At 43.1% G+C, this 71,455-nt stretch overlaps 4 protein-coding genes across 6 annotated transcripts in view; 1 reads left to right on the top strand and 3 right to left on the bottom strand.

The window, feature by feature from the left end:
* The window catches only part of LOC122541536 (zinc-binding protein A33-like), a 7,834-nt gene extending 7,350 nt beyond the window's left edge, over nucleotides 1-484 (bottom strand). The window contains exon 1 of the mRNA XM_043678364.2: nucleotides 1-484. This exon is cut by the window's left edge and continues 568 nt beyond it. The gene's annotated coding sequence lies outside the window, so the exon portion shown is untranslated.
* A 13,191-nt stretch (nucleotides 485-13,675) lies between these two features.
* On the bottom strand, nucleotides 13,676-22,860 carry LOC122541450 (uncharacterized). Its single transcript, XM_043678229.2, has 2 exons — nucleotides 22,356-22,860; nucleotides 13,676-15,711 (listed from the first exon to the last, which is right to left on the bottom strand). Exon 2 carries the CDS (start codon nucleotides 15,449-15,451, stop codon nucleotides 14,141-14,143), a length of 1,311 nt encoding a protein of 436 aa, XP_043534164.1. The 5' UTR covers nucleotides 15,452-15,711; nucleotides 22,356-22,860; the 3' UTR covers nucleotides 13,676-14,140.
* Nucleotides 22,861-31,514: 8,654 nt separating this feature from the next.
* Nucleotides 31,515-46,670, bottom strand: LOC148140106 (zinc-binding protein A33-like). Of its 2 annotated transcripts, XM_087979313.1 has the most exons (7): nucleotides 46,578-46,670; nucleotides 41,151-42,392; nucleotides 40,965-41,060; nucleotides 40,638-40,871; nucleotides 38,574-38,596; nucleotides 36,352-36,467; nucleotides 31,515-33,365 (listed from the first exon to the last, which is right to left on the bottom strand). In XM_087979313.1, the coding sequence occupies exons 2-7, from the start codon at nucleotides 41,547-41,549 to the stop codon at nucleotides 32,815-32,817; spliced, it is 1,419 nt and encodes a 472-aa protein (XP_087835439.1). In that variant the 5' UTR covers nucleotides 41,550-42,392; nucleotides 46,578-46,670; the 3' UTR covers nucleotides 31,515-32,814. The 2 variants fall into 2 exon arrangements, with proteins under 2 accessions (XP_087835439.1, XP_087835440.1); XM_087979314.1 differs by lacking the exon at nucleotides 46,578-46,670 and having other exon boundaries at nucleotides 41,151-42,744.
* On the top strand, nucleotides 44,016-67,705 carry LOC122541441 (zinc-binding protein A33-like). Of its 2 annotated transcripts, XM_087979308.1 has the most exons (7): nucleotides 44,016-46,542; nucleotides 46,630-46,725; nucleotides 46,819-47,052; nucleotides 53,037-53,192; nucleotides 54,935-54,957; nucleotides 57,032-57,147; nucleotides 62,738-67,705. In XM_087979308.1, exons 1-7 carry the CDS (start codon nucleotides 46,132-46,134, stop codon nucleotides 63,286-63,288), a joined length of 1,587 nt encoding a protein of 528 aa, XP_087835434.1. In that variant the 5' UTR covers nucleotides 44,016-46,131; the 3' UTR covers nucleotides 63,289-67,705. The 2 variants fall into 2 exon arrangements, with proteins under 2 accessions (XP_087835434.1, XP_043534154.1); XM_043678219.2 differs by lacking the exon at nucleotides 53,037-53,192 and having other exon boundaries at nucleotides 62,738-67,704.
* The last annotated feature ends 3,750 nt before the right edge of the window (nucleotides 67,706-71,455 follow it).

Genomic DNA, 71,455 nt, shown 5'->3' with positions numbered 1-71,455 from the left:
GTGGAGAGGCGCATTTTCCCCCAGTTTGAACTCTCTGTAGTCCAATACGCTTTTGATGAAAAAGCGAAAATTGCACTTGCTGCCCTGGTCCCGAGCACAAAATCCTGAAATGTCAGACAGTTATTTTGGATAATAGGCACAGTTGGTCCTGTAGCAATTTGGATACTACATTAGCTCATTAGAAAACAAGTGGTAACTGTTGTTCTGTGTGTTTCTTTTGTGACTGGCGGGTGATTTGCAGGGTTGGGACTGGATAACTTTTTTGTGTGTGCTAGACAGTAAAAATTTGAACGTAAACGTAGGCAGGCATGATCAAGAAGTTTGCACACCAAATTAACTGAAGGGTTACACCCGAACCGCTGAATTCTCCACCTCCCGATGCTGCCTGGCTTGCTGTGTTCTTCCAGCCTCATGCTGGTCTACCGTGTGATTGACAGCAATGGGGATGGATACATGTAGGCGGTAGGCAGATATCAACCGGCTTGTTGGGTGGTCAGAAAAAATGGCAAATTGAAGGGAGTGGAGACGAGAGCGAGTGTTTGGAAGGAAAACTGGTGGAGTTGGGTGGGGGTTGAGATTCCATTGTCTTTTTGAAGACTGTACGCTCTGCTGAATACAATCCCTCTGGTGAAAAGACCCCGGTCCAGAAACTGAACTTGAAGCTAGTGAGTACATCGTTCAGTCAATAGCAGAAACCAGCATAATATCAAGCAGTGATTTCAGATGACGGGCACGGAGATGATAGTAGAAGGATTGGACTTATGATGTTCTGTTATATTCCCTTGAAGGTGTAGGTAAAGCACATTACCCCAAACTGGGTCATTCGAAAGTGCCCCAAACCCCATAAAGTGCAGTAGCTTGAATGTCGACTGATTGTAGTCTATGACGTTATGACTCTCTAAAGACGCATCAACTAAGGTGAGAATAACAACCGCCCTCCAAGCCTGGGGACTGTGCTCAGTATCCGAAGTTAGATTCGAAGGAGAGACCACCACCTCTAACTCACAGGTGGCATCAGCCCTGACAGCGAAACAGGTAATGGTCTGTTTCTGGAATGTTGGTTTGCTGTGGAAGCTGGGGAGGGGGGAGGGGGGAGGGGAGGGGGGGGGGGGGGGGAATGATGCAATTGGGTTTCTAAACAAAAAGCCAAAAACTGTTAATCATAAACAAAAACAGAAGTTGCTGGAAAATCTCAGCAGGTCTGACAGTATCTGTGAATAGAAGTCATGAGGAAGGGTCACTGGACCCGAAATATTAACTCTGATTTCTCTTCGTATGATATTTTTGCATCATCGTTAGCTATGGGTGAGGTCCTAAAAGACCAAATGGTAGCAAATGTTGTGCCGTTATTAAAGAAAGGCTGCAAAGAAAAACCTGGGGACTACAGAGCAATAAGCTTAATATCTGTGGTGGGTAATTTACTTGAAAACATTCTGGGCGATAACGTATAGATGCATTTGGAAATACAAGATTTGATTAGGAGTAGTCAGCATGACTTTGCAAGTGGGAGATCATGCCTCACAAACTTATTAGAGTTCTTTGATGAAGTGACCAGGAAGGTTGACGAGGGCATGGTGGTAGACGTAGTCTATATGGATTTCAGTAAGACCCTTTTGTAAGGTTCCACATGGTTGGCTGCTCTGGAAGGTTAGATTGCATGGAATCCAGGGCAAGCTGGAAAATTGGATATAAAATTGGCTTGTTGGTAGGAAGTAAATGGTAATAGTGGAAGGATGCTTGTCAGACTGGAGGTCTGTGACTAGTGAAGTGCCTTAGCGATTGGTGCCGGGCCCATTACTGTTTGTTATCTATATCAATTATTTGGATGAGATTGTACAAGGCACGATTAGTAAGTTTCCTGATGCCTCCAAAATAGGTGGTATTGTGGACAGTGAGGAAGGTTATCAGAAATTATAGCAGGACCGGAATCACTTTGGCAAGTGGGCTGAGAAGGGGCAAATGGAGTTTAATATAGACAAGGTTAATAAATGAGGTCTTGCATTTCGAAAAGTCGAATCAAGGTAGGAATTTCATGATGAATGCTAGGGCCTAGAAGTGTAGTGGAACAGAAGGATGTAGGTAGTCAGGTTCACAGTTCTCTAAAAGTCGAGTCACAGGTAGACAGGGCAGTGAAGAAGGCTTTTGGCACACCAGACTTCATCAGTCAGGTCTTTGAATATAGTCGTTGGGAAGTTATGTTGCAGTAACACAAGATGTTGGTGAGGCTGCCCACTCTGTACTACATCCTCAGGAGAATTCATAATTTCAACTCCATCTCAAACATCAAAAACTGTAAGTACAACAAAGTTTTATCTACCCACCTGCATAACCAGCGCTCCTCAAACATTCCAGAAGATTCCCTTGGGAACTATTTGGACTCCATTAGCCATGCAGCTGGTGCAGCTGCCACCCCCACGCTGATTGATGATGTCATTTCCTCCCCCATCATGGCCACTCCCACAACCACTTCCGCCCCTCACAGTTCCTCATACATCACACGTGACATCACTTCCGCCGCTCACATCATCGCTGATGTCACACGCTCAGTGACTTCCGCCACCCCTACTGTGTCTGCCACCACTTCCGCCCCCACCAACGCCACTCACCTGCATTCTGCTGACACCCCCCCACATATCCCACTGTCACCATTCTCGGCCCACAGAACCCTGAGGGGAGCACCACCCCTGCTCATGACTCCACCCCCATTCCACCCACAATCACACCCACTCCAATTACTGGCACCGCCCCCACTCCCAGCTCCACACCCACACCAGATCCCAGCTCCCAGCCCTGTCAGGTTTTCACCATCCCTCCAGATCTTCCCCTCACTGAGGACGAATGATCAGTCCTCAGCAAAGGACTCACCTTCATCCCTCTCCGTCCACGCTTCAATGGATTTAATACACGCCATGACATCGAACACTTCTTCCGCCGCCTCCGCCTCCGATCTTACTTTCACAATCAAGACTCCTGCCCACCTTCCGAGGAGCCCTTCGCCCATCTCCAACACACTGCATCCACCTGGACACCCCACGCTGGCCTATTACCTGGCCTGAACCTCTTCATTTCCAACTGCCACCGGGACATTAACCGCCTCAACCTGTCTACCGCCCTCTCCCACTCCAACCTCTCACCCTCACAACGCGCAGCCCTCCAATCCCTCTGCTCCAATCCCAACCTCACCATCTAGCCAGCAGATAAAGGGGGTGCAGTGGTAGTCTGGTGCACTGACCTCTACACCGCTGAAGCCAAATGGCAACTCAAGGACACCTCTTCCTACCGCCCCCTCGACAATGACCCCACCCCCCATCACCAAACCATCATCTCCCAGACCATACAGAACCTCACCACCTCAGGACATCTCCCACCCACAACTTCGAACCTCATAGTCCGGGAACCCCACACTGCCCGGTTCTATGTTCATCCCAAGATCCACAAGCCTGACCACCCTGGCCGACCCATTGTCTCAGCATGCTCCTGCCCCACTGAACTCATCTCTACCTACCTCAACACTGTCCTATCCCCCCTACTCCAGGAACTCCCCACATACGTTTGAGACGCCACCCACGCCCTCCACCTCCTCCAAGACTTCCATTTCCCTGGCCCTCAACGCCTCATCTTCACCATGGATATCCAATCTCTCTACACCTCCATCCGCCATAACCAGGGCCTTCAAGCCCTCCGTTTTTTCCTCTGCTGACGTCCCCAACAGTACCTTTCCACCGACACTCTCATTCATTTGGCCGAACTGGTCCTCACCCTTAACAATTTCTCCTTCGAATCCTCCCACTTCCTACAGACCAAAGGGGTAGCCATGGGCACACGTATGGGCCCCAGCTATGCCTGTCTCTTTGTTGGTTACATAGAACAGTCCATCTTCCGTAATTACACCAGCACCACACCCCACTTCTTCCTCCACCACATTGATGACTGTATTGGCACCACCTCATGCTCCCGTGAGGAGGTTGAGCAATTCATCAACTTCACCAACACATTCCACCCTGACCTTAAATTTACCTGGACCATCTCTGACACCTCCCTCCCCTTCCAGGACCTCTCCATCTCCATTAATGACGACCGACTTGACACTGACATTTTCTACAAATCCACCGACTCCCACAGCTACCTGGATTACACCTCTTCCCACCCTACCTCTTGCAAAAATGCCATCCCGCATTCCAAATTCCTGCACCTCCGCCGTATCTGCTCCCAGGAGGATCAGTACCACCACAGAACACACCAGATGGCCTCCTTCTTTCGAGACCACAATTTCCATTCCCACAAGGTTAAAGATGCCCTCCAACGCATCTTGTCCACATCCCACACCTCCGCCCTTAGACCCCACCCTTCCAACCGTAACAAGGACAGAACGCCCCTGGTGCTCACCTTCCACACTACCAACCTTCGCATAAACTAAATCATCCGCTGACATTTCCACCACCTCCAAATGGACCCGACCACCAGGGATATCTTTCCCTCCCCACCCCTTTCCGCCATCTGCAAAGACCGTTCCCTCCGTGACTACCTGGTCAGGTCCACACCCCCCTACAACCCACCCTCCCATCCTGGCACCTTCCCCTGCCACCGCAGGAACTGCAAAACCTGCCCCCACACCTCCTCCCTCACCTCCATCCAAGGCCTTAAAGGAGCCTTCCACATCCATTAAAGTTTTACCTGCACATCCACTAATATCATTTATTGCATCTGTTGCTCCCGATGCGGTCTCCTCTACATTGGGGAGACTGGACACCTCCTAGCAGAGCACTTTAGGGAACATCTCCGGGACATCCGCACCAATCAACCACACCGCCCTGTGGCCCAACATTTCAACTCGCCCTCCCACTCTGCTGAGGACATGGAGGTCCTGGGCCTCCTTCACTGTCGCTCCCTCACCACCAGACACCTGGAGGAACAATGCCTCATCTTCCGCCTCGGAACACTTCAACCCCAGGGCATCAATGTGGACTTCACCAGTTTCCTCATTTCCCCTTCCCCCACCTCACTCTAGTTCCAAACTTCCATCTCAGCAGTGTCCCCATGACTTGTCCTACCTGCCTATCTTCTTTTCCACCTATCCACTCCACCCTCCTCCCTGACCTATCACCTTCATCCCCTCCCCCACTCACCTATTGTTCTCCATGCTACTTTCTCCCCACCCCCACCCTCCTCTAGCTTATCTCTCCACACTTCAGGCTCTCTGCCTTTATTCCTGATGAAGGGCTTTTGCCTGGAACATCGATTTTGCTGATCCTCGGATGCTGCCTGAACTGCTGTGCTCTTCCAGCACCACTAATTCAAAAACTTGGAGTATTGTGTTCAGTTTTGGTCACCTTGTCATAGGAAGGATGTTATTAAACTGGAAAGAATGCAGAAGAAATTTGCAAGGATGTTGCCTAGTCTCAATTGTCTGAGTTGTAGAGAGAGTTTGGACAAGCTAGGACTTTTTCATTAGGGCGTAGGAATTGAGGTGGGGGGGGGGGTGGGGGGTTGCTGGGGAGCTTATCGAGGTGTATAAGGTCATGAGAGGCATGGATAAGGTGAATGCATTCAGTCTTTTTCTTAGGAGTGGGGAATCCTGGACTAGATAGCATCAGTTTGAGGTTAGAGGTGAAAGAATAAAAGGAAACCTGAGGGACAACTTTTTTTATACAGAGCTTGGTATGCATATGGAATGAGTGGAAATGGTTTAGATGGGACATTAACAATATTTAAGAGGCATTTGGACAATAAATGGATAGGAAAGGATGGGAAGGATATGGGCCAAGTGCAGGGAAATGAGGTTAGCCATGGACTGGCGTTTTGGTCGGCATAGACTAATTTGGGCCAAAGGACTTGTCTCCGTGCGGTAGGATTTATATGACTCTAAATGTTTCTGTTCACGATCGATGCACCTGGTTGGAAAAATGCTGCCGAAATACGTTGTGTTTGGGAATAGATTTATTTATTCATCCTCGTGAGTTCATATGTCAAAATAAGTTAGATGTTGTTATTCTTCTTGCTTTGTGGATTCTTGACTCCATAAATTCCAATTTATTTTCGTTCATGTTCTTAATGGGACCGCCTGCAGATGAATTTGTTTCCTGGTGGACTGAGTTAGCTATCGGTTCCCTTGCCTCCATCCACTCAGCAAGCAAAACCACGATAATAGGATTACATCTTTCAATGGAGGTGATTTTACCCCAGTGTGGATCGCGCTCCCGAGAGTCTTCCATCAAAACCACAGTGTGTGTATGTGCAGCGTTGGAAGTGATCAGACCATGCGCAAAGAGAGGAATGGCGATGGGAAACAGTCGGGGATTTGGAGGTGACGATGAAGCCAACGGATGGATGGGAAACTCCGTAAACGATTTATAGTAGCTGTAATTCCCGATTAATTACTTTCTTGCCAAGCAATTTGCAGCTGAGACCGATGGTCCCGAAGTGCCGTGTTGGGGACCGCTATCTTGGGAAAGGAAGGGGGAGCTTTGATTTTGCGCAGAAGGTGAATGGGCGAGGCCTCACGTCTCTGTTCCCAAAGACGGTAGTGTATATTAGAGACCTTGATTGGTTATCGTACATCCCGGGGGACATTGGGCAGGGCCAAAGTGATGCAGAACGCATGCGCTATACACATGAGCGCAAGGGAGATATGGAGAGATATGTGACTCCGAGGAAAAGTGAAATGGTGCGACGGGGTTTGGATTTCAACACGGGGAAAAAGTTGCGGATTGGGGATTTACACGTCTGAGGGAACAAGAGAGAAAAATGTGTCTGTAGGAACTGGAATTGTCCAAGTTTCTACTTTGCACTGAGTACGACGATTTTTGTAAACAGGGTATTGCAGGGAGATTTGCAGACAGGAAACTCAAACCAAAGATCGCATCAAGGTCTAACAGAGTCACTCAATTAATCAGGATCTGAATATTATCACTCTTTGAACGCAAAGGGAGAAGTGATGGTCTGTTCTGCGAATGGGAAAGATTTTAAGTATCAATCTTAAGGAGGACAAAAAAAACTGAGACACACAGGATTCAGGGTTCTGATGCACTGACTGTAAAACGAGCCTTAACTATATATTCAGCTGGACAAACAAAAGGTCACATAATTTATTTCAAGAAAAAATTATAAATATTCTGGAAATGGCCGAGGCTTCAATGGATTGATCAAACTGTAGAGTTACAAGGACACCCAAAACATGGAGGAACCAGGAATTGATGAGCATGTGGGAAAGTATTCAACTGCCATCTAAATTGGAAATGCATTGACCCATTCACACTAGGGAGATGCAATTCACCTGCTCTGTGTGCTCTATGGAAAAGAGTTCACTAATTTATCCATCATCATTGGTCACTAACATGTTCACTCTGATAAGATAGCTTTAAAATATTTATGTTAAAAGACCATTAAAAGAGCTTTAAATACAGCTGAGCTGCTGACCATCATTCCTTCCAAAATGGACCAAGGCCATTCATCTGCTGAGTGTGTGAAAGGGATTTATTATTTGGTCATCCAGTGTGTTTTAGATTAGAAACAAAAACAGAAGTTGTTGAAAAAGCTCAGCAGGTCCGACAACTCTGATTTCTCTGCACAGATGATAACATTTCAGGTCTCGTAACCCTTCCTCAGAATTGATCCGGTTCTTCCATTCGGTCTGAGGAAGTGTCACTGGACCCGACATGGTAACTCTGATTTTCTTCACAGATGCTGCTAGGCCTGCTGATCTTTTCCAGCAACTTCTGTTTTTGTTTCTGAATTAAAGCATCTGCAGTGCCTTCAGGTTTTGTTGATAGATGAGTGTGTGCGTAGGAAAGGCTTGTTCCATGTATATCATACGATGAACTTTTTTGTCGATCCTGAGAGGCATTGGTGAGTTCACAAATTACTCCAAGTATTAGATTCAGCTCATATCATTGTAGTTGATCATACTCAGGATTGGACCAAGATTAGTCTCACACTTGAGCTTTTGTTTAGTTGATATTAATAACCCTTTAATCAGTAATGCAAAATTCAATGGCGTTCCTGTAAACATTGCATCTACTCAGTGATAGGGAAAGTTGATTGAGGGCTTGCTTTAAAGTGAATGGAATTTATCTAGGATCAGTGTTTTACAGCAACTAGAGGCAATGACACATTGCAAGGAGTGAGATGGAGGAGCGATTCTGTTCTGACTACAGAAAAGTCAGGATATACTTATTCAATTGAGCAGTAGGTTGCAGTTTAAAGAATGCACTACTGTTGTATGGCCGTGCTTGGTAATTAATGAAGCTATTTGTTTGAGTGTTTTGCTGAGGTAAAAAAAAATCAAGTAGTTGTATTTATTAAATAGCAGTACAATAAGGTGCACAGATTTGGATAGCAACAGAAGGTGACAAAGGATTAATCACACAAAGAGGTGTTGTTCACAGCCTAATTAAGAGCAGAATGTGAGTGGAATAAGAGTCTTACATGAAAATTAGGAAATTAAATAAGAAAACATTAATGGGGGTTGGGAGGTGTAATTCAGCTATTCTAATATTAATTGGACAAAAGAAGTGGGAAAGGTGATAAGTGAAGGGAGTTCCTATAATAGGTACATGATTTTTCTCCTAATGCAGAATGTAAGAAGCCCAACAAGAGACGATTCACTAAACAAAACCAGAAACTATTGGAGAAATTCAGTCTGTCTTATAACATGTGTAGAGAGAAAACAGAGCATGTGTTTCCAGGTCAGTGGCCCTACATTTAATTCTGAAGAAGGGCTATTGGACTTGAAACATTAACTGTTTTCTCTACACTTGCTGTGAGATGTGCTGAATTTCTCCATCAATGTATTTTTTTTGTTTCAGATCTCCAGCATCCGCAGTTCTTTTTTTCCCATTATTAGATCTAATAATGAACCTTGTCTTCAATAAAACATAGTAGGTAATGGAAATAATATTAGGGAACATCTAGGTATTTAGCGACAATAACATAATATACATTAAGTTATTACTGAATTGGGGGAAAGGCATGAGAATGTTTAATAGATTATATAAACATCAATATGCAGGAGGTCAACAGATTTTTGGAAAATAAACTTAATGACTGGCAAACAATGAAGTAGAAGAACTTTGAAATAATTTAAAGGTTGTTCAATAGGGTCAAGGAAAGCTATATTCACATACAAACAAAATAAATAAAACAATAATGAATACCATAGATTAAATAAGGCATAATGAATAAACTGATGTGAGGACAGAGGCAAGACACAGATGGTAGAAGAGAGAATGACAAGGGGAGAATTTTTAGGAGAGAAATCAATAAAAAAAATGAGGAAAGGAGAAGAGGAATTTGAAATGAGTAAAATCTTGTACAGGCACAACAACAAAATATAACTTGGGCTGGGAACAGAGTCACTAAGATATGGACAGGATTCAACTACAGACAAGAACAAAATTGCAGATATACTTAATAATTGCTTTAGTATTTCAAAGGGAATTAAATCAGGTTGATATGAAGATGAGATTAAAATGATGTAATACCGTTAAAATTATATGAAGAATATTCAATTATCTAACCAAACTCAGAAAGGGCAAGGTTAACACCATGAGGAAAAGATAAAAAGGCTGACTCTCTTTTCTCATGAAACTTGAAGACTTGGGTAGGATGATGAAAGGTTTTGATTGGGTTTATGAAGAGTCACTGTTTCCTTTTTGTGTGAGAGAAAAACTCAAGTTGGTCAATACAAGATAGTCGCTGGAAATGTGTTGCTGGAAAAGCGCAGCAGGTCAGGCAGCATCCAGGGAACAGGAGAATCGACGTTTCGGGCATAAACCCTTCTTCAGGAAGGGCTTATGCCCGAAACGTCGATTCTCCTGTTCCCTGGATGCTGCCTGACCTGCTGCGCTTTTCCAGCAACACATTTCCAGCTCTGATCTCCAGCATCTGCAGACCTCACTTTCTCCTCAATACAAGATAGTCATCAAGCCTCAGATTACAACAGGATCTTGACCAGATGGGCCAATGGTCTGAGAAGTGCCAGATGGAGTTTAATTCAGATAAATTCGAGGTACTGCATTTTGGGAAAGCAAATCTTAGCAGGACTTGTACACTTAATGGTAAGGTCCTAGGGAGTGTTGCTGAACAAAGAGACCTTGGAGTGCAGGTTCATAGCTCCTTGAACGTGGAGTCGCAGGTAGATAGGATAGTGAAGAAAGCATTTGGTATGCTTTCTTTTATTGGTCAGAGTATTGAGTACAGGAATTGGGAGGTCATGTTACGGCTATACAAGACATTGGTTAGGCCACTGTTGGAATATTGTGTGCAATTCTGGTCTCCTTCCTATTGGAAAGATGTTGTGAAACTAGAAAGGGTTCAGAAAAGATTTACAAGGATGTTGCCAGGGTTGGAGGATTTGAGCTGTAGGGAGAGGCTGAACAGGCTGGGGCTGTTTCCCTGGAGTGTCGGAGGCTGAGGGGTGACCTTATTGAGGTTTACAAAATTATGAGGGACATAGATGGGTAAATAGGCAAAGTCATTTCCCTGGGTTTGGGGATTCCAGAACTAGAGGGCATAGGTTTAGGGTGAGAGGGGAAAGATATAAAAGAGACCTAAGGGGCAATGTTTTCACACAGAGGGGGGTATGGGTATGGAATGAGCTGCCAGAGGAAGTGGTGGAGGCTGGTACAATTGCAACATTTAAGAGGCATTTGGATGGGTATATGAATAGGAAGGGTTTGGAGGGATCTGGGCTGGGTGCTGGCAGGTGGGACTAGATTGGGTTGGGATATCTGGTCGGTATGGACGGGTTGGGCTGAAGGGTGCTGTTTCCATGCTGTACATCTCTATGACTCTAAGCCAAATGATATTCATAAATCTAATTCAGATTTCAATAATAACTTACATTTATACAAAGTTTTAATGTAATTTGACTTCTTAGGAACATTATTAAACACAATAGGACATCTAATGAGGGTTTAGATAAGCTGGCCAAAAACTCAGTAACAGGCATTTTAACATGTGGCTTAAAGGGAATAAAAATATACGGAGTAGAAATGTGTATGAAGGTGATTTGAGAGTTTTGGGACCAAGCAACAATAGGCTATTTTATCAAGGTCAGAATGCTTAAAACATGAATGCCCAAATACCATAACACATCTTGTTAAAAATTAGAACACTAAAATTGAGAAGAATCTGATTTAGTATAAGGCAATTGCCATTTGGATGAGATGAACTGAAAAACACAATAACTAAGAGCAGACTTCGGCCAGTCTGTTTTACTTACCTATTTGATAAAGTCACTGATTTGAATGTGGCCTCAGTTCTCAATTTCATTTCTATGCCACTTCAACAGTCAACTTCCTGATGGCTCAAAAAATTCACTCTTAAATATGTTCAATAAACTGTCCTCGGCTGCTTTCTGGTACAGATAATGTCACAAACGTTTGACCCTCTGACAGAACGAAATGTTTTCCCACCTAAGACATAAACGGGAGACCCCCTCATTTTAAAACTTTGTTACGAGTTCTGCAGTACCTACTGAGTGCAAAAAGTGCTGCAGCATCCATCCTATCACATCCCCTCAGGATCTGAAACAAGAGCAGACATTCCTGGAGAAACTCAGCCGAGTCTGGCAACATCAGTGGACAGAAATCAAAGTGAATAATTTGAGTCTAGTGACTCTTCTTCAGAATGGGCCCACTCAGGACTTTGTATGTTTCAGTCAGGTCACCTCTAATTTGTCTCAGTTCCACTGGGTTCTAGCCCAGTCTGCTCAATGTTTCCTTATAAACTAACCTATTTGCCTCCAAAATAACCTAACGAACTTGAACTGAACTGCTTTCAATGCAACTGTACCCTTTCCTACAAAAGAGACCAAAGTGTACACTGCTCATAATCAGGACCCTGTGCAAACATCACTTTCCATTTGCTTCCCTAATCACTAGCTGTTCCTACATATTATTGTAATTCATGTCGCATTATACACAGAATCTTCTGTAGCATAGAGTTCTGCACTATAAGTACCATTTAAGTAATCTGCAACTTTTTTTATTTGTACTGTTAAAATTGACACTTTCATATTTTTCTGACATTACAATCTGTCAACATGTTTCTTACTCAGTAAGTGTCCTTTTGGTGACTCTTACTATCTTGCTGAGAACTTATTTCCTAAGTTTGTGCCAGCACAAATTTAGATAACATCTCTTTGATGCCTTCATCCAAATCAGAAGATACATTATCTGAAATATCAATTTGGAGTATCATTATTGGATCTACATTTATATTTAGCACTGTTCGAACAGGTATTTTGCTAAGGATACCAGCTGCAGCAGGGAAAACTGTTGCATCTGCAAAGGACAAAACTTTGTTGAGGGAAGTAAAATAATCTACATTAATTTCAGAGAGGTCATATGACCCAAATTGTGAGCATAATAATGCTATTGGATCTGGATGCAGGAACCACGAAAGCTAACTTAAAAAAAAACAAAGTAGTGCAAATGCTGTAAATATGAGAGAACTTACCTGGAGCAGTAGCCTTTATTGTCTCTTCACTGGAGGGACTCATCACAATATTGATCAAATAGAGAATCTGTAATTTATTACCAAAGAAGTGAAATTGGTGAGTCATAACATCCAGGTAGACACTCAAGGCCAACAGTTTGTGTGCAAAATGACTTCATTTGCAGGGTGACATTTGGGACAATCATTCTTTTCTGAAATTACATGTTACTTGATCAAAGCATGTTTAACATAACATTCGGTGGCACTGTTAAATTTTTCCCCCCACACTGGAATGTTGTTTGTGTGCATATTTTTTCCTTTGAAGAAGTTTCATTAAGTATATGTAAACATTTTGTTAATATTCACCTACTTGAAGATTTGTTGGCAAGAAATAAGTTGTTTTTTTTAACAGAGGAACCTGTATTGTCTCAATTCTGATACTGAGTTATTCTAACTTTATTGTGATCAATGAAGGAGTGGAAAAAAGATGGGAATCAGTTTACCCCATTTCATTCAGTCACAGACTATATATAGTTGAGGCCCAGTACTGATCCTTGTGGCGTACTCAAGTTACCTACTTATACTAAACTTTGCTTCCAGTTAGCTAGCCAGTCCTTTATCCATGCTAAAATGGAGACAGGAGCTAGGAAGTGAAGGTTGGAGCAGGTACCATAAGCAATGGCTTCAATCTTCTTCATCCTTAATGCAAATAAATTTCACTCACCACCGAGCAATTTGATAACTGAGAAACAGCGGAGGATGAAGCCAAGTTGTGGTAAATTGAGGCTGGGTGTCATCACTGTACATGTATAAACTATATTTGTGTGATGTCAGCAAAGAATAGCATATCAGCATTAATTAGGAGGGACAGTAGAGGAGCTGAAAAAAAGAAAATATTCCAAGTGACACTGTGGCTAAAGTTATTGAAAAAGTGAGATTAAAACCAAAGGAAGATCTAATGCATGAGAACACCAGTAAAAGAATGGTCAATAACCAATGAAGAATAACATACTGTTCCTGTCTTGCCTGGTTTACAAACAACCATTTGTTGCATTCCTAGTCACAACTCATTAATCTCATGCTAAGTCATAGCAAATGCAGATTGTGCATCCCACTAAGGTTCCACTCTACCATTTCCATTCATCAGACTCATGACTAATTCATCCAGAACACCCAACAAACCTTAATGACCTCTCTGCTACAGGTCCAGCTCAACATTTTCAGAAATAACCACCCACCCATTACATTCCTTTATTTGTCACAGAGCAATAAGTTATAAAAGGCATTGGGAAGGTCCCACATATAATTGAAGAAAACATTTTAAATTGTTCTTCAGAAAGAATCCCAATAAATGTAATTTTGAGATCAGTGTGAACTGTACAAAATGTAAAGAACAGGTAAATGTAGGATGAATTCAATCCTTGATTTTATCTAACAGGGACAAGATGTGGATGGTAATTAATTTCCTGGATAGTGTCCACGGTTGGTTTTCTATTTATATGTTATGACTTTCTTCCAGATTGTCCATTCAGAGTTCCAACCAGCTGATGCCAAATACTTGGATGGAAGGATAACAATCTACAAGAATGTTTTTAACTGTGGTGATTTATTTCACATTTATAAAGTATATTAACTCCAACTGGTGTTAGAGGGGTTACTTACATCCTCAGAAATAAATGCAAACTGTCAGAATGAACATGGTTCAGTCCTGATTGATATTAACCACAGCATTATCAGCAGAATCCAATCCCTGCTGTTGCATATGAACTCTCTGGTGTGTTATTAGGTGGGATGATTGAGTAAATCCTTTCTTACACAGAGAGCAGCTGAATGGCCTCTCCCCGGTGTGAACCCTTTGATGTCTCAGTAAGTGGGACGTACAGGTGAATCCCTTGTCACAGACAGAACAGGTGAATGGCCTCTCCCCAGTGTGAGTGCGTTGGTGTGTCAGCAGGTGAGATGAATGGGTGAATCCTTTTCCACATGTGGAGCAGGTGAATGGCCTCTCCCCAGTGTGACCTCGCTGGTGCATCAGCAGATCTCTTTTCGTTTTAAATTTCCTCTCACAGTCAGAACATGTAAAAGGTCTCTTGTCATTGTGAACAAGCTGATGTGTCAATAGGTGAGATGACTGGGTGAATCTCTTCCCACACATGGGGCAAATGAAAGGTCTCTCCCCAGTGTGAATTCGCTGGTGTGTCAGGAGGATGGATGATTGAGTGAATCTCTTGCCACACACAGGGCAGATGAATGGTCTCTCCCCATTGTGAACTCGCTGGTGTATCAGGAGATGGGATGATCGACAGAATCCCTTGCCGCAATCAGAACAGGTGAATGGTCTCTCTCCGGTGTGATTATGCTGGTGTGTCAGCAGCTCATTTCTGCTTTTAAACCTCTCTTCACAGTCAGAACATTTGAAAGGTCTCTTATTGGTGTGAATACGTTGGTGTGTCGTGAGATGGGATGAGCAAGTGAATCCCTTCCCGCATATAGAGCACATATATGGTCTCTCTCCAGTGTGACGGCGTTGATGTATAGTAAGTTGAGATGATCGGGTGAACCCAGCCCCACAGTCAGAGCATCTGAATGGTCTTTTATCAGTGTGAACACGTTGATGGCATGTCAGTTCCTCTGAGCTTTTATAACACTTCCCACAGTCTGAGCATTTAAAAGGTCGTTCATCAGTGTGAACTCGTTGGTGCTTCAGCAGGTTGGATGAATTAGTGAAACCCTTCCCACAGTTCAAGCAGGTGAATGGCCTCTCACCAGTATGAGTATGTTGATGTCTCAGCAGATCCTGTTTACTTTTAAATGGCTTCTCACAATCAGGACAGTTAAAAGGTCTCTTGTCAGTGTGAACATGCTGGTGTCTCAGGAGATGGGATGACTGAGTGAATCCCTTCCAACAAACGGAGCAGGTGAATGGCCTTTCCCCAGTGTGAACTCGTTGGTGTCTCAGTAGGTGGGACGAATCAGTGAATTCCTTTCCACAAACAGGGCAAGTGAACATCATCTCACCACTATGAATGAACTCCCAGCTCAATCAGGTAATGAACTTATTTATCACACACCCACCCGCCATTTACACAGTTTCTCGCTGATGTGACTGTATCTGTGTATTAACAGGTCAGCCCTCAACCATCAACTAAATACGTGGCCAGCTGCTCCCTGCTGAGCATGGTGCTTTTTGTTTCCATGTTTGAAGACCAATGTTGCTGAACTGGTTATCTATCAAGTTTTCTTATGGTCTGACAATTCCCCTCTTGTAATGTCCTGTAAAACAAATTTAAAAAGGAATAGGGAAATGACAGAATATACACAAAAACACAAAGGCACAAAAACAGAAATTGCAGGAAGAGCTCAGCAGGTTTGGCAGCATCTGTGGAAGAAAATCAGACCATATTTTGGGTCCAGTGCCTCTTCCTCAAAACTGATGGTAACTCGGAAAATGTTAGTATACATAGAGAAGGTAGGGTGGGAGAGGGGGTAAGGAGTAAATGATAGGTGGCGATAGAACTCAATGGGAGAGAAGAACAGTTGGACAGACAAAGGAGTGGATAATGATCTGGCTAGAGGCTGAATAGCTATTAAGGGAAATTGTTAGCAGCTAACAATGCAGTTTGTGCAATAGCAGAATATCTGATAATAAGCACAGAAATTGCTGGAAAAGCTCAGCAGGCCTGGAAACATTTCTCTCCACAATTGGCAACATTTGTGGAGAGAAATCAGAGTTAACGTTTCAGGTATGGTGACCATTCCTCAGAACTACTATGATAACAAGCCGGGTGTGTAGGGGTTGGGATAAGGACATGGGTGAGCTCAAGCGTAAAGGTGTTGAACTCGATATTGAGTCCAGAAGGCTGCAGGGTTCTTCCAGCTTGCACTGAGCTTCGCTGGAGTACTGAAACAAACCTAAGGCGGAGATATTGGCCAGGGAACAGGGTGGTGTGTTGAAGTGGCAGATAACTGAAAGCTCGAGATCTTATTGCAGACAGAATTAAGTATTCTATGAAATGGTCACCCAGTTTAAGCTTTGTTTCCCCAATCATAGAATCCCTACAGTGTGGAAACACACCCTTTGGCCCAACAAATCCACACCAATCCTCCAAAGACTGACCCAAGCAGACCCATTCCTGTTATCCTATATTTAGCCCGACTAATGCACCTAACCCACAGATCCCTGAATACTATGGGCAATTTAGCATGGCCAATTCACCTAATCTGCACATCTTTGGATTGTGGGAGGAAACCAGAGCATATGGAGGAAACCCACACAGACAAGGGGAGAATGCCCAACGTAAGGGAGACCATATAATGTGCAGTGAACACAGTAGATTATATGAAGTATAGATAAAGTGCTGCTTCAGGTGGACATTTGGGCCCTTGATACTGAGGCAGGATGAGGTAAACACACAGGTGTTACACCTTATGCATTTGTAGGGGAAGGTACCATGGGGCTGTGGAGATTGGGGGGGAGGGGGGGAGCGGCATTAGGAGTGAAGTAAGAGTGGACCAGGGTAATCCTGACTGACCAGGTGAAAGTGAGTGCAGGGTTGAAATTGGAAGCTAAGTCAATAAACATTTCCAATTCCGAAAGAGAGGTGAAGTAGCACTGATGATATCACCGATGTACCAGATTTACTGGGGATACCTATGATCCTGAGTAGATTCAAAGCATGAAGGATGAAACTTGAGTTGGAATCCACACAGGGCGAGTCTGGCCAGTCACTGAGGAATGTGATGTGACTGTGGAAATGAGTCTTAGCAAATACCACAATTTTAAAAAGGTGGTCAGGAAAAGCCAAGGAATGATAGACCAGTGGTGAGCACATTTTGGAGGGAATCCTGAGGGATAGGATTTCCATGTATTTAGAAAAGGACTGTTTAGGGATGGTCAACATGGCTTTGTGTGTGAGAAATTGTGTCTCACTACCTTAATCGAGTTATTTGAAGAAGGAATGAAGAGGATTGATGAGGGCAGAACGGTGGACATGATCTGTACGGACTTTGGTAAGGCTTTTAACAAGGTTCCGCATGGTAGACTGGTTAACAAGGTTAGTTCACATGGAATATAGAGATAACTACCCATTTGAGTACAGAACTGGCTCAAAGGTAAAAAGACAGAGGGTGGTGCTGGATGCTTGTTTTTCAGACTGGTGGCCTGTGACCTGTGTTGTGCCACAAGGATTGGTGCTGGGTCCAGTGCTATTTGTAATTTTTATGAATGATTTGGATGTATGAGGTATGGATATAGGCAGTATGGTCAGTAAGTTTGCAGATGACACCAAACTACGAGACTTAGTGGTCTGCAAAGAAGGCTACCTCAGATCTTGATCAGATGGGCCAATGGTCCCAAGAGTGGTAGATGGAGTTTAATTAAGATAAATGTGAAGTGCTGAATTTTGGAAAGGCAAATCAAGGCAGGACTCATACACTTCATGCTAAGATCCTGTGGAGTGGTACTCAACAAAGAGACCTTGGAGTGCAAATTCATAGTTCCTCGAAAGTGGACTCGCCAGTAGATAGGATAGTGAAAGTGTTTGATATGCTTGCCTTAATTAGACAGTGCATTGAGTACAGACATTCGGAGCATATGTTGCATCTGTGAGGACATTGGTTAGGTCACGTTTGGAATACTGCATGCAAGCCTGGTGTCCCTGCTATAGGAAGGATATTGTTAAACTTGAAAGGGCTGAGAAAAGATATACATGTCCAAAGACGTTGCCCAGGTTGGAGGATCTGAGCAATAGGAAGGGGCTGAATAGACTGGGGCTGCTTTCCCTGGAGCATCGGAGGCTGACAGGTGACCTTACATAGGTTTACAAAATCATGAGGGGCATGGATAAGCCAAATTTCCGTGGGGTGGGGAGTCCAAACCTAGAGGGCATAGATTTAAAGTGAGACGAGAAAGATTTCAAAGGGTCCTAAGGGTTACCTTGTTCATGCAAAGGTTGGTAAATTGAAAAGGGACTAACATACTGGCAGGGAGATTTGCGAGAGCTGCATGGGAGGATTTAAACTAGTAAGGTGGTGGGGGCGGGGGAAGGTGGGACCTAGGGAGATAGTGTGGAAAGAGATCAATCTGAGACTGGTACAGTTGAGAACAGAAGTGAATCAAACAGTCAGGGCAGGCAGGGACAAGGTAGGATTAATAAAATAAACTGTATTTATTTCAATGCAAGGGGCCTAACAGGGAAGGCAGATGAACTCAGGGCATGGTTAGGAACATGGGACTGGGATATCATAGTAATTACAGAAACATGGCTCAGGGAAGGGCAGGACTGGCAGCTTAATGTTCCAGGATATAAATGTTACAGGAAGGATAGAAAGGGAGGCAAAAGAAGAGGGCGAGTGGCATTTTTGATAAGGGATAGCATTACAGCTGTGCTGAGGGAGGATAATCCTGGAAATACATCCACGGAGGTTATTTGAGTGGAACTGAGAAATAAGAAAGGGATGATCACCTGATTGGGATTGTATTATAGACCTCCTAATTGTCAGAGGGAAACTGAGAAACAAACTTGTAAGGAGGTCTCAGCTATCTTTTAGAATAATAGGGTGGTTATGGTCGGGGATTTTAACTTTCCGAACATAGACTGGGACTGCCATAATGTTAAGGGTTTAGATGGAGAGGAATTTGTAAAGTGTGTACAAGAAAATTTTCTGATTAGCATGTGGATGTACCTACTAGAGAAGGTGCAAAATTTGCTCTACTCTTTGGAAATAAGGCCGGGCAGGTCACCTAGGTGTCACTGGGGGAGCACTTTGGGGCCAGTGACCATAATTCTATTAGATTTAAAATAATGATGGAAAAGGATAGACCAGATGTAAAAGTTGAAGCTCTAAATTGGAGACAGGTCAATTTTGACAGTATTAGGCAAGAACTCTCAAAAGCTGATTGGGGGCAGATGTCCACAGCTAAACGGACGGCTGGAAAATGGGAAGCCTTCAGAAATGAGATAATGAGAATCCAGAGAAAGTATATTCCTGTTAGGGTGAAAGGAAAGGCTGGTAGGTACAGGGAATGCTGGATGACTAAAGGAATTAAGAGTTTGGTTAAGAAAAAGAAGGAAGCATATGTAAGGAATAGACAGGATAGATCGAGTGAATCCTTAGAAGGGGATAAAGGCAGTAGGAGTATACTTAAGAGGGAAATCAGGAGGGCAAAAAGGGGACATGAGATAACTTTGGAAAATAGAATTGAGGAGGATCCAAAGGGTTTTTACATTTACATTTCGGACAAAAGGGTAACTAGGGAGAGAATAGGGCCCCTCAAAGATCAGCAAGGCGGCCTTTGCGTGGAGCCGCAGAAAATGGGGAAGATACGAAACGAGTATTTTGCATCAGTACTTACTGTGGAAAAGGATATGGAAATAGATGGTGACACCTTGCAAAATGTCCAAATTACCGAGGAGCAAGCACCAGATGGCCTGAAATGCATAAAGGTGGATAAATCTCCAGGACATGATCAGATGTACCCGAGAGCTCTGTGGGAAGCTAGAGAAGTGATTGCTAGGCCTCTTGCTGAGATATCTGTATCATCAATAGTCACAGGTGAGATGCCGGAAGACTGGGTTGGCTAACGTGGTGCCACTGTTTAAGAAAGACAAGCCAGGGAACTATAGACCAGTGAGCCTGACATCGGTGGTGGGCAAGTTGTTGGAGGGAATCCTGAGGGACAGAATGTACATATTTATTGGAAAGGCAAGGACTGATTAGGGATAGTCAACATGGCTTTGTGCATGGGAAATCATGTCTCACAAATTTGATTGAGTTTTTTGAAGAAGTAACAAAGAGAATTGATGAGGGCAGAGCGGTAGATGTGATCTATATGGACTTCAAAAAGGCGTTCAACAAGGTTCCCCATGGGAGACTGGTTAGCAAGTTTAAATCTCACAGAATACAGGGAGAACTAACCATTTGGATTCTGAACTGGCTCACAGTGGGTGATGGTGGAGGGTTGCTTTTCAGACTGGAGGCTTGTGACCAGTGGAGTGCCACAGGATTGGTGCTGGCTCCTCTACTTTTTGTCATTTACATAAATGATTTGGATGCGAGCATAACAGGTACAGTTAGTAAGTTTACAGATGACACCAAAATTGGAGGTGTAGTGGATAGCAAAGAGGGTTACCTCAGATTACAACAGGTTCTGGACCAGATGGGCCAATGGGCTGAGAAATGGCAGATGGAGTTTAATTCAGATAAATGCAAGGTGCTGCATTTTGGGACAGCGAATCTTCGCAGGACTTATACACTTAATGGTAAGGTCCTAGGAAATGTTGCTGAACAAAGAGACCTTGGAGTGCAGGTTCATAGCTCCTTGAAAGTGGAGTCGCAGGTAGATAGGATAGTGAAGAAGGCATTTGGTATGCTTTCCTTTTTTGGTCAGAGTATTGAGTACAGGAGTTGAGAGGTCATGTTGCGGCTGTACAGGACATTGGTTAGACCACTGTTGGAATATTACGTGCAATTTTTGTCTCCTTCCTATCGGAAAGATGTTGTGAAACTTGAAAGGGTTCAGAAAAGATTTACAAGGATGTTGCCAAGGTTGGACAATTTGAGCTATGGGGAGAGGCTGAAAGGTTGCGGCTGTTTTCCCTCGAGTGTCTGAAGCTGAGGGGTGACCTTATAGAGGTTTACAAAATTATGAGGGGCATGGAGAGGGTAAATAGGCAAAGTCTTTTCCCTGGGGTCAGGGAGTCCAGAACTAAAGGGCATAGATTTAGGGTGAGAGGGGAAAGATATAAAGGAGACCTAAGGGGCAGCTTTTTCATGCAAAGGGTGGTACGTGTATTGAATGAGCTGCCAGAGGAAGTAGTGGAGGCTGGTACAATTGCAAATTTAAGAGGCATTTGGATGGGTATATGAATAGGAAGGGTTTGGAGGGATATGGTCTGGGTGCTGGTAGGTGGGACTAGAGTGGGTGGGGATATCTGGTCAGCATGGACGGGTTGGACTGAAGGGTCCGTTTCCATGCTGTACATCTCTATGACTCTATCTGTCTATATTTCATGACTCTGTTATGCAGAGGGCTTCTGGGTGTCGTTGTGCATGAATCACACAAAGTTGGTTTGTGGGAACAATAGGTAATTAAGAAGGCAAATGGAATACTGTTTGTCATTGCTAGAGAGATGGAACTTAAAAACAGGGAGGTTATGTTGCAACTGTGAGGCCACACCTGGAGTACTGTGTCCCATTTTGGTCTCCTTACTTAAGAAAGGATACACTGGCACTGAAGGAGGTGCAGAGGAGGTTCACTTGGTTGATTCCAGAATTGAGGAGGGTTGGCTTATGAGGAGAGATTTAGTAGATTGGGACTATACTCATTAGAATTTAGAAGAATGAGGGGCAATTGTTTAGCAAATATAAAATTATGTAGAGTATACATAAAATAGAAGCAGGGAGGTTGTTTCCACTGGCAGGTGAAACTAGAACTGAGGATATAGCCTCAAAATAAAGAAGAACAGGCTTAGGACTGAATTTAGGAACTTCTTCACTTAAAGGGTTGTGAATCTGTGGAATTCCCAGCCCAGTGAAACAATTGAAGTACCTCGTTGAATGTTTTTAAGACAAAGATAGATATATTTTTGAACAGTAAAGGAATTAAGAGGTATGGTGAGTGGGCAGGTAAGTGGACCTGAGACCACAAGACGATCAGCCACGATCTTATAGAATGGCAGAGCAGATTCAGATGGCATACTCCTGCTCCTATTTCTTAAGTAGGCATCTCTTATGTAAGCAGTACTTACACTAAAATGAGGGCATGTAAAGGCAATAAACTGCAGAGAATGCTGGAAATCTGAAACGAAACAGAAATCGTCGGGAATACTGAGCAGATTAAGCAGCATCCGTTGGAGAGAAGCAGAATTAAAGTTCGAGATCGATATCCTTCGGTCAGCATCCATTAAAATACCTACCTAAAAAGGTGAGTAATGGCGGCTGTATTTCCCAGACGTCTCCGAATCTAAGAAACCGCTCGATCCAACGCGTTCATTTCCCCATGAGTCCACAGTGCGCATGTCCGTCAGGGCAAGTCGCTGGCGGCTCCTTTGTTCCGAGTTGGACTCGGCGGAAACGACAGAAGAAACAGCACACGGCGGCACGAGTGCAGAGGCGCTGCACCATCGCTTTAGTAGTGGCTCTACTCACTTTCGGGAGCCCTCGCCTGTTGTCCAGTGGGCCCAGCGGTTCTAGTTCTGAACCGCAGAGGCGCAAACGACACTCAGCTACACTCGTCGTCGTTCAGCTCCTGGGAGCTGCACAGCGCATGCTCCACCAACACCATCGCACCACGAAGAGGCGGTGATTCGCTGCACATGCGTACTTTCGCGATCAGTGTGTATTATCGCCGAATATTTTGGGTATATTGTTCCACCATTGATTAAGAGTGGCGGAAAGAAAAAGTTCGTTGGTCAATCAATATTAAAATATTTAAAATGGAATGGTAATCAAAAAAGTTATTGTCCATTCACTCAGTGATTGGTCTTACGAAAAATTATTATATTGGTTACATTAATAAGCATTGCATTTAGTTCGATTTTAACTTTTATTTCATGAATTTAGTTACTTTTTTTCTGCTTGTAGTACTAATCTCAGATTCACTGTCTCATTCATTTTCTTCCAGTATTTTTCTACTGGTAGTGCAATGTTGCCTTGTGGCGTTTAATAGCGTTAGGTAGTTATTACTATCTTTGGGATCGAACTGGAAAAGGTCAAGGTAGCAATATGTTGTTCAGTCATCACAATGCATGAGTGGCGGAGCTTGAAGCGGCCAGCCAGGCGAAACTTCATGAATGTCGGCAAGGCAAAATATTTCTTTTTAAAGCAACTCGATATTTGCTTCCTTCGCAAAAGCGTATAAAATTTGTCAAAATTTTCTTTTTGATTGTAAGTTTCAGAGAAGTCAGAGACAAATTTAAGCATTTAATTTCATTATTTGTGTTGCTGTTACGACAGACAGGTATCACTTCTCACTGCATTTGTTTTGATATCTTCATATGCTCCCCCCCCCCCCCCCCCCGCCTTGGAATTTAAAGGTGGAAATGTTGTTATGATTATCAATCTAATGAACACTGCCATTAACTCTCATTCATGAGCTATGAAATCCAGGGTGGAGCTTGAATCTGTGGACAAAGTCAAAAATCACATGGCACTGGTTTATAGTGCAACAGGTTTATGTCAAACCACTAGATAGTTAGTGAAGAAGGAGCAGGGCTCCAAATGTTTGTGAGTTCAAATAAACCTGTTGGACTATAACCCAGTGTTGTGTGATTTTTGACGTTGTTCACCCCAGTCCAACACCAGTACCTCCACGACCTGAATCTGCGGAAAGCTTGACGAGCAGAGTACTATCATAAAACCATAGCTCCTCCTATCCCTTATCTATCTCTGATGCTAGAGTGACTGATATTTCCATTTCTTTCCATTTAGTATTTAAAGTAACACTACTTCTGTTAGGAGGCAGTTACATGAGGTATTAGCTGCCTTCAGAGGTGAAAGATTCTCTGCTGCTGGTTGAAATAGCCTCATGACAGAACCTCTCATCATTTCTGTAACCTTAACTTATACCATAACTTGCCAAAAGTTTTGAATTCCTCCAAATCTGCCCCATTGTATAATCTTGACTTTTTTCACTCAAAGAGAAAGTGAGGACTGCAGATGCTGGAGATCAGAGCTGAAAAACATGTTGCTGGAAAAGCGCAGCAGGTCAGGCAGCATCAAAGGAGCAGGAGAATCGACGTTTCAAGCATAGGCCTGAAGAAGGGCTTTTTCAGCAACACATTTTTCAGCTTTTTTTCACTCTAACATTGGTTACTGTTCTTTCAGTTACTTTGGTCAAAAGATCTATTAACAAGTATTTCATTGCTTGTCCTGACTTTTTTTCGTTGGCTCCATGAAAATTATTAATTGATTAACATAGAATATTACAGCGCAGTACAGGCCCTTCAGCCCTCAATGTGGCACCGACCTGTCATACCAATCTGAAGCCCATCTAACCTACACTATTCCATGTACGTCCATATGCTTGTCCAATGACGACTTAAATGTAGTTAAAGTTGGCGAATCTACTACGTTGCAGGCAAAGCATTCCATACCCTTACTACTCTCTGAGTAAAGAAACTACCTCTGATATCTGTCCTATATCTATCACCCCTCAATTTAAAGCTCTGCCCCTCATGCTCGCCGTCACCATACTTGGAAAAAGGCTCTCCCTGTCCACCCTATCTAACCCTCTGATTATCTTATATGTCTCTATTAAGTCACCTCTCAAACTTCTTCTCTCTAATGAAAACAGCCTCAAGTCCCTCAGCCTTTCCTCGTAAGACCTTCCCTCCATACCAGGCAACATCCTAGTAAATCTCCTCTTCACCCTTTCCAACGCTTCCACATCCTTCTTATAATACGGTGACCAGAACTGTACACAATAGTCCAAGTGCGGCCGCACCAGAGTTTTGTACAGCTGTAGCATAACCTCATGGTTCCAGAACTCGATCCCTCTATTAATAAAAGCTAAAACACTGTATGCCTTCTTAACAACCCTGTCAACCTGGGTGGCAACTTTCAAGGATCTGTGTACCTGGACACCGAAATCTCTCTGCTCATCTACACTACCAAGAATCTTAGCCCAGTACTTTGCATTCCGGTTACTCCGATCAAAGTGAATCACCTCACACTTGTCCACATTAAACTCCATTTGCCATCTCTCAGCTCAGCTCTGCAGCTTATCTATGTCTCTCTGTAACCTACAACATCCTTCGTCACTATCCACAACTCCACCAACCTTAGTGTCATCTGCAAATTTACTAACCCACCCTTCTATGCCCTCATCCAGGTTATTTATAAAAATGATGAACAGCAGTGGTCCCAACACCGACCGTTGCGGTACACCACTGGTAACTGGACTGCAGGATGAACATTTCCCATCAACTACCACCCTCTGTCTTCTTTCAGCAAGCCAATTACTGATCCAAACTGCTACATCTCCCACAATCCCATTCCTCCACATTTTGTACAATAGCCGACTGTGGAGAACCTTATCAAACACCTTGCTGAAATCCATATACACCATATCAACCGGTTTACTCTCATCTACATGTTTGGTCACCTTCTCAAAGAACTCAATAAGGTTTGTGAGGCACGACCTACCCTTCACAAAACCATGCTGACTATCCCTAATCAAATTTTCCTTTTCTAGATGATTACACATTTCTTAAGAAACTTTTATTACATTACGGATGCAATGTTGATGTTGTATGACCTCAATAATCTCAGCAATGTTGATCATGTAATCATTGTCAGTTATATTTTTAAAAACCAATTTGCTTCACTAATGTCCTTTAGTGTTGAAATCTGTCTGACCAACACGTGACTTCAGACACAGAAATGTGGTTGTCACTTTACTGCCTGCTGAACTGGTTTAGTAAAACATTTAGTACAAGGACAGTTAAAGATAAGCAACAAATGCTGACCTTGCCAGCAACTCCCGCATCCAGGAAATATTACAAACAAAAATTGTAGCCTCTGCTATGTTGAACATTATGCCAAGCCTGTTTTTCACTCTTATTCAACGTGAAACAAACACAGTGTCTCCCATCTGAGTAAATCTCAGGCCTATCATAGCCTTTTCCACATTGAAGACATTGATCATTGGCTAATAAGGTTGGCAGTAAGATTGTTCTCTTCAGCAGCTGCCATCTATTTTTTTTTTCAATGGCTGTCCTTTCTTTCATGGAGGCTTTTAGATCACCTTTGAAATATTCCCATTGAATTTATGTAAATGGTCTTTCTACCCATAGGATCAATGGGAATATTTCAAAGGTTATGAAAAGGGATTTTAACTTTCCAAACATAGACTGGAGCTGCCATAGTGTTAAGGGTTTAGATGGAGAGGAATTTGTAAAGTGTGTACAAGAAAATTTTCTGATTAGCATGTGGATGTACCTACTAGAGAAGGTGCAAAATTTGCTCTACTCTTTGGAAATAAGGCCGGGCAGGTCACCTAGGTGTCAGTGGGGGAGCACTTTGGGGCTAGTGACCATAATTCTATTAGATTTAAAATAATGATGGAAAAGAATAGACCAGATCTAAAAGTTGAAGTTCTAAATTGGAGAAAGACCAATTTTGATGGTATTAGGCAAGAACTTTCAAAAGCTGATTGAGGGTAAAGGGACGGTTGGAAAATGGGAAGCCTTCAGAAATGAGATAACAAAAATCCAGAGAAAGTATATTCCTGTTAGGGTGAAAGGAAAGAATAGAGAATGCTGGATGACTAAAGAAATTAAGGGTTTGATTAAGAAAAAGAAGAAAAAATATATAAGGTTTAGACAGGATAGATCGAGTGAATCTTTAGAAGAGTATAAAGGCATTAGGAGTATACTAAAGAGGGAAATCAGGTGGGCAAAAAGGGGACATGAGATAGCTTTGGCAAATAGAATTAAGGAGAATCCAAAAGGTTTTTACAAATACATTAAGGACCAAAGGGTAACAAGGGAGAGAATAGGGCCCCTCAAAGATCAGCAAGGCATCTTTGTGTGGAGCACCAGGAGAGGAGGCAGATACTAAATGAGTATTTTGCATCAGTATTAACTATGGAAAAGGATATGGAAGATAGAAAGTAGGGAAATAGATGGTGACATCTTGCAAAATGTCCAGATTACAGAGGAGGAAGTGCTGGATGTCTTGAAATGCATAAAGGTGGATAGATCCCCAGGGCCTGACCAGGTATACCCTAGAACTCTGTGGGAAGCTAGAGAAGTGATTGCTGGGCATCTTGCTGAGATATTTGTATCATTGATAGTCACAGGTGAGGTGCCGGAAGATTGGAGGTTGGCTAACATGGTGCCACTCTTTAAGAAAGGTAGTAAGGAGAAGCCAGGAAACTATAGACCAGTGAGACTGATGTTGGAGCTGGGCAAGTTGTTGGTTGGAATCCTGAATTACAGGATGTACATGTATTTGGAAAGGCAAGGACTTAGTAGGGATAGTTAACATGGCTTTGTGCGTGGGAAATCATGTCTCACAAACTTGATTGAGTTTTTTGAAGAAGTAACAAAGAGGATTGACGAGGGCAGAGCAGTAGATGTGATCTATATGGACTTCAGTAAGGCCTTCGACAGGGTTCCCCATGGGAGACTGATTAGCAAGGTTCGATCTCACAGAAAACAGGGAGAATTAGCCATTTGGATACCGAACTGGCTCAAAGGTAGAAGACAGAGGGTGGAGGTGGAGGGTTGTTTTTCAGACTGGAGGCCTGTGACCAGTGGAGTGCCACAAGGATCGGTGCTGGGTCCTCTACTTTTTGTCATTTACATAAATGATTTGGATGCAAGCATAACAGGTACAGTTAGTAAGTTTGCAGATGACACCAAAATTGGAGGTGTAGTGGACAGCGAAGAAGGTTACCTCAGATTACAACAGGATCTTGATCAAATGGGCCAATGGCTTGAGAAGTGCCAGATGGAGTTTAATTCAGATAAATGTGAGGTGCTGCATTTTGGGAAAGCAAATCTTAGCAGGACTTATACACTTAATGGTAAGGTCCTAGGGAATGTTGCTGAACAAAGAGAACTTGGAGTGCAGGTTCATAGCTCCTTGAAAGTGGAGTCGCAGGTAGATAGGATAGTGAAGAAAGCGTTTGATATGCTTTCTTTTATTGGTCAGAGTATTGAGTACAGGAGTTGGGAGGTCATGTTGCGGCTGTACAGGACATTGGTTAGGCCACTGTTGGAATATTGCGTGCCATTCTGGTCTCCTTCCTATCGGAAAGATGTTGTGAAACTTGAAAGGGTTCAGAAAAGATTTACAAGGATTGTTGCCAGGGTTGGAGGATTTGAGCTATGGGGAGAGGCTGAACAGGCTGGGGCTGTTTTCCCTGGATCGCCAGAGGCTGAGGGGTGACCTTGTAGAGGTTTACAAAATTATGAGGGGCATGAATACGATATATAGACAAGTCTTTTCCCCGGGGTGAGGAAATCCAGAACTAGAGGGCTTAGGTTTAGGGTGCGAGGGGAAAGATATAAAAGGGACCTAATGGGCAGCTTTTTCACACAGAGGGTGGTACATGTATGGAATGAGCTGACAGAGGAAGTGGTGGAGGCTGGTACAATTGCAACATTTAAGAGGCATTTGGATGGGTATAGGAATAGGAAGGTTTTGGAGGGATATGGGTTGGGTGCTGGTAAGTGGGACTAGATTGAATTGGGATATCTGGTCGGCATGGACGGGTTGGACCAAAGAGTCTGTTTCCATGCTGTATATCTCTATGACTCTTATTAGAGAATTATTTGTGTGGACCTGATTCTGGCATTTTCAGCACAATGTAATTATATTTCTGCTTTAATAATCCAGAGGCTAAAATAACAATCCAGTTATGTAAATTCAAACCCATGGCCACCAGTTAGGGAACTTATTTTGCCCAAGCTAAAATACAAAAAGTGTGCAATTGCTTTACTCATCGTGGTCCATGGGCCACCAAAAGGTAGTTAAACATGTTTGTCAGTGAATTGCAGTGCACAAATAAAAGAATACATTGAATGGAGGACTCTAATTACTAAAAATGGACCATGTTAGTCGTGTGTAAAGAACAGACAGCTAAGCATTTTTAGAATGTGTTCAGTAGAATTATCTGCAGCAGTACATTTCCAGTGAATTGAATAATGAGACACTGCCGGGCCTTGTTGGGGGAATGAGTTAGCCTAAATGGATTATGTGTGAATAGTCATCAATAATATTTTCCTAAGGTTTAGGTTGGCTATGGAAAACGGCAAAAATAATCTAGAGCAAGAGTATTTAAGTGGGGGAAAACCATAATTAATGGTTGAAGAACATATCTGATCCAGATCAATTGTATTCAAAGACTGACAGGCAAAACTGTAGCTGAACAATAAGCTGCCCTTATAAAAAGAATTTTGATTTCAGGTACTGTCACGTACATTTCACTGAAATGAGAAAACAAGTCAAACGAATGTAGAGCTCCTTGATGATGAATGACATAGAGCTTGAATTAAAAAAGGAAAATATAGTTGATGGAAAATAACAATTAGGTCATGGAACTGAGAACCAAGCTGAATATAAAAGATTTAGAGAGGAACTAAAAAAGGTGTTTGAGTAAAAGAGAGAAACAGCATGAAAAGGAGTAGGCAGCTGACATATGTAAGCAATCTGAATCTTCAAACTATCTATAAAGAGTAAAAGGAAAAGTAAGAGGAGAAATGGGCCAAATACAGAACATAAAGCAGGCTTATGCATGGAAATGGCAAGACTGGCTGAAGCAATAAGAAATAATTTGTATCTATCCTGATGAAGGAAGAAGGGATAACGTGGGTTATGATGAAAGAGGAGCAGTTTAGACACTTGGAAGAGTTTTTAAAAAAATTGATAAGGAAGAAGTCAGAGATAGATTATCTATAACTAAAGTGAAACAGATGAGATGCTTTCAAGGATATGGAGTAAAGTTAGTCAAAACTGTGGAGACGCTGGCATAATTTTCAAATTACATTTGGATTCAGGACTAATGAAAGAGGACTGAAAATCTGCACATTTAACACATGTCCAAACAAGAGGGTGTGGCGATACTACAATCTGGTCAGTTTATTTTCAGAGATGGGGAAACTGTTAGGAACAAAAGTTGGGACATATTCAATGATTTTGCCATACTATATTGCCCATACCTTTCAGGGATATGCATTAGTCAGGGGTAAATGGAAAGTAATGGAGAATGGATTTGGTGGGATACCCTTTGGAGGGTCAGTGTGGACTTGTTGGGCCGAAGGACCTGTTTCCACACTGTAGAGATTGTATGATTCTATGAATTGTGGGATAATTAAGGAAAGTTATCACAGCTTTCTTAAGGGAAAATCATGTTCGTTCAGTTTTTGACATAAGGTAACAACGCAGTGACTGAGATAAAGTTATTGGTGTGGTTTACGTGTACTTCCATAAAATATTTTATAAAGTGTAGCACCGTAGATTTTAGAGGGACAGCACAGACACAACTGGAAAAAAATACATTGTTTTGTTCTGTGCTCTACTGGAGATTGTTATAAAATGATGGGTGGGTTGCTCTTCGAAGGGTCGGTGTGGACTTGGTGGGCGGAAGGGCTTGTTTCCACACTGTAGGGAATCTAATCTAATCTAATCTAATCTACAGGGGCGATACAGTGGCTCAGTGGTTAGCACTGCATCCTCACAGCATCAGAAACCCACATTCAATTCCAGCCTCGGGCAACTGTCTGTCTGGAGTTTGCACATTGTCCCCCTGTCTGCATGGGTTTCCTCCGAGTGCTCGGTTTCCTCCCCCAATCCAAAGATGTGCAGGTTTGGTGGATTGGTATTAGGTGCGTCGTTCAGGCGAAATGTAGAGAAATAAGGGAATGGGACTGGGTGGGTTACTCTTCGGAGGGTCGGTGGATGGTTGCTGGGCTGAAGGGCCTGTTCCCACACTGTAGGGATTCTAAATTCCAGGCCAGCCTTGCTCACAGTTGAGCATCACAGCTAATCTCGGCGAATGTGAGACTGCAGATGCTAGAGATTAGAATCTAGAGTGTGGTGCTGGAGAAGCGCAGCAGGTGAGGCAGCATCGGAGGAGCAGGAGAATCGACGTTTCGGGCAAAACTCTCCATGCTTCAGGCTCTCTGCCTTTATTCCTGATGAAGGGCTATTGCCCGAAACATCGATTTTGCTGCTCGTCGGATGCTGCCTGAATTGCTGTGCTCTTCCAGCACCACTGATCCAGTTTCGGGCAAAAGCCCTTCATCAGGTGAGATAAATGGGAGGGATCACAGCTAATCTGCCAACTTCTGGCCCCAAGGTCCCGTACTTCCCGCGGGAGCCTGTGCCCCACAACCTGAGCCGCCTCCGAAATTTTAATTTTGTTTCGTTTAGGGAGGTGAAAAGGAGAGCCCTGTATAGACTGCTGCTGCACACCGTCCACCTCTTCTCCCTCATCCACCGTCCGGACACGCCTTGGCGTGCCCATTTGCCACCGGGCGGTGGGGATCCCCAGTGGAGGGCTCTCTACGTGGGAGTCCTCCCCCTTTCTCTCAGGGATCTGGGGTGGAGGGTGCTGCACGCAGCAGTCCCCTGCAACCGCAGATTGCGGTGGTTCACGGACTCCCAGCCCAACTGCTTGTTCTGTGGCGCTGTGGAGTCCGTGGACCATGTATATATTGGGTGTGGGTGTTTGCACTCCCTTTTTGATTTCCTTAAAAACCTTCTCCTCTGTTTTTGGCTGCACTTCAGTCCCACGCTCCTGATCTTTGGGCACCCGGTACGGAGGAAGGAGGCAGGTCTGAAGACCTCCTCGTGGGTCTGCTCCTGGGCCTGGCCAAACTGGCCATCAACAGGTCCAGGCAGCGGGCCGTGGAGGGGGTCGTTAGGGCCGACTGCCTGCCCCTCTTCCGTGGTTACGTTAGGGCCCGGGTGTCCTTGGAGAAGGAGCACGCGGTGTCGACCAACACCCTGGAGTTGTTCAGGGAGAGGTGGGCGCCGCAGGGAGTGGAGTGCATCATTTCTCCCTCCAACTCTATTTTGATTTAGTCCCTACCCTCCCCTTCACTGTTTTTGATCACACAGCACTGTCCTTTGATGTGAAGGGCAGTGTTTGTCACTGGCCACCCGGGTGTTTTCCTATCTTCCTGGTGGTGGAAATTGAATAAAGATTCGTGCACTTTGTGTCTTTCACTGTGTCTCACACCTGCACACACACACCATGGGTGCTGGGGAAAAAAATAAGCACTAATAAAGAAAAAAAAATCTGCCAACTTCTCTCAGGTTCGTTCCTACCCAAAGTCGTCCGAGATTTACTGTTAAAAAACATAACAGCGGGAATATCCATCAGCGATAGGAAGGACAAGTATTCAGGAGATTTAAGGGAAATATTGACGGATACTCATGCAGATCAAGCTCTGACTTTTTTTTAAACAAGGTGAAACACTTGTTACTCCCCGCTCCAGGCCTTAAGCGTCTCTCCTTCTGTCACCAACCAGGAAAAACATTCAAGGAAACACCATCTGACAGTGTAGTGAAATTAGTTGGTGCCTCCTTAAAACCGCTGAGCCCATCCTGAGAACCACTGACGGATTCATCTCAAACACCATCGTGTAGCGCCACCGTGTGGAACAATATTACACGCAGGAAGGTCCCCGGAGCTCACAGTGACTTCTCGCTCCCAATTCTCTCTGTACGACTGATCTTCTATTTGTTTCTTCTCTCTCCCTCCTTCTTTCCCCCAACCCTACAGAGCTTTTTGCTGATCTTTCGGTTCCCGTTTTGATACGGGGTTTCTTCCCAAAATGTTAACCTGGTTTCTCTCTCTCCACCAGAGACCGACCCCCATCAGTTTACAGCTGGCAGAGGCAGGGGGATGGGATGGATCTGTCAGTGCCCTTTAATCCCAGAGATTGTCAGCGGGGCAGAGTTTTTCCCATCATCATTCCCTCCTGGGTGGAAGAAGGGAAAGAGCCTCTCAGTGAAAGTGTGAGTGAAAGTGTAGAGATGGGACATGGTGTCTGCATTGTAAAATGACACCTGTCCTTCCTCATAGTCCAGGAAAACCCCGATCTTCCGGGGATTCTCACTCATGGAGAGGGGGGTCCGTGAAGGAGATGTGGCTGCAAAATAAACACTTCCAGCAACCAGCCTCAAAATCCAGTAACCGGTGCCAGGTTTTGGGTCTATGTCCCCTTTCCTGTCCACAGACTCTCGGGCGACTCCCACTCTCCACTCGGTCTTGTTCGCGACCTCCACCTCCCAGTAATGTCTCCCTGATTTGAATCCCTCTGATCCCAGTACAAAGGGGCAAGGATCAAATCTCTCCGAGGAGTCAGGCAGCAGCTGCCATTTGTCTCCATGTTTCACGCTGGTCCGGTCCTCAGACAGGATGAGCTGTGGGTGCGCTGTGTTCGGATCCAGAGTCAGAGACGCTGGAGCTGGGGAAGTTGAAACAATGCAGTTAGTGAGGGAGAGGCACTGCATGGTTGAGACTGCATGGGGAGAGGGAGTAATGTATGCAGAAGCACAGAATGTGGAGGTACGATCGCTGGGAAAGGGGAGACTGGAGAGTAAGTGGAGGAAAGCAACATGGTTGCCAAAAGGAGAGGAAGTGCTGAAGAACGGAGGGGGGAATAGGGTGAGGAGAAAGAGAGAGAGAGAGAAAGAAACAGTGAGAAATGAAGAAATGGAAGAGTGAGGGGAGCGGTAAGTGATGAAAAGGGCATGGCAAGGAAGAGGGGTGGTGAGAGACAGGTAAATAGAGAGGGAGGTGACAAGTGGTAGTACAATATTGGTGCTTCAGTGAAGACTGACCGTGGGAAAGGGGAGAGAAACTTTTTTGTGGGGGCAAGAATTTGAGAGCATGGTGTGGAGAGAATGGAGGAGGAGGGAGTGGTGAGCTTGTGCAGACAAGGAGCGAGAAGACGTGAAAGACAGAATGAAGGAACAGTAATGTACTATAGCGCGGGGAGGGAAGAGGAGAGGGAGCCCAGAAATTGAGGTGTGAGTAGGAAAGCAAATATGGATAAAAATGGAAACGTGGATATTGGAAATCAGAAACAAAAACAGAAATTGCTGTAAAACACAGCAGGTGTGACAGCATTTGTGGAGAGAAATCAGAGTTAACGTTTCAGGTCCAGTGACCCTCCTCAGAATGGATGGTAGCTCAGATAAAGATGGTTTATATGCTGAAGACAGGGTGGGAAAGAGGGTAAGGAGTAACAACAGGTGGACATAGAGCCCAAGGAAAGAGAAGGACAGTTGGACAGACAAAGGAGTGGATAACAATTAACCTAGGAGAATGAATAACTACTAATGAGGACTGTTAGTGGTTAACCATGAGTTATGGTCTCTTCAACAAAGGGAAACAAAGTATAGATGGGGTGAACTCTTTGGAGAACATCTACGTTCTATCTGCAAAGAAGACTCTCAGCTTCTAGTTTCCTGCTACTTCAACACATTACTTTGTTCCCTGGCCAACATGTCTGTCTGAGCCTTGCTGCAATGCTCCAGTGAAGGTCAGCGCAAGCTGGAAGAACAGCACATCATTTTCTGCTTGGGAACTCTACAGCCTTCTGGAAACAATGTCAACACTTTTAGGGCTTGAGGCATCTTCTCCTTACACAACCTCCAACACCAGGACTTGTTATTACATTGTCTGCTGTATTACAGAACCACTACCAATCTTCATTAGTAGCTTTTCATTCTCCAAGGTAATTGTCATCCACTCCTTTAGGTGAAAACAATGACTGCAGATGCTGGAAAGTTTTACCTGCACATACACTAACATCATTTATTGTATCTGTTGCTCCCAATGCGGTCTCCTCTACATTGGGGAGACTGGGCGCCTCCTAGCAGAGCGCTTTCGGGAACATCTCCGGGACACCTGCACCAATCAACCACACCGCCCCGTGGCCCAACATTTCAACTCCCCCTCCCACTCTGCCGAGGACATGGAGGTCCTGGGCCTCCTTCACCGCCGCTCCCTCACCACCAGACGCCTGGAGGAAGAACGCCTCATCTTCCGCCTCAGAACACTTCAATCCCAGGGCATCAAAGTGGACTTCAACAGTTTCCTCATTTCCCCTTCCCCCACCTCACCCTAGTTCCAAACTTCCAGCTCAGCACTATCCCCATGACTTGTCCTACCTGCCTATCTTCTTTTCCACCTATCCACTCCACTCTCCCCCAGCCCCCGACCTATCACCTTCATCCCATCCCCCACTCACCCATTGTACTCTATGCTACTTTCTCCCCACCCCCACCCTCCTCTAGCTTATCTCTCCACACTTCAGGCTCTCTGCCTTTATTCTTGATGAAGTGCTTTTGCCCGAAACGTTGATTTTACTGCTCCTTTGGATGCTGCCTGAACTGCTGTGCTCTTCCAGCACCACTAATCCATCATCCACTCTGTCCAACTGTTATTCCTTCCCCTTGGGATCTATCTCAACCTCCCATTTACTCCTTACTCCCTCACTTCACCCTATCTGCTGCATAAAGACAGTTTATTTCTTAGCTGCCATCAGTTCTGAGGAAGCTCAGTGGACCCAAAACTCTTTTTTTTTTCTCCACGGGCGCTGCCAGATCTGCTGAGCCTTTCCAGCAATTTCTGTTTTTGGAACAAATATAGGTGTCTTTTAACTGGTGAGAAACATGAACTGCATATTTCAATGGCAATGGAAGCTGGATATGCTTTAAATTTCCTGAAGCGCTTACCTGGCAATGTCAGGTGCCCCACGAAATCAACAGCAGAGAACAAACTACCCCTATCCCCGCAAAGTGCTGAGCAAGTACTTCACATCTTCCTTCTCTCTTTCCATAACCTATCTCCCTCCAGTTGTTTCCCCACATGCTCTTCTTTAATAAATTTGAACTTATATCATTGAGGAAATCTGCACCTGTACTCCTTTCATTGCAATCTGCGTGTCTAGATTGTTAATCCAGTGACATTACCATTACACTGTACTCCACTGTTGCCCTTTGCCGGAGTGCTGCTGAGAGCACCACCGAGAGTAGTGGCCACTGCTGGTAATCCAGGCACAGGAAATGTATAAATGGGACACCATTGGGTGTCTGGGAAAGTGGGGCATTTAGAGAGGGAAAGACAAGGACAGGTGGTTCAGAAGATAGGCTTTTAATGGCTTTTCCTGCCATCCTTTTCCTGGGTCCTTGATTGTAATCCCACTGCCCCACTGTGCCCCATTTCATTCAGTAGAAATGAAATATCTAACTGAGTGCTGCTCAATTCCCGATCTACCATTGGGTTGTAGGAGAGAAGGGCTGAGTGCAAGTATGTGACGGGACAAACAGAATGCTGCATTTAATTCTACCTGGCTTCAATGACTAGTTAATCCAAGGGCATGGAACCTGATCATCCTTCTGTCAGATAGCTTATTAACTCAGGTAATTTAAAATGAATTTTACCTGGATTGATGACGTTTATCATTTCTCTCCACGCTGTGTACTGTACAGGCCCTTTGAACTTTCCAGTCAACAATATGCCATCCTCTATTTTCATTATTCGTTGTTCTTCACCAAGCCTGCAAATATTAAAATGGTAACATTGTAAATTGACCATAAGTACTTTCATCACTTATATTTTACATGACTTGAAGGATGCAATGAAATAAAAGTCAAGAATAGTCTTAGCATTATAAAGGCTAACAAGGACATAAGGACTTCAAACAGACTTTTTGAAAATAACTGAAAGGGACAGCATGCACACACAATCACAGGTGGACAAAGAGCCACCATTTCCCCCTCTCCCAGGTGAGAAAGTGTTGAGGAGAGTTTTCCTCAGATAATGTGTTTACTACTTATGTGGGGAGCAGAGTCTGCATGTCTGTGTGCTATCAGCACACAGGTAACATGAGCCCTGCACATAGTTTCACAATGACCTTGAAAACCGGTTGGTACAGTTAACATACCTTCAATGGTGATCCAGCATACATGACTAGGATAAATCTCAGTCAAACATCCTGAAGTCAGTGGTTTGGTTTGCACCTTCTGATCAGTGAGGACATTATATGCCATTTAGATATAGCTAATTAGACTTGATGAGGAGGTGCCGGTGTTGGACTGGAGTGGACAAAGTTAAAAATCAAACAACACCAGGTTATAGACCAACAGGGTTATTTTGAAGTACCCAAAGGCATGTAGGCCGGGTGGATTACCCCTGGGAAGCATAAGAGTCAGGGATGAGATGCCCCACGGAGGGGCCAAATGGTTTGCTCCTATGCTGTAGACAGTCTATAAACCTGCAGGCAGTTAGTTGCTATAACTTTGCCTATGTCATTTGAGTTGTTCCACATTCCTCAAATTTAATTTTTTCCACAAACCTCCATTGTGCTCTAATTACAATCTGATGTTTTGTGATTGTGCGGGTGTGTCTGGTACTGTGTGTGTGTTGGGGAGTGAGTCATTGTGGAAAAAGTGAGGACTGCAGATGCTGGAGATCAGAGCTGAAAATGTGTTGCTGGAAAAGCGCAGCAGGTCAGGCAGCATCCAGGGAACAGGAGAATCGATGTTTTGGGCATAAGCCCTGAAGAAGGGCTTATGCCCGAAACGTCGATTCTCTTGCTCCTTGGATGCTGCCTGACCTGCTGCGCTTTTCCAGCAACACATTTTCAGAGTGAGTTATTGTGCCTGGAAGGGAAATTGTGATTCCAGTTTGTTTTGCTCCTTCACAATCTTCCATGCAAAGTGCAAAACTTCACACAGCCTGTTCAATCATTAACAGAGCACTCCCACCCCTGTGTTTTCACATTTCATTAGTCGATGATCCCTGAATTCTGTTACTTTATTGAGTAAACTAATGGTTCTGAAAGAGTAAATGTTCAAATTACAGTGAGCTCTGCTGAGTCACAGAGCCTTGAGTAGAGAACCAGGGACTCTGCTTAAGAATTAAAATAACTTTTATATCGTTATTGAGGTTCAATTAAAAAAAACACGTTATTGCCTAAGAGAAGAGCTTCTCTTGCTGTGAATTATTTGTTGACCTGTGAATTATTGCTCGTACAATTACAACATTTAAAAAGCATCTGGATGGCTATATGAGTAAGCAGGGTTGACAGGGATATGGGCCAAGTGCTGGCAAATTGGGCTAGATGAGGTTAGGATATCTGGTCAGCATGGAGGAGTTGGACAAAAGGGTCTGTTTCTGTGTTGTACTTCTCAATGACTCTACGAGCTTTCAGAGCACTGTTCCTTCATCAGGTAGCTAGTCTGTTAGGCATTTAGACTACAATAGAATGCAATGGGAAAATAGTTAACTTTTTATGACCTCTGGGGAACATAAACATAGCTTTGTATAAGTTTATTTTGTTTACTGTAGTAAGGCTGTAGTTTTTTTTAAGACTGTTCGGGGGCTGAACAACTAGGTTTAAACTTTGAATTAACAGTTAGAATATATGACATTTACAAAGGCTAGGGAGATGTGAGCTGTCCATTCAAAATAGGGTGTGTAACTGTATTTTAAGTGTAAAAGTCCTGACTATTTGTAACTGGGAGAACCTTTGAGCACTTGTAGTAATTGAATCACTTATTCTTTGTACTCAAATTGCTAAGTGTCCACTCTGTTATTTAACACTTTCCATTTGACTCTTCAAAAATATTCAGAGTTTCAGGGGGAGAAAAGCATGTCCTACCTTATCTTCTGGTTAGCTTCTTCCTGAAAGAAATAAATCACCAACAGTGAGGAAGATAATAACAGACTCATGAAAGACATTGGCTGGTGAAGTGAGCTGACAAGGATCAGTTTTTTTTTAATATTGAAAAGGTGAGCTGAAAGTGACTACACTTCACATCAAGGCAACATTTGTCTGTGTATATCTTCAAGAATGCCTAGAAATGCTAGAGTCAGTAGGAAGCAAAGAACATATTGGAGTCACATCTAGGATAAAGGAACTACCTTGTGGTTGTGGACTTAATCATCTAAGCCCAGGACACCAAGAGTTCTTCAGGGTAGATATTTTCCGAATCAACCTGTTCAGAGATGTTATTACACACCTCTGGGGCATGTGGGTCTTGAACACTGGCCTCCTGGCATTCCTGATGAAGGGCTTATACCCAAGGGTCACCTCTCCTGATTCTCTGCCTGACCTCCTGTGCTTTTTGACTCCTGGGTCAGAGACAGTGTCTCTACCACTGTGGCGCAAGAGCCCTGAATTTCTTAAAGTAGTGTCCTAGACTCAACCATCTTTAGTTGTTTTGTCAATGATCTGCCCTCCATCCAAAGGTCAGAAGTGCAGTCATTCACAATGTTCGGCACCATTCATGACTGCTCAGATTCCAAAAGCAGTCTGTATCCATAAGCAGCAAGACCTGGTGCTTAGGAGGTTCAAGCTTAGGCTAAAAAGTGGCAAGTAACATTCGACAAATGCCAGACAATGATCATCTTCAACAAGAGAGATTCTAACCATTGCCCTTGACATTTTATGGCATTATAATCATCTCTTAATTCCCCACTTTCTACATCCTGTGTGTTACCATTGACTAGAAACCGAACTGGATCAGACATAAACAATAACGCTTTAAAACAGTTCAGAGGCTAAAACTTGTCTGGTGAATAACTTATCTCCTTTCTCCCCACCATCTATCCAAGGCACAGGTCCGAGATCTGATGAATGAGAGCAGTTCCAAAAACATTCAACAAGCTTGACGTTATCCAGAACAAATCAGCCAACTTAATTGACAACCCAGCTTCAACATTCATTTCTTCCCAAGGCAACAATGTGCACCATCGACAAGATACACTGAAACAACTCACCAAGCTTCCTCCAATACCACCTTCCAAATCCACGATATCTGCCATGTAAAAGGACAATGACAGGAGATGCGTAGAAACAACGCCGTCTGTGAATTCCCCTCTAAGCCACACATCACCCTGGCTTCAAAATATATTGCCGTTGCTTTTTGTGTGACTGGGTCTTGTCCTGGAACTTCCTTCCTAAGAATAATATAGGTGGCCCTTCACTCCAATGACGGCAATGGCTCAAGAAGGCAGCTCACATCAGCTTCTCCGGAGCACTTGGGGATCAGAAATTAATGCTGGCCCAAGCATCCACATCCCATGACCAAATAAGGAAATGTGTGTTTTAAATAGGAACCTGGGGAACCGCGGGAACTTCAGAGAATTGGCAAAATCGGACTGTTAAGATTTGATTTTAACAATAACAATGAATCAAAACAGATAATACTGTAATTACTCAGCAGTACTGGCAACAAGTGTGCAAAGGTTAACCAAATGAATGTTTCAGGTCATGGGCCTATTCTTTAGAACTGGTAATCGGAATGTACTGCCTGACACGAGGGGGGAAACATGCCCACAGCACTTTCCAAAATAGAATTGGGTGTAGACTTAAAAAGGAAAAAGATATAAAATTATTGTGAACTCCTAAACAATATTAAACTTGTGCAACACTAAAGTTAAGGGTTAAGATCACCACAATGCAGGTAGAAAGTGTGAGAATCAATTAAATCGACAGCAGAACCACCCTGGAAAAGATAAGTCAATAGGTTAAAACCTGCTTTTCTTTGTTTAATTAAGTGCTGCATTTATTGCAATGTTACAAGTCAGTTGTTTTGTAACTGGCTGATGTTTCAGTGAGCAAACACATTGGACTGCAAACACTAACACCGCTTTCTTTTCACAGATGCTGCCAGACCTGATGAGTTTCTCCAGCACTTTCTGAAGCATTCAAGCACCTCACCATCAGAAATGCCACCTCGTCTTTTTGCCTTATTTCTTTCTGCAGTTTTGAAATGTCCTTCTCAATAGAACTTAAATGTTCCTGAATCTCTTGACGGTTTCTCTCCATTGGTTCCAGAATCCTGTCCACTTCTTCCCTGAGATCTCTGAGTAAACGCTGTTCTTTCTCAGTGAGAATCTGGTGCATTTTAGTGAACTCGGATGTGATGTGGGTCTGCAGACTGCTCGCCTGTTCCTACCAAATGAAATGTGAAACTTCATTAATGTCCCGCGATAAAGGGAACAAAACTAACCGAGATCCCAGAGAATCAGCACAGGGAGAGCTCACCCTAATTTGTGAAATCTTCAGTTTCTGTTCCAGTTCCTTTTCTAGAACCGCCGATTTCTTCTCTGTGAGAGAACTTAGGGAAGATTTCATCTGATCCTGGGTTTGAGACAGTAAAACGACAGAATGAAATTTTAAACTATGGAAAATATAATTTAGAAAAATCAGATGTCAAGTCATTTCCATTACCTGGTAGATTTCAAAAGCTTCATTGACCGGCATAAAGTTGTGAGATTTGTGCTCCCGCGAATCCCGACAAATCAGACAGATCAATTTCTTGTCAGTTTCACAAAACAGTTTCAGCTCTTCCTGATGTTCCTCACAGTGAAGTCTATTTGCCCTTTTTTTCGGATCCAGCTTTAATTTTCGAGCGTCCCGGGCCAGATTCGACAAGGTGCGGTTTACCCCGGGGTTTCCTTCCGGAAACATCTCTCTACATTCCGGGCAGGAGTTTTCCCAACTCTGGGTGACACAGGTGCGGCAGAAGTAGTGTCCACACTCCAGTGGAACGAGATTGGTAAAGAAATCCAGACAAATGGGACAAATGATTTTTTCAGTCCTACTCTCGGCCTGCTGTCTGGAAGCCATGTTTACACACTCGACACTTCTGTTTGAAACCGTTTATCCGTTTCAATGTTGCTGATGCTGTGCTGCCGGGAACATCCAGTTTTGTGACTTCCTACTGAAGGTCACGGAAATGTTACAGTGCGGAATGAGACCGTACGGCCCTTTGGTACTGCACCGGCTCTCCCAATGACCGCCACATCTCCAGAGAACCGTTCCTCTGCTTTCTCTCCTTCATTCTGCGCATCGTTAATTTTCAAATAAAAGTCAAAATCCCCTTCGAAGGATTCGATTGAACCGACCCGCACCACATCCTCACGATAGGGATGTCAGACTTTCGCCACCCGCTGGGTGAAAACCCACCCTTCACGAGTAGCATTACTCTCTTGTTTTAAAATCCTTCAATCACTTCCCCGCTCAACCTTGGCTTCTCTAAAGAAAGCATGGTGTGGAGGTGTCGGGGGTTTGACTGCGGTGGACAAAGTCAGAAGTTAGGAGGAAGTGAGGACTGCAGATGCTGGAGATCAGAGTCGATCAGTGCGGGTCAGGCAGCATCCGAGGAGCAGGAGGATCGACGTTTCAGGGAAAGGTAGCTGAGACTGCAATGGGTAGGTGAAGGTGGAGGTGGAGGTGGAAGTGTTAGGTCGAAGCGGATAGGTACGATGGAAGATGGATAGATAGGGCAGGTCAAGAAGACGTTGCCCAGTTGGAAGGTTGGATCTGAGATAAGGTGGGGGGAGGGGAAATGAGGAAACTGGTGAATTCCACATTGATCCCGTGTGGTTGGAGGGTCCCAAGGCGGAAGATGAGGCGTTCTTCCTCCAGGCTTCGGGTGGTAAGGGTTTGGCGACGGAGGAGGCCCAGGACCTGCATGTCAGAAGTTACAGACACCACATTATAGTCCAACAGGTTTACTTGAAATCGCAAGCTTTCAAAGCGCTGCTCTTTCCTCAGATGAAGTCCAAGTAAACAGTTCTAGCTTTTCTAATATATCTTCATGACCAAAATTCCTCACCCCCGGAACCATTTCCATAAACTATTGTTTTCCAATAATTCCTGAAGCATAGTGCCCAGACTCGGATGCAATATTGCAGCTGGGTCACAGATTTCTATAACACCGAAAAGGCCCTTCGACTCATCCAGTCTGTGCTGGTCAAAGACGTCCACCTAACTAAAGCCAATTCCATTTTCCAGCACTTGGGCCTAGCCTGTGTGCTTTGGCCCATCTAATTTCTAACTTCCTAATTGTTATGACTGTTTCTGTCTCTACCACCCTCACATATTCAGATTTCTACCGCCCCCCCCCCCCCCCCACCACCACCACCACTGCATGAAAAGGTTCTTCCTTGAATCTTCTCTAAACCCTTACTTTAAATTTATGCTCACTGGTTATTGATCCCGCCATCAAGGGGAGAAGGTTCTTCCTGATTATCCCTATGGAAGGACGTTGTGAAACTTGAACTGGTTCAGAAAAGATTTACAAGCATGTTGCCAGGTTTGGAGGGTTTGAGCTATAGGAAGAGGCTGAATAGACTGGACATGTTTTACCTGGAGCGTCAGAGGCTGAGGGGTGACTTTATAGAGGTTTATAAAATCACGAGGGGCACAGATAGGTCTTTTCCTTGGGGTGGGAGACTACAGAAGTAGAGTACATAGGTTTAGGGTGAGAGGGGAAAATTTAAAAGGGACATAAGGGGCAACTTTTTCACGCAGAGAGTGGTGCATGTATGGAATGGACTGCCAGAGGAAGTGGTGGAGGCTGGTACAATTGTAACATTTAAAAAGCATCTGGATGGGTACATGAATAGAAAGGGTTTAGAGGGATATGGGCCAAGTGCTGCCAAATGGGATGTGATTAATTTAATATATCTGGTCAGCATGGACGAGTTGGACCGTTTCCATGTTGTACATTTCTATGATTCTATCTCGATTATGTTCTGTGCTTTAAGAAAAATAAACCCGGTCAGCCCATTCTCTCTTCCTATTAAAACTCGCTAGCTCAGGCAACCTCAAGGTAAATCTCCTCTGCACTCCGCAATGCTACCACATCACTTCCGAATAAACACAGAAACCAGTCACAGCATTCATCACGGAATTATTACACACTCACATGTATCCCATCCAGTTATGCACGCGGAGAGAAAACTGAGTTAAACCATAAGACCATAAGACATAGGAGCGGAAGTAAGGCCATTCAGCCCATCGAGTCCACTCTGCCATTCAATCATGGCTGATGGGCATTTCAACTCCACTTACCTGCATTCTCCCCATAGCCCTTAATTCCTTGTGACATCAAGAATTTATCAATTTCTGCTTGAAGACATTTAGCATCCCAGCCTCCACTGCACTCTGTGGCAATGAATTCCACAGGCCCACCACTCTCTGGCTGAAGAAATGTCTCCGCATTTCTGTTCTGAATTTACCCCCTTTAATTCTAAGGCTGTGTCCACGGGTCCTAGTCTCCTCATCTAACGGAAACAATTTCCTAGCGTCCACCCTCTCCAAGCCATGTATTATCTTGTAAGTTTTTATTAGATCTCCCCTTAATCTTCTAAGCTCCAATGAATACAATCCCAGGATCCTCAGCTATTCCTCATATTTTAGACCTACCATTCCAGGGATCATCCGTATGAATCTCTGCTGGACATGCTCCAGTGCCAGTATGTCCCTCCTGAGGTGTGGGGACCAAAGCTGGACACAGTACTCCAGATGGGGCCTAACCAGAACTTTATAAAGTCTCAGTAGCACAACGGTGCTTTTATATTCCAACCCTCTTGGATACTTGACAACATTGCATTCGTTTTCTTAATCAAGGACTCAACCTGCATGTTTACCTTTAGAGAATCCTCAACTAGCACTCCCAGATCGCTCTGTACTTTGGCCTTACAAACTTTCTCACCGTTTAGAAAGTAGTCCATGCTTGTATTCTTTTTTCCAAAGTGCAAGACCTCGCATTTACTCACATTGAATTCCATCAGCCATTTCCTGGACCACTCTTCCAAACTGTCTAGATCCTTCTGCAACCTCCCCACTTCCTCAGTACTACCTGCCTGCCCACCTAACTTTGTATCATCAGCAAACTTTGCTAGAATGCCCCCAGTCCCTTCATCCAGATCATTAATAGATAATGTGAACAGCTGCGGCCCCAACACTGAACCCTGCGGGACACCGCTTGTCACCGGCTGCCATTCCGAAAAAGAACCTTTTATCCCAACTCTCTGCCTTCTGTCAGACAGCCAATCCTCAATCCATACCAGTCGCTCACCTCGAACACCATGGGCCCTCACCTTGCTCAGCAGCCCCGTGTGGCACCTTATCAAAGGCCTTTTGGAAGTCGAGGCAGACCACATCCACTGGGTTTCCCCCATCTAACCTACTTGTCACCTCTTCAAAGAACTCCAACAGGTTTGTCAGGCACGACCTCCACTTACTAAATCTATGTTGACATGTTCTAATCCGACCCTGCTCTTCCAAAAATTTAGAAACCTCATCCTTAATGATGGATTCCAGAATTTTACCAACAACCGAGGTTAGGCTAATTGGCCTATAATTTTCCATCTTTTGTCTTGATCCTTTCTTGAACAATGGGGTTACAACAGCGATCTTCCAATCATCCGGGACTTTCCCTGACTCCAGTGACTTTTGAAAGATCTCAACCAACGCCGCCGCTATTTCCTCAGCCACCTCCCTCAGAACTCAGAGTTCAAGGGCAAACAGCGTTTCAGCGTAGCAGGGGAATAACTGCACCCATTTGGAACTGGACCTTGGACGTCAACTGGCAGGACTTGCTGTCAATGATCCGTTTTACAGAGTGTGACATCAAGGAGTCGTCGTCATAGACTCATAGCGATGTACAACAAGGAATCAGATCTTTCGGTCCAATTTGTCTCTGCCGACCAGATATCCTCAATTAATCTAGTCCCATTTGCCCATATCCATCTAAACCATTCCTATTTAAATACCCATCCAGATGCCTTTTTAGCTGCAACTGTACCTGGTTTCACCACTTCCTGTGGCAGTTCATAACGGACACGTACCATCCAGAGAGTGCACATTTAGGGAATACATGTATTTAATGTTTTTGTAGTTGTGAATGGCACATAAGTGCAGGAGTTTCCTGAAAATTAAACCGAGCCTCACGGGTCTAATCCCGGGGAAAATATGTTTTCTGTATGTGTCAATAAGGGTGTACCTTGGAGATTTTTCATCCTTTATGTCTAAGGGTGGTGGTCTGCTGCCACAGACAGTATTCTGTCTCAAATTCTGGATCTCATGCCTTGGGTTTGCAACCTGTAGTGAGCCCAGGAATGAAATGACTCCCTCCACGCCCATCTCCGCCTCCTCTGTCTCACTCTTCTCACCCTCCCCCACTGATCATCACCCTGGTGGTCTGCATTCAAGAAGTTTGTTCGTTCCCGACTTTGTTCATGCATCGAAGCGCTCCAATCTTTCCTCTGGGGGAAAAAAAAGTGGATTGGACAGAAACTTTGTTCAAAATTAATAATAATCATTCCGGGGAAATCATCTGGAAACCGCTGAACTCAAGGTATTCAGCAATGAAGTGTTAATGAAAGGTAAACCGGTTTGACCACATCAGGGTGTGAAAATGGCTTCCAGACAGCAGCTCCGCAGCTTGACCGAGGAGGTCATTTGTCCCATTTGTCTGGATTTCTTCAGGGACCCGGTTTCACTGGAGTGTGGACACAACTTCTGTCGCTCCTGCATCACCCAGTGTTGGGAAAATGGGCAGAGACATTCCTGCCCGGAATGTAGAAGTGAATTTCCCGAAATTAGCCTGAGAGTGAACTGGGCCTTATCGAGTCTGGCCGAGAAAGCTCGAACATTAAATTTGGAACCGCAGAAAGAGGAATGTAAACTTCAGTGTGAGCATCATCAGGAAGATTTGAAGCTGTTCTGTGTAACTGAAAAAAAATTGAGCTGTTTAATTTGTCGTGATTCGCGTCAACACGCACTCCACAAATTCCTACCGATTAAAGAAGCAGTTGAAGTCTATAAGGTAAATGCGAGAGAGAAAAAAATATATAAACTTACTATTTATTCACAATGGCATGGTCTAATTCTCTAAATTTCTCTCGGAATTTAGAATCGGCTGAAATCTTCCATTGATTCTCTCACAGAGAAGAAATCGGCAGTTCTCGAAACGGAACTGACCCAGAAACGGAAGATTTCCGAAGTGAGGGTGAGCTCTCCCTGTGCTGATTCTCTGGGATCTGGGTTAGTTTTGTTCCCTTTATCGCGGGACATTAATGAGGTTTCACATTTCATTCTGTAGGAACAGGCGAGCAGTCTGCAGACCCACATCACATCCCAGTTCACACAAATGTACCAGATTCTTACTGAGAAAGAGCAGCGTTTACTCAGAGATCTCAGGGAAGAAGAGGAGAGGATTGTAGAGTCAATGGAGAAAAATCTTCAAGACATCCGCCTGAAATTAAGTTCCATTGAAGTGAAGCTCTCAAAGTTACAGAAACAGATGGAGGAACAGGACGAGCTGATATTTCTGAAGGTAGGATTATGATACTGGCCAGTGTATTAAAGTATTAATCACAAAAATATTGGTGATAACTTTGAATTTAATAAAGTACTCTATCTTTTTTTAAATAGAAGCAGAATTAACCTAAATTTGTTCTAATACCTGGATAATTCTGCTGTTGTCACTGTATTAACTGCTCCCACACTGCCTGCAGATTCTCAGGAATACAATAAATCTTTCGTGAATGAATTGTCATGATCTAGAAACTTATGAGTGGAATTGTTTCCCTGTTCATAAGTGTAATTTTCTTCTGATATTCACATTGTAATTCAGTTGCCATTTCACAGGGGTTTGTCTCATAAGGTGACTGTGAAATATTGTGTCTCTGAGTGTAGCTGATATTGAGATATAGTATCCGACATATAGACCATCTTAATTATATCATTAATTCTGCAACACAGAAAGAAACATAGTAAATTAGAGCACGAGGAGGCCATTCAGCCATTTAAGTCTGCACTGTCATTCAATGTTGTGAGAAACAAAGCTCACTCACTTCAATAATTTCAGTCCAAGACAAGATCTGAATCAGTAGTGTCATTTATTTTACACTTGCAAGTGGGTGTGATGTCCACAAGGCAGGGACAAAACACACTGAATTCAACAAATACTCGTTATTTATATAATTTGGTTCCTACATATTTTTTCTTATTTCATTGTTTCCCCCCCTGTTTACATCCTCCACTTCCCTAAGACCGGTACCCATTACACCTGTTTATCTCTTGTCTTATCCAGCCTTGTCTGTGACAAAATGCTTATTTCTGACCTCATAAGGTCATTTGACCTCATCCAATCCTTTGCTTACCATTATCTACTCCCTCCATCTGTGCTGCCCCTCACAGCATCTTATCACTAAGCCCTTTTAATTGGGGTTTGTTCCTGTGTTTCTGTAAAAGTGGGAAACAGATGTTTATACCTACTGTTTATACAGGCATATCTAATTTAACTGCCTCTCTTCACAGCATTTTATCTAGTGCCTGTATTTCTCCCATTGTCTTGCAGTCCCGTTTCTTTCTTGCATACATTTTTAGCTAATACAAAAAAACAATTATGCATTTCCTCCACATAGTTCCCATTCTTGTTGACTCAGCTCCTGGCTAAAACAATTACACACTGGTGTGAGTTCATTTATTTTTATATAATCAATTATAATTGCAGAATTGCAGAAGTAACATTAATTTACCTATATCCCACAATTTCCCCTTTTTCTTTAATCACCATTTGTTATCTTCTGCAATTTTTCTTTTAAGCATCGCCCCCGAAATTCGCAAGCATCATTCCGGAGATTTCATCTATCTTGGTCTCACTCATCTCCTCATTATTTAGTTAATAAAGTTCTTCTGCCTGATTTCCTTTTAGGGGCATCTGTTTCATTATTGCTGTCTCAAGCAGTCTTTGGGTGAGCCCTCATATACAGGGTATGATACAACAGCCAATGGCCACCAATACCCCGACTACTGCTATCAGGGAAGTAAGGATGGAAACTACCACCCCCTTCTACCTTCCAAACCAGGATTCAAGCCATCCTGTGAGAGATGTGTCTACTCCTGAATTCTCAGCCAGATCCTCTGCTAAGGTAGTCAATCCCCTTAAGGCCCAAGTAATTGAACCATCAGGTGCAGTGTTATTAGGAATAAAGGTACAACAGCTTTCTCCTAACATCACACACACACACCCTTTTTCTGCTAAAATCATATCAAGGGCCATTCTGTTCTCCCATGCCATCCTACTTGTCGCATCAAGCTGGTCTGATATTCTTTTAACCGCATCTCTTGTATAATTTATAAATTGCTGCTGATTATAGAAAATGTAATTTATCCAATCTACATTTTTATTAATTGTTACCCACCAAAAGAGAGCTGACTCAATGCCTGCTGCAATCTGGTTACGAGCCTTGAAGTCATCAGGTACTCCCCTAGGGACTCCTACCGAATCGAGATAAATCCTGTCATCGAAAGAAGTGTCTAACAGTGATCTCTTACCCCTTCCCTTTTTCCCTACTATCTTTTCCTTCTCAAATGCCAGGGTAAATGGAATTGCCAATTGTACAATTGCACATATCCCTCTCCAATCCGGAGGTAGCGTGGGTCTCAATATTTTGCCTCCACAGTACCACCACAGATCCGCTCGGGGAACCTTTAGTGCTGAGTCGTTCCCTCCTTTCTCCATTTCAGTAACATTTTTAATCTCTGTACATAATTTCAGCTCCCGAAAATCTCTCGACCGACTTGTATCTCGTCTACGCACACACGACGTGTGATTTCTAACTGCGGCGGAAAATGTGGGGGGGACTTTTGCATCTTTCTTCTCCAAGGGAGGGAACATCAGAGATAGGGAGGTACAATTCCTATCATTCCATGCAGTCTCATCCTGATACAGGGCTATCATACATTTCATGCCCTTCCTGTCTCGCTTCCACCCGAGTGGAAAGGAAACCACCTGGGCCACTGGCCTACCGGAGGCACATGCATAGCAATTGCTCTTGTTCAGACTTTTTACAGTATACTTTACCCATTCAACCCAGGCATTTGCATCCCCAAAGCCAGTTTCTATTTCAATGGTCTGTTTTAAGTCTTTTACCTCTATAATTTTTACTACTTTAGGATCAGCGGGAGGGGTGAAAGGTTGTATCTCATTATCCAGTCATTCTGCCCATTTTCCCTGTCCTACGCTAATTCGAAAACAACAGCCCACAAAATCCTTCCCATTTGCTTTCATTTCTATCCCAAATGTTTCATTTAATTGTATCTCATAGTTACCCCCCCCCCAATTGCTTCGTGCCATGTGGTTTTCTTTATTGTTAGGTATATTGGGTTACACGTTTTAGCGGGACACTCGCGAGCTGGTCGGAAGGGGGTCCGGTGTACTGTGACGAGACCATTATACCAAGTACCATCCCCAAGGCCATCCCCATAGGACTTAAGATGTATCTCAAAGCTGCGGTACTGTCCCTGATTATCTACATCCCCACAATTCACGAAGCTGTATGCATCAGCGTCTATTACTTGTGGATGATCAGACTCAGGAACTGTTAATAATACATATGAAAATGATATTTGTCAAAATCCCAATACTAAGAGGGCTAGCATCATAACTCTAAGCATTCCCAGTACTTTAAACATCAAGGTGATGCACAATATGACTTAATATACAATCCTACAGAAATAATCCCCGCGCTCGCGTCGCCACTGTATAATCAGTTACTCAAAGTCTCTTTAGTCTGAGTTTCAGCGGGTCTTGCGTTGATTCGGCTGTCCAGACCTCTTCTTCAACTGGAGATTCCACTGGGTAAAACCAATGACTGCAGATGCTGGAAACCAGATTCTGGATCAGTGGTGCTGGAAGAGCACAGCAATTCAGGCAGCATCCGAGGACAGGCAAAATCGATGTTTCGGGCAAAAGCCCTTTATCAGGAGATTCCACTGGCCCTTTGATCCGAGTGTAATGAGTCCAGCCTTTCCCCACCGTCCTTATTGCCGTTTCGGTAGTCAAAAGAGCCTGGTACGGCTCTTCCCAGTCTGACTGCAATTTAGTCTCTGTCCATGATTTTACTAAGACCCAATCTCCCGGCTGGATGGGATGAACGGTGAATTCAAGGGGTGGAATCTGTGCCAATAAACCCTATTTCCTGAGCAAAGACAAAGAGGAGGACAAGCCCAGTATATACTTCTTTAAAAACAAATCTTTAGTTTCAGGAATTGGCAATTCTCCATTCGTTCCCGAGTAAGGTAATCCAAATAAGATTTCATAGGGGGATAGTCCCAGATCTTTCCTCCTCCAAGGGACAAGCCCAAAAGGCATTCTTTAAATCTATCACACTAAACCATTTGTGGTCATGGGGGATCTTACTTAATCTCTAATCAGTCCCTCAATTACTGGCTGCAGTCCTCGTGTACCTTCTATGGAAATGGGATATTGTCGCTCACAGAAAATGTCCCCTTTCCTTTTTAAATTTACTTCAAGGGGAGGGATCTGTAGTCCTCCACGATTCCCTTCCCTAGCCCATACAATAGGGTCTATCTCTCTCTCCATATCCTCTGTCAACATTGCCATTTGTACAACTAATTCTTTTTCCTGAATTCCAATCTCTAGTCCTAAGAGGATAATTAAGTCTCTCCCTAGTAAGTTACTTCCATATCAGGGATATACAACAATTCCCCTGTGACCCTATCCTTAGGACCTTCTATCATCATAGGTTCAAATACTGGAACAGTAAATCCCTCCCCTTTTACCCCCGAAACAGTAATTGACCGTGTCGACATTTCTACTTTCTTTGCAAGAAAACTGAAGGAGTCTCATCTTTCTCCTGTCTAACTTCAAAGGCTTTAGTCGGATACTGGGACTTCGGAACTGCCTCTCTTATTCCTTTTAGAATCAGGTCTTTCAATTCCCTCATTTCTTCTCTATGCTCCGGGTTTTGATTTTCCCACTGGGGATCTCTGAGGGGAAACTTTACCTCTCCCTGTCCAGCATCCCCATCTCCAATCGGGTGTTCCCTGTCCCATATTTTAATGGCTGCTCCCCGTATAAGTCCCCTTTCCTCCCCAGTAAATAGTATATTCAAAATAGAAATTAACTCAGCCCACGTATACAGACTGGGCCCCAAAAATTGATCAATTTGTTCAAACAACCCTACCGGATCCTCAACCAGGACCTTCATTCCCTTTTTAAATGTTCTGACCTCCCCACTGGTGAGGGGGGCACTCACAAACCCAATCTCTTTGTCCCCTATTGGTACCTCCCGAAGGGGATAAGTCATTACGTTCTTCCCCTTTTTCTTTCTTAAAGAAATATTGCAATATTTCTAGCTCCCATAACTTCAAACACCAATTCATCAATTCATGCTTGACTAACTTTAAAGCCTGTTCCAAACTTGTAAATATATTTATATATTTACGTTCATTTATTAAGTATTTAATATTTAAAATGTAAAATGCATACTGTTCCCAATTTTGAAATTCACTGTAATTACCCAGTTTTAGTCCCTTAATTTAAATCCAAAATTAGTTTTCTTAAGTAGTCCTGACCAATCATTGCTCAATTACAATTTTATAGGTCGTGAAATAATCAGAGCTGCCTTAAAAGAATTTGTCTATTCAAGTTTAAAAAAAACTGCTAATGCATGAACAATGGCGAATCCAAGGTCACAGATATTAACCATAGGAGTTTCGCTTTTACTACAATCTAATGTTGAACTGAAACTTCAACTGTCCTCCGTAAATTGCTTTTATGTAAAGATAAAAGAGATTAGTTAGAAACTGATAGTAAGGCAGTCATTATCTGTAAAAAGAACAGGTGTTATCACTATTTGTTTTTCATAATCTCGATAGAATCCTTAACCTTAAAAGAAATCATGTTAAGTTTCCATAATAAAAATCAGATTCAAAACAGTCCTGGAACTCAAGCTCCAGGGAATAAAACGCAAACATTCAATCACCAACAAACAAATGTGCATTCAAACCAAATCACAAAGGGTTAAACTTCCTACCAGCTGGACAGCTCTTTTCGTTCTCTCTCTCTCACTCATTGACAAATAAATTCAGATATTTACAAACCCAGTCTTCGTCCGATCTGTACTTCGGCCAGAAGATGGCGGGACGAAGAATGAATTCCTTAGTCCATACAAAGCAACAATATTTAATCATCTTTTTCCCTTGTACAAGTATTATTTTGCCAATTCCACAACATCCTGCCCAAAGGACATTCTGGAGGTATGTTGTAAGGGACCCTGCCTCCATTTCCATTGCCTTTTTCTTCTTTTGTTTTCCCGGAGGCTTTTTCCTTACCCACTGCACAACCATATTGAGTTCCTTCGTTAATCCCTTATTAACTACTAAAACTCAATCCAGGCCACCAAGGCAATACTTAAAAGTCAATTTTCTTACCTTGGTCTGTGCACAGAGTTGCCTGGCCCCTTTTTGCCGTATTTTCTATTGACCTCCTCTCACTGTCTGATTCAGATGTCTCTCTTATGGGATTCGTACCAGTCGCCCAAGGGAGCGGACCAAACCGGGATACGAGACCGCTCCTCAATGGGGAATGGGATGCGTCTTCCCAGTGTCCAGGGCCAGCCACTCCCCCCAGCGATGGAAGAACATCCCGGACAGCCCCCAATTGTGAGAAACAAAGTTCACTCACTTCAATAATTTCAGTCCGAGACAAGATCTGAATCAGTAGTGTCATTTATTTTCCACTTGCAAGTGGGTGTGATGTCCACAAGGCAGGGACAAAACACACTGAATTCAACAAATACTCGATATTTATATAATTTGGTTCCTACATATTTTTTTTTTCATTGTTTCCCCCTGTTTACATCCTCCACTTCCCTAAGACCGGTACCCATTACTCCTGTTTATCTCTTGTCTTATCCGGCCTTGTCTGTGACAAAATGCTTATTTCTGACCTCACAAGGCCATTTGACCTCACCCCATCCTTTGCTTACCATTATCTACTCCCTCCATCTGTGCTGCCCCTCACAGCATCTTATCACTAAGCCCTTTTAATTGGGGTTTGTTCCTGTGTTTCTGTAAAAGTGGGAAACAGATGTTTATACCTACTGTTTATACAGGCATATCTAATTTAACTGCCTCTCTTCACAGCATTTATCTCGTGCCTGTATTTCTCCCATTGTCTTGCAGTCCCGTTTCTTTCTTGCATACATTTTTAGCTAATACAAAAAAAAATTATGCATTTCCTCCACATAGTTTCCATTCTTGTTGACTCAGCTCCTGGCTAAAACAGTTACACACTGGTGTGAGTTCATTTATTTTTATATAATCAATTATAATTGCAGAATTGCAGAAGTAACATTAATTTACCTATATCCCACAATTGTGATTGTGGCTGATCATCCAACAGATGAAAACCTCTTACTTTTTATCCAACTACCTTGAAAATTTGTGTGTTTATTCCCCCATTTAAACTGCAGCATTTAGTTTATATTGTCTCTCCTCATTCTTCCTGCGAAATACTTCACTTGTTGCAATTTTCTCCACATACCCTTTGATTCCTTTAGCCCTAATAACTATATATGTAAAAATAAAAAAGTTTTTGAAAGCATACAATGTTTTGGCCTCAACCAATTTCTGTGGCAAAGAATTCCACAGGCTCACTATTCTCTGGATGAAGAAACTTCTTCTCACCTCAGTCCTAGGTGGCCAAGCCGGTATTTGTGGACAGTGGTCCCTGGTTCTGAACTTCCTAGTCATCAGGAATATCCTTCCTGCACTTATTGTGCCCAATGTAAATTTCTATGAGAACCCTCCTCATTCTTCTAAATCCCAGTGAATATAGCCCAGTCTGTCTTCATATATCAATCCTGCCATGTCTTAAATCAGTTTGGTAACCTTTGTTGCATTGTCTATAAAGCCTGAACACCCTTCCTCAGTTAAGAAGACTAAAGCTGCACTTACTTCTCCAAATACGGTCTCACTAAGGCTCTGTATAATTCAGTCCATCCTTCCTGTTAAATGGAGGAGTTATCCAATTTATTTCACTGCCCCTGCCTTTTCCCGATGTAATGAGCAAATATCTCCTTTTCACATATAAGAGTAATTCCCTCCCAAAAATTTCAACTAAATGTGCCTTCTCCATCATGTTGGTGCAAATCATTAACAATCATTGGTAAACGAAAACCTCTTACTTTTTATCCAATTACCTTGAAGATTTGTGTGTTTATTCTCCCATTTAAACTGCAGCATTTAATTTATATTGTCTCTCCTCATTCTTCCTTCAAAATACTTCATTTTTCCCTTCTGCATGAAATCTCATTCTGCTCAGTGTCTGTTTGTTTCATTATCCTATCTTCTCCTGAAATTGTTACTATCATGCTCAATAATTGTTGTTTTACTTATTCCAGGAGGAGGCTTGTCAGAAGAAAAGGTAAGAGCGTGTTCTTTACTGAAAAATTGCTGTGTTTGTTGCCAGGGTTGTTCGTGGATTTCGTTTCTTCAGACAATTCCAAAATTATCTTAAAAGAATTATTAATTGGATGACAATAACTTAATTTAATGTTTTAATAATAGTATAATTTAACAATGATATGAATAATGGTTTTGAAATATGGTATATCAATAATAGACCATTTTCCAAAGGTTCACAGTGGCCATTTTAAGTTCCAGTCTGCCAGTGAGGTAAATTGACCCTGAGCGAGCAACACTTCCTTGCCTAGATTTTCAAGTCTTGGGCCATTCAAGCAACTGCAGGACATCTCTGTCTCAGGCTTGCTATAGTGCTTCAGCACTACAGCAGGTGGGCGGCACGGTGGCACAGTGGTTAGCACTGCTGCCTCACAGCGCCAGAGACCCGGGTTCAATTCCCACCTCAGGTGACTGACTGTGTGGAGTTTGCATGTTCTCCCCGTGTCTGCGTGGGTTTCCTCCCACAGTCCAAAGATGTGCAGGTCAGGTGAATTGGCCAGGCTAAATTGCCCGTAGTGTTTGGTAAGGGATAAATGTAGAGGTATGGGTGGGTTGCGCTTTGGTGGGTCGGTGTGGACTTGTTGGGCTGAGGGCCTGTTTCCACACTGTAAGTAATCTAATCTGATCAATCTCAGAAAGTCAGATCTTAATGGAGAGTTCTTTTGAATGTTTACGCGATAATGCATTATTGTTTTGTCACAAGCAGCAATTTTCATTTTCTAATGCGTTTAATATATTATGCCATCTGAAGTGCTGTACAGTGGTGTTTGAGACTAAAATGTGACATTGAGTCCTCTAGGAGATGTTAACACTCAGCGGAATAGGTTGATAGTAAATGCATTAAAGGAGAAAAGGGAATTGAAGATGAAGAGTTTTAAGGTGTTCTTTCTAGAGGTTAAGGATTAGGCAGCTGAAAGTCCAGCAACCAGTGGTGGAGCAACTAAAATTAGAGACAAATAGTATATAATAGAATTATTGTTGCATGCCCTCAAATAAGGACAGTGAAAAGTTACTTATGGTGCCATCTTACGTACAATGGTACCTGGGTATAATCCTTAGTTACAGGATAGAGAAATGGAGAAAAACAAGTTACATGACAGCTATACACAGTATAACTATAGGTCAGAAAAACAAGAATCAAAGTTAAAAAGATAAATGTCACAATCTGGCTCCAAGAGCTCTCCCCAGCAGACCAGTGCAGGGGGCTTCCTCATGGCCTGAGTGCTGGCTGCCATCATGCACTTCACTGGGTTGCTGTCTCTCACTCCCACACCAGGCCATTGTCCCCACTCCTGCACTGGGCTGCTGCCACTGCTCCAGGACAGATGTTGAAGAATTCGGAGTAGAGGAGAGCAGAGTTTTTGGAGTGCTGTGTGCCTCACATATTGCATAATTGGATAGTCAGCACATGCCCAATTTTTAGTTGTTCAAGTATTTGCAGCCTTTAGTCTTGTTTATGGTGCAGCAAGTTTTTGAGCTGAATGCCTTTCTTTTTAGAAAAGATTAGATTCCCTACAATGTGGAAACAGGCCCTTCAGCCCAACGAGTCCACACTGACCCTCCGAAGAGTAACCCACCCACTAGTGCACCTAACACTTTGGGCAATTTAGCATGGCCAGTTCACCTAACCTGCACATCTTTGGACTGCGGGAGGAAACCACAGCACCCAGAGGATGTGCAAACTCCACACAGACAGTCATCCAAGGCTGGAATCGAACGTGGGGCTCTGGTACTGTGAGGCAGCACTGCTAACTACTGAGCCACCGTTTTTGTGTCAGATGTGATGTCCTGCCAACGAATCCATTAGTTTAATTAATCTATTGGACCTTTTTTATTGATTTGGGCTTTTACTTGCTTTGTCGTTGTCTTCTCAAGATTTCATTTGCTCAGTTAAAGAAACAGGATTACCCTTCTCTGACATGAAATGAACCCAAGTTTGAGAAGGTTGGAATAGCTTGACCATTCATATAATTTCTTTAAATATCCTAATGAAAATGAATTTCACTAGTTATTAATAACAGTCTTTATTTTTACAGTATTAAGGAGGAGTACCAGCCACTCTCAGTAAGAAATACCACCCTGTCTACCGGAAAATTCAATGGTCCTTTACAGTATACAGTGTGGAGAGAAATGATGGACATCATTAGCCCTGGTAAAACTCTTAAAATTAATTTTCCTGATAATGAATTGAGTTGTGAAGATGCTACAGTGGCCTCCAAGGCTCAGAAAATTTATTTACATGACTGGCTGTTAAACCTCAAGACATTTTTAATTCTCATGTTTCTCTTTTCTGTGGTTTCCTTTGGATCGGTGTCTGAAGTTATCTGGCATTTTGCACCAAAATTCACTGGACCATAAGCAAAAATAAAGGCTGCAAACATTTGAACAACTGAAAGTTGGCAAATGAAGGGATCTGTGTAATGAGAGGAATAGAGCATGAATTCTAATATCCAACACTAAAATTGCAAGGGAAACTAGAGTGTTCCATTTCAAATTCTTTAGAGGATATTATTGACATATTCTCAGGAAGATGTGTAGACATTGGAGAGGAAAGGTTGGAGAGGTAGGAAAGTAGTGCAGAACTCTCCTGTGGCTATCTGTTCTCTAACAAATATTTTGCTTTGGAAAAGATAAGGGGTGATGAACTGTCATAGGAATGTAGTACTAGCAGCCAGGTTTCTGGTACTAAAACTGGTTCTGCCATAATAAGTAGTATGTCAGGTTTCATGCGATTGATTGTCATAGGGACTCTCTAGTCAGGCACAGATAAATCTTTCTGCGGCTGATAGGGAGACATCAGGAGTAATAAGTTCCCACCTTGGTGTCAGGGTCAAAGATATCTTGGAGAAGATGCAGAATATTCTCAAAGCGGAGACTGACTAGCAGGGGATTGTTGTAGAAACATCTGTACAAACAACTTAGGAAGAGAAAGAGATGAGGTTCTGAAGGAGACTGAAGGAAATGAGGCAGGAGGTTAAAAAGCAGGTCCTTGAGGGTAGTAATACAAGAATTTTGCCCAGTACTACGTGCTATTGAAAGTAAGAATAGGAAGATAGAGCAGATGACTATATGGCAAAAGTGAGTACTGCAGATGCTGGAAATCAGTCTAGATTAGAGTGGTGCTGGAAAAGCACAGCAGATCAGGCAGCATCCGAGATGCAGGAAAATCGACATTTTGGGCAAAATCCCTTCATTAGGAGTAGAGGCAGGGAGCCTCCAGGGTGGAGAAATAAATGGGAGGGGAGTGGGGCTGGGGAGAAGGTAGAAAAGAGTACAATTGATAGATGAGGGTGGGGATGAAGCTGATAAGTCAGAGAGGAGGGTGGAGCGAATAGGTGGAAAGGAAGATTGACAGGTAGGACAGGTCATGAGGATGGTGCTGAGCTGGAAAGTTGGAACTAGGTAAAGAGGGGGGAGGGGAAATGAGGAAACTGGTGAAGTCCACTTTGATGCCCTGGGGTTGAAGTGTTCCAAGGCAGAAGATGAGGCGTTCTTCCCCCAGGTGTCGGGTGGTGAGGGAGTGGCAGTGGAGGAGGCCCAGGACCTGCATGTCCTTGGCAGAGTATGAGGGGGAGGTGAAATGTTGGGCCACGGGGTGGTGGGATTGATTGGTGCAGATGTCCCTGAGATGTTCCCTAAAGTGCTCTACGAGAAGGCGTCCAGTCTCCCCAACGTAGAGAAGATTGCATCGGGAGCAACTGATACAATAAATGACATTGGTGGATGTGGAAGGCTCCTTTGGGGCCTTGGATGGAGGTGAGGGTGGAGGTGTGGGCGCAGGTTTTGCAATTCTTGCAGTGGCAGGGGAAGGTGCCAGGATTGGAGGGTGGGTTGTTGGGGGCGTGGACCTGACCAGTTGGTCACGGAGGGAATGGTCTTTGTGGAAGGCGGAAAGGTGTGGGGAGGGAAATAGATCCCTGGTGGTGGGGTCCGTTTGGAGGTGGCGGAAATGTCGGCGGATGATGCAGTTTATGCGAAGGTTGGTAGGGTGGAAGGTGTGGGTTGGGTTGGAGTCCAAAGAGGTCATGAGAAAGAGGTCATGAGAAAGAGATAAGTCTGAGGCTGGTACAGCTGAAAGGAGGAACCTGTCAAGTAGTAAAGGTAGGCAAGCACAAGACAGAAGACAAGGGAAGACTGATAAATTAGGAAGTACAAATATTTCAATGCAAGTAGCCTGACAGCTAAGGCAGATGAACTCAGGGAATGTTGGGAACATGGAACTGGGATATCATAACTATTGCAGAAATATGGCTCAGAGAATGGTAGGACTAGCTTAATGTTCAAGGATATAGATACTATGGGAAGGATAGAAAATGGAACAAGATAGGAGAGGAAGTTGCGTTTTTGTTTAGTGATGACACTGCAGCTGTACTTAGATTAAATTCAGTTCCCTCATTGTGGAAACAGGCCCTTCGGCCCAACAAGTCCACACCGACCCTCCGAAGAGTAACCCACTCCACTCTGACTAATGCACCTAACAACTATGGAAAATTTAACTTAAGGAGGATACTCCTGGAAGTACATCCAGTGAAGTTATTGGATGGAACTGAGAATTAAGAAAAAGGATGATCACCTTATTGGGATTGTGCTATAGTCCCCTCAATAGTGAGCAGAAAATTGAGAAGCATGTTTATAAGGATATCTCATATATCTCAATAGTGATAGGGTAGTAATGGTCGGGGATTTTAATTTTTTTGTTTATTTGTGAGATGAGGGAATAGTTGGTGTGCCCATCATTTATTGCCCACTCCTAACTGCCCAGAAAGCAGTTGACAGTCAACCACATTGCTGTGAGTCTGAAATCACATGTAGGGCAGACCAGATAAGGATGATAGATTTCCTTCCCTAAGCGGTATTAATGAACTAGATGGGTTTTTCTGATAATTGACAATGGATTCACAATCATCATTAAACTCTTAATCCCAGATTTTTATTGAATTAAAAGTGCAACATCTGCCTCTGTAAGGGCATTCAAAATTAGAGATCATAGGTTTATGTGAGAGGAAAAAGATACAAAAGAGATCTAAGGGACAATGTTTTTACACTGAGGGTGGTGCATGTATGGAATGAGCTGCCAAAGGAAGTGGTGGAAGCTGGTACAATTACAACATTAAAAGGGCATCTGGATGGGTACATGAAAAGGAAGGGTTTAGAGTGATATGGGCCAAATGCTGGCAAATATTACGAGATTAATTTAGGATATCTGGTTGGCATGGACAAGTTGTAATGAAGGGTCTGTTTCCTTGCTGTTCAACTCTATGATCCAATGAGGTTGTCTTGACAGATGAAATTGTGCAAAATAGTATTACAATCTTTCTAAAACAGAGGTCACTCATTTTAAAATATGTGAAATCAATTGAGTTATTAGCATAAATGCAGTGTCATTGAAATCAATATCAATGATGAAGAAAGCACTGATGACACAATATAGTGAACAATAAAGTTGTTGCATTTGGAAAATTTGTGAATTTGCAACTTACGTAGTATGGACACTATTGCGGTAGCCATTTACTGCAGATGCTGGAATCTGCAATGAAAACAAGAAGTGCTGGAGATCACAGTGGGTCAGGCAGCATTCATGAAGAGTTATAGAGTCATAGAGATGTATAGCATGGAAACAGACCCAATGGTCCAACTCACCCATGCTGAACAGATATTCTACATTAATCTAGTCCTATTTGCCAGCACTTGGCCCATATCCCTCTAAACCCTTCCTACTCCTATACCCACCCAGATGTCTTTTAAATGTTGCAATTTTACCAGCCTCCACCACTTCCTCTAACAGCTCATTCCATGCATGCACCACCCTCTGCATGAAAATGTTGCCCCTTAGGACCCTTTTAAATTTTTCCCCTCTTACCCTAAACTAATATCCCCTAGTTTTGGACTCCCCCAGCTCAGAGAAAAGAGAGCAACATTGTGAGTTTAGATGACTTTTCAACAGGACATTATTGAATTCCTTTCATGGAATATAACCTCTCTGTGTTTATCCACTAGAGTCTCAAATTTCATGATGAAGGACAGATAGCCAAATTAGAATCTAGCACAACTTCCTCTTTATTAGTAACTCTTTAGTTCTTATTAAACACACTGTCAATAAATTATCTGTTTTACAAGAATCTAGATATTACCAGTACATGACAAACTGGCCAGGTTTGTTCTGATATGTCTATTCTCTGAGTTCTAAACTCAGTGGCCTCTCTTGGCGATGGTTGGTCTCAAGTTGTTGCTGTTGATGTCTTTGATACTTCTTCTTTCATAACTTTTTTTTTCCAGTTTTCTAGCCTATTCAATGTCCTGCATCCTTGCACAAGACCATCAGAGTTCTGAGCTCATTTCTCCAACAGTTGTGCAAACAGGAGATATGTGTTTCCATAGTTCTTCTTAAAAATCTTATTTTATCCCATTTTGCAGCAGTTGAATAACCTTTAGCATCAGCCATTTGCCTCAGTAGTTAGTCGTCTGATTTTAATTCTTCCTTTCTGGTGTTTTATGTAAGGTTAACATAATTTCCCATCATGCATTGTAGGCTTCAACTCTATTAGCCACAAGCCCACAGTCACCCATACAATATCAACTGTATGAAACATGTATTTTGAATTCTACATCATAGGGAGATGTTAGGAAATAGAAATATTTGATTTCAGTGGAACTTTTAATGCGAATCTCTTTGATGAGTTCTCAAGTGCAGGACAGTTTACAATTTTGCTTGCTGGGAATGGAGGTAAATGTTGCCCTTTAGCATGAGAAGCTTAAAAGGTCAGTGGAATAGTAAAAGTATCTTAGTGGCAGAAACTGTTCTTGGTGAAGTGGTATAATGGAATTTTTCTAAGTAAAAATATTGCAAAAAAAATTCCAAAAGATGACACAACAGCAATACCCATTCAGTGCTATCATAGATAATAAGATTCTATGATACAATATAATGTACACTTAACAAAATGCATGAGTGAGAAAAGACTGAGGATCAAAACCGCAGTTTAAAAACAAATGCTGGTTGATGGAGAAATGTTTAAGTTGAAATGGGGGGGGATAGCAGCATTCAGGAATCAAAGAATGGGAGAAGTTCTCAGAAACTGAAAAATATCCTTGGAACTTTAAAGAAAGAAAGAGAAAAGAGGATTTTGTTTATTACATTTTATGTCTTTTTATTGTTACGTATTGATTTATTTCTAAAGAAAGGGTATCTGTTATCGTCTAACAAGGTCTGAAGGGATGCCTGAGACTGAATGGAATGAGGAAACCAAAAATGAATATATTAACGAAGGGTTGATTGGGATGAATTGTTAATATAAACATGAGAAGCTATTAATCAGTAGATGTGAGTACGAAGGTGTGTAATTAATTGAAATAAAGCTCACATTTAAGTGTGAATTTGAACTAATCCCACCTCTTCCCTTTCTATAATTTCCACATCCTGACTCTCTGACAGGATTTGCTTTCTCTCCCTCCCTTTCATTCATTATTTCCTCTCCTCTTCCCTGTTCCTCATCATGTGCCCTTTCCCCTCTACCTCTTGCTCTGTTCCCACCCCTTATGCCCCACGACAACCCTCATCCACCCCCATCTTTTCTTTTTCATTTCTTTCATTCTGCAGTCCCCCTCCTATACGTCATACTTCTGTTGTCTCCTCCCTCCCTTTTCCAGCTATCCCTCCATCGAACTGAATTTTACCCACCCACCTTATACCTTTTCCCTTCTTTCCCTTAATGACTAATTTTGTTACTTTAACTTTCCCACAGTTCCAGCCTCTCTGACTCTGGATCCAAACACTGCAAATCCCTGCCTCGTCCTGTCCCAGGACCGAACCAGAGCGCAACTCGGAGACAAGCCAACTGAACTTCCGAGAAAAGTGACACAGTTTGATCAGTGTACTTGTGTCCTTGGATTGGAGGGATTCACATCAGGGAGACACTACTGGGAGGTGGAGGTGGGAGACAAGACTGAGTGGGGCTTGGGTGTGGCCCGAGAGTCTGTGGAGAGGAAGGGGGGTATTGACCCAAGACCGGAGACAGGATATTGGGTTGTGTGGCTGATTCCTGGGAGTGGTTATTTAGCCGGCACTTACCCCTCATGGATCCGCCTGAGCACAAATGTGAATCCCTGGAAGATGGGGGTTTTCCTGGACTATGAGGGTGGACAGGTGTCATTTTACAATGCGGACACCATGTCTCATCTCCACACTTTCACCCACACTTTCACTGAGAGGATCTTTCCCTTCTTTCATTTGGGATCAAATGATGACAGGAAAAACTCTGCCCCGCTGACAATCTGTGGAATTAAAGGGCACTGACAGATCCACCTGATAATCTGACCCCATCCTCTTGCCTCTTGCCAGCTGTAACCTGATGGGTGTGGGTCTCAGTGACAGGTGGAGAGAGAGGTTAACATTCCGGGAATAAACCCTGTATCGGAACTAGGAACTGAAAGATCAGCAAGGATCTGTGTAGGGCTGGGGGAAAGAAGGAGGGGGAGAGAAGAAACAAATAGAAGCTCAGTTGCAGAGAGGGACTTACTGGGTAGAATGAGCTGTGAGCTGCAGGAAACCGGGGACCTTCCTGACTGTAATGTTGCTCCATGGTTGGATGTTTCAGTGCAACATCACTGTTGCGAGTGCTAGACAATAGAAGCTGCACATCATTTTAAACAATGCAGTTTGGTTCCCCATCAGACTTTAGACATAAATCAAAAACAAAGTTTGTTTCATTTTCTCCTTACTCAATGCTCTACATCCTTACTGTTGTAGCAGCTCATGATCTAAAGCAGACAAAATGGCCACGTGGGGCTTTTTCTTTAGCTAGCACAAGATCGTCAAAAGGGTTTGACAGTTCCATACAGCAGATGTTCACAGCTAGGTCGGTAGTCTCCATATAGATATACTGGATAAGGTGAAATTCTCCATTGAAAGAAACATAAGGGAAGTTAATCAGGTTTCTGTCAACAGACAGTTTTAAACATACAAACATTTTAATAAGGAGCATTTTTGAAAGGTCTTGTTTACCCACAATCCCAAGCATGTTATATAGTAAGAAGTAGAAAAAAAAGTATGATCCTATTGTATTCTGAATTTTTTAGGTGATTGTAGAATTAGAAAGGCAGACACCAAACTAATGTGAAAAGGTTAGTTGCATTCCTTTAGCAAATGATTCAATGGCAGTAAAGAGAACTATTGTGTTATTTGGGAAGATAAAGTGATAAATACTCTGAACAAGAACTCCAAAAAACACCATTGGCACAGGAGGAGGGCAGAGAATGATTGTAAAAAGATAGATCACAACTGGGGTGATATAAATAATTGAAAATTAAGTGCAAATAATTCAACAAGTTCTTTCATCCAAAGATCAAAGGAAGAGTGATAGAGTTACAAAATATATAAATTGAAGATGTGGTTATGTTCTCTTATTAGTTGTTGAATCTAAACAAGTTTTGCTTAATAGGTTGGTAAAGTCATAAGTAATTGAAGTTCACCATCATCAGTGGAATTCAAACAAATTACTTTTATTAAGAAAAGATAATTAGCAATGGAAAGTGTTTCGAGTAGAAATAGAAAGGATTTATTTGAAAGTGAAACTTTAGTTTAAAAATCACTTATAGCATGCCAATAGTTGGGGTCATAAGTTGCAAGTTGTTTGTTTATTCTCTCAGGCTGAAGTTAGAGAGAGGTTGTTCTCAATTTGTCAGCTATGACACAGTAAGTTCATATTAGATTTGTTTTTAAAGACTTTATAATAATTGGTAGAGATTTGTGACATTAAAATTAGCATAGAATTTGGAAGAGTTCTTAGTGAAAAGGAACTATTTAGCTAATTGGTAAATAATGCGGTACAGCCGGAAAATGTTTGGGAAGGTGTAAAACTGTCAGAAACATTGTAAGATCCTAAAGACAGATGATGGAGGTATCTAGTTAACATCATGAGATTATGGGAGGACCTAGAGCTGTCCATGGAGTTGCCAATCATTGATCATGTATGCAGTGGACTGGATGTATATATTAGGGGGATGTGGCTAACAATGATGTCAATGTTGCATGTAATTATTGTAATGGGAAGGTATAAAAATGTTGTATTTCACTGGACAATGCAAAGCATAATTGACTTCCAATCTGAACTGTAATTCAGAGGGCAACTGGGCTACACGTGAAAGCCAGATTCGGGGTGGTCTCTGGCCTCTCCCACATATGTGGCAATAGAGCTCTGAATAAAGATAGCTTGTGCTAAGGAACATAGACCTTAAGATTACTCTTTGATATTTCTCCCTACAACACTTACAAAAGCACTCTCCATGATTATTGACCCCAGGCATACAAGCACTTATTCAAGAAGAATATTTGTTTGGAACAGGCTCTACATCCATCATCACCTTGTGTAGAAACTTGAGAAGGCCCTCCTGATTTGAGATGACAATCCCTGTGGAATCATAGCACAAAATAACAAATTTCAGCCCATTTGACTGCCCAGCACTTTGAAAAGATAATTTGCGGTCCCATTCTCTCACTCTTCTCCTCTGGTTCTCATATAGTGTTAACCTTGAAGTTTTCATTCACAACTCATTTGAAAGTTGAAATAATTGCCCTCACCTTTCCTTCTTGATAATAAGTTACTGTGTGTAACTTCCTCCTCATACTTTCTCTAGTTCTTGTGCAAATACTAAGATCCATTTCTGCACCCCGACTGTTATTCTGAAACTGTGTCTCAGCAGCAAGCCAACCCGGACCTCCCATTTGTAGATAAACACACCAAGCAGTGCTCAGTAATTCTGGCACCACTTCCCAATTTAAACACAACCACTGCAAGCAGATAAGTGAGATATATTTGTTTCAGTGTTCATGTTGTTAGTGTATCTGGGGGTTGACCAGAATATTCTTTATAGTTTTGTAATAGGTTAGATGCTTAATTAGAAAGTGTACCTTCTGAAATAGAATTACCATGTACTCCAACTAATATGTGTATACATATGTATTTTGACCCTAAATAGTTCAGCATTCTGTTTTGTTTTGGAATTCTTCTGTGGTGTTTTATGACTTTAAATACTGTTGCCTATGAAATATTCTACACAGGCACTTAGACCAGTTTATTATTCATAAAACATGTTTATCCAAGTGCTATTACTATGTGAACCAAACAAAGAACTAAGTATTTTTTAATGAGTTTCCAAAACTCCAGTTCAATGTGCAAGACAAATCTGGGATTGTCCTTGTTTTCTTTTGCATTCCATCAAGCCTGACTTGCAGAAAGTACTTAGCCAATTTTGTGTTGGGCATAGTTATTTAGACTGTTGGCCACTTGGCCACAATCCCTCTTCTTGATCCTATGAGCCTGAGCGAATAGGATAATGCAATGCAAGTCAATATCCCTTCACAGCCTAGTATCTGAGTCTCAGACAATCAGCCCAAAATCGCTAACCCTTACATGATAAAAACATCCTTAATTAAGTATTGTTAAAAAAAATTGCTTCTTAACTTTAAATTCGTACACAGAGAACTTAAATATAACAGGAGTCAAGACAAAACATGTCTTAAACATTTTCTGGAATGCAATACAAATCTCAAACATTGTAAAATCAAAAATAAAAACTGGTTCGTACCAGTTTTCAAGTATCAAAATACAAAGTGAATATTTACATCTGTGTTTAATGGATTTTTTATTGTATGTGTGGAAAGCATTGGTTGAACATTATCTCCCTACATAGTCTCTGAAGTAGTTCGTTCTTCCACTGGATAAATTTTAATTTGCCTGTGTCTGTTGGGGTGAAACACATGTACCCCAGGTGTGGGACGGTGTGGTGTTTCAGTGGCTAGCACTGCTGCCTCACAGCACCAGGATCCCAGGTTCAATTCCAGCCTTGGGGACTGTCTGTGTGGAGTTTGCGCATTCTCCCTGCGTCTGTGTGGGTTTCCTCTGGGTACTGTGGTTTTCCCCCACATTCCAAAGATGTGCAGGCCAGGTGAATTGGCCATGCTAAATTGTTCAAAGTTGTTAGGAGCATTAGTCAGAGGGTCAGTGTGGACTTGTTGGGCCGAAGGGCCTGTTTCCACACTGTAGGAAATCTAATCTAAAAAAAAATTCTTGATTACTCAGTGTCATTAGCAAATTGATCCTGGTAATGCATTCCATGAAGTAGGTCTTCAAAATGTCTTCTGAGCTGATAGTTTATCCTGAAGGGAAATCTCGGTGGCATCTGTTTTTATTCTTAAATAATATCTCTGTATGGTTTTAAACATATTCCCCTTGCCTCCCTACTGGTGAAGATCTCTATTGGCCATATTTCAGTGCTGCCTTGCTGTTGTCTTGCTGAACTTTCCTCAAAAGATTTTTTTTTAAATTTTCCTCTTTTCATGTCTCATTTATGTCAAGCATAAATACTGGTCTGAGTTTGGAGCTAGGAGCGTGCTTGTGGCCATGCATCTGTATTTGGTCTGTGGTGCCTCTCATATAAAAGCATGTACAGTTAGGGCCAACTTTGCTTGGTCCTCCTTCCACTCTGCATGAATGGGGAGGCTAAGAGGGCTCGGCAGCTGCTACCTTACAATGTGGAGGCTGTGCTAATTAAGACGGGAAGACAAAGCGAAATGTTGCTGCGAGTAGGAGGAATCGGGGCCATGGAGAGTTTTGGTCAGCCTCATTCACCTCATCGGAATGTCTGATCAAATGTTTCCGTGAATCTCTGAGCCAAGCCGACTCCTGAAAACCCCACGAGCGTGACTTTCTTGCATCCAGGGTGGCCAAGGTATCATCTCCTGGTTCCATGGGATTCAGATCAGGGCAAGCAACTGGGACATGGGGGTGGTGTCTCTCAGCCTACTTGGGATACGTGAAATATGCTGTCATCTGGTTTAGCTGGTACCATCCGGTCTACTAGGATTCCACTAAGAGTACAATTGAACCTTCCGTAAGAAAGTTACCCCTTACACCCCTTTTAAATCTTTTCCATCTCACTTTAAACTTATGCCCTCTGATTTTGGACTCCTCTACCTCGTGAGAAGACCTTGGCTATTCACTCTATCCAGGCCACTCATGATTTTGTAAACCACCGTATGGTCACCTCTCAGCTTTCAACCTGCCAGGGAAAAATAGGCCCAGTTTAGTCAGCCCCTTCATACAGCTCAAACCCTCCAAAGCTATCTCTTGTACTCTTTTTGCCCTCCTGATACCCCTCAAGTATAACTCTACTGCCTTTATACTCATCCAGAGATTCACCCCTTCCCAGCTATCTGCATTTGCCAATATGCCTCCTGTTTTTTTGCCTGGTTCCTCAATATCTCCAGTCATCCAGCATTCCCTACACTTACTACCCTTTCCCTTCACACAAACAGGAACATGCAGCATCTGGACTCTTGTTGTCTCATTTTTGAAGGGCCTCCCACTTTCCAATGGTCCCTTGACATGCGAATAGCCTCTTTCAATCAACTTTTGAAAATTCTTGCCTAAAACTGTCAAAATGGGTCTTACTCTAATTTAGAACTTTAACTTTTAGATCTGGTCTATACTTTTTCCATAACTCATATGGAAAAGCCCCAAAGTGCTCCCCCTCTGACACCACAGTCACGTGTGTGGTGCTGGAAAAGCATAGCAAGTCAGGCAGCATCTGAGGAGCAGGAAAATCAACGTTTTCATCAAAAGCCCTTCATCAGGAATGAAGCTGGGAGGCTAGGGAATGGAGAGATAAATGGGAGGGGATGGGGCTAGGGGTAAGGTAACTGAAAGTGCAAGAGGTGTATGGAAGTGGGGGTAAAGGTGATTGGTCGGAGGTGAGGGTCGTGCAGATAGTGGGGAAGGAAGGTGGACAGATGGGACAGATCATGAGGATGGTACTGACTGGAAGGTTGGAACTGGGGTAATGTGGAGGGAGGGGAAAAGAAGAAACTGGTGAAATCCACATTGATGCCATGGGGTTGGAGGGTCCCAAGGCAGAAGATGAGGTGTTCTTCCTCCAGGCACCGGGGAGGGTGGGAGGGGGAGTTGAAGTGTTTGGCCTCAGGGCGGTGGAGTTGGTTGGTACGGGTGTCCCAGAGATGTTCTCTGAAGCACTCTGCGAGTAGGTGTCCTGTCTCCCCAATGTACAGGAGTCTGCATCGAGAGTAACTGATATAGGAAATGACGTGTGTGGAAGTGCAGGTGACGTTTTGATGGATGTGGAAGGCTCATTTGGGGCCTTGGACGGAGGTGAGGGAGGAGATGTGGCTGCTGGTTTTGCAATTCCTGCAATGGCGGGGAAGGTGCCAGGAGGGGACGGTGGGTTGTTGGGGGATATGGACCTGGCAAGGTAGTCGTGGAGGGAATGATCTTTCCAGAAAGCTGGTAAAGGTGATGAGGGAATATATCTCTAGTGGTGGGGTCCATTTGTAGGTCGCAGAAATGGCGGAAGATGATGCAATGTATACGGAGGTTGGTTAGATGAAAGGTGAGGACCAGGGGTCCTGTCCTTGTTGCAGTTGGAGGGGTGGGAACCCCGGGCAGAGGTATGGGAAGTGGATGAGATGCATTGGAGGGCATCTTCAACCATGTGGGAGGGGAAATTGCAGTCTTTAAAGAAGGAGTAGAACATGTCCTCCTGGGAGCAGGTGCAGTGAAGGCAAAGGAATTGGGAATAAGGGATAGCATTTTTGCAGGGACAGGGTGGGAGGATGTGTAATCCAGGTAGCTGTGGGAGTCGGTGGGTTTGTAGAAAATGTAGAAAAATCCCCACTCCCTTACCACCTGATGCCTGGAGGAAGAATGCCTCATCTTCCACCTCGGGACCCCACAACCCTATATCATTAATGCGGATTTCACCAATTTCTTCATTTCCCCTCCCCCACACATTATCCCATTCCAACCTTCAGCTCAACACCGCCCTCATGACCTGTCCCATCTGTCCATCTTCCTTCCCACCTATCTGCACCACCCTCCCTCTAACCAATCACCTTAACCCCCATCTCCATCTATCTATTGCACTCTTAGCTATCTTACTCCCAGCTCCACTCTCTCCCATTTATCTCCCCACCCCCTAGGCTCCCAACCTCATTCCTGATGAAGGGCCTTTGTCCAAAACATCGAATTTCCTGCTCCTTGGATGCTGCCTGACCTGCTGTGCTTTTCCAGCACCACACTCTTCACTCTCATCTCCTGCATCTGCAGTAAACACTTTCACCACAGTCACTTGTCATCCCTTTTGTATTTCTCAGTTCCACACAAATAACTTCACTGGACATACTTCCAGGAATAAGCTCTCTAAATACAGCCATAATGTAATCCTGAATCAAAAACTCCTCTCTTCCCCACCTTCCATCATTCCTATAGCACCTTTATCCTGTAATTTTAAGCTGCCAATCCTGCCCCTTCCTGAGCGATATTTTTATAATGGCTATGATGTTCCAATCCATGTTCCCAATGATGCCATCATTATGCTGTCTTACTGTTAGGCCTCTTGCTTTGAAATAAATGTGGTTTAATTTATCAGTCCTACCTCATAGAGTTATCTCTTTTCTCACTATCTCTTTGGGCCTCCATCTCTGGTTACTGGTTTAAAGCCTCCTGAGTAGCACTGGCAAAGCTCCCTACCAGTATATTGCTCCCCTTCCAATTCAGGAGCAATCTGACCTTCTTTCAGAGGTCACCTCTACCGTAGATGAGATTCCAATAATCCAAAAATGCAAATCCCTGCCCACTATGCAAGCTCCTCCACCACATATTCATCTGCTCTATCCCGTTCCCATTTTCAGTAGCACATAGCGTTGGGGGTAATCTAGATATCACTACCTTGAGGGATCTACGTTTTAACCTCTGCCTAAATCCATTTATTGTATCTTCCGAACCTTAGTCCTTTCTCTGTTTATGTGATTGGTACCAACGTGCATAATGAACTCCTGCTCTCCTATTTGAGAATATTTTTCACCCTATCTGTCTGTATGGACCTGAAATGGCTGTCTGTTCCCTTGACTACAGTGTCCCCTATCACAATCCCAACCACTTGGAACATGACATACCCCTCATTACAGTCTTGGTACTACAAACATGGCTGTCAGTGTATCGTTCCCCTACATTTTCCAAAGTAACATACTTGTTTGAGATGGGATAGCAACAGGAGATTCCAGCACTACCTGCCTACTTCTCCTATCATCTCTAGAGCTAGCCTATCCACCTGCTTGTATCTATGGTTTTTCTACCCTCCTAAAACTGCCATCTGTCACATCCCTTGGTTTCTGCAAATTCTTCATTGCCTCTAATTACTGCTCCAACTGATCCATATAGATTCACAACCAAACACACTTCCTGCAATCATAATCAACAGGAATACTGAAATTCTCCCGAATCTTCCACATCTGGCAGAAAGAGCACATCAGAAAGAGCACATCTGGCAGAAAGAGCAAATACATGGCTTGGAAAGGGTGGATGCTAGGAAATTGTTTCCGTTAGGCGAGGAAACTAGGACCTGTGGACACAGCCTTAGAATTAGAGGGGGTAAATTCAGAACAGAAATGT

The sequence above is a fragment of the Chiloscyllium plagiosum genome, unplaced genomic scaffold, assembly GCF_037043375.1.
Source record: "Chiloscyllium plagiosum isolate Xiang-an unplaced genomic scaffold, Cpla_swu_hap1 HiC_scaffold_35, whole genome shotgun sequence".
In the NCBI taxonomy this organism is placed as follows: Eukaryota; Metazoa; Chordata; class Chondrichthyes; order Orectolobiformes; family Hemiscylliidae; genus Chiloscyllium; species Chiloscyllium plagiosum.
Note: the sequence above shows the minus strand (reverse complement) of the source record. Positions and strands in the feature narration are given on the sequence as shown.

Excerpts from the sequence above, each read along its gene's own strand:
- LOC122541450 (XM_043678229.2), bottom strand. The coding sequence starts at position 15,451 with ATGATGTTCACTTGCCCTGTTTGTGGAAAGGAATTCACTGATTCGTCC.
- LOC148140106 (XM_087979313.1), bottom strand. The coding sequence starts at position 41,549 with ATGGCTTCCAGACAGCAGGCCGAGAGTAGGACTGAAAAAATCATTTGT. Across the intron at positions 40,872-40,964 it reads TGAAGATTTCACAAATTAGG|GAACAGGCGAGCAGTCTGCA; the intron begins GTGAGCTCTCCC and ends TTCATTTGGTAG. Across the intron at positions 33,366-36,351 it reads GATAAACGTCATCAATCCAG|CTCCAGCGTCTCTGACTCTG; the intron begins GTAAAATTCATT and ends CAACTTCCCCAG.
- LOC122541441 (XM_087979308.1), top strand. The coding sequence starts at position 46,132 with ATGGCTTCCAGACAGCAGCTCCGCAGCTTGACCGAGGAGGTCATTTGT. Across the intron at positions 46,543-46,629 it reads AAGCAGTTGAAGTCTATAAG|AATCGGCTGAAATCTTCCAT; the intron begins GTAAATGCGAGA and ends CTCGGAATTTAG. Across the intron at positions 57,148-62,737 it reads GATGGACATCATTAGCCCTG|TTCCAGCCTCTCTGACTCTG; the intron begins GTAAAACTCTTA and ends ACTTTCCCACAG.